Source organism: Manacus candei, unplaced genomic scaffold (genome assembly GCF_025592945.1).
Source record: "Manacus candei isolate 608988 ecotype Guabito, Panama unplaced genomic scaffold, ASM2559294v1 h1tg000043l, whole genome shotgun sequence".
Taxonomy (NCBI): Eukaryota; Metazoa; Chordata; class Aves; order Passeriformes; family Pipridae; genus Manacus; species Manacus candei.
This window is the reverse complement of record NW_026138091.1, coordinates 21,072,642-21,142,936: the sequence shown is the minus strand read 5'-3', so window position 1 is coordinate 21,142,936 and position 70,295 is coordinate 21,072,642. Positions and strand designations below refer to the sequence as shown.

Sequence of the window (70,295 nt, the reverse complement as noted above, 5' to 3'; positions counted from 1 at the left end):
TGGGATATTAACTCTTATTTGCAATCTTAACAAATTTCCACAAATAGAGGTAGTACTATGGTTTCACTAAAGCCAATTCCCGCCATTTCAGAGGGGGCAGGAATTCTCTTTCTGAAATGCTAAGAACATTAAAGTAGTTAGTTCAGTACCACTGGGACTAGATCTTAGTGCAGGGATTAAACCCTCTAAATCCAGGGTTAAATTTAAACACAATGGTAAAAGAGATACGGTCTCTAAAAGAGGTGTTCTCCTTGCTATCTCTACCTCTCTATCCATGAAACCCTAGTCCACCTCTAACCAAGCAGAAGACCTTTTTTTTTCTGGGTCAGTTTTCTGCCAAGTAAGGAAGCTAAATCATCTCAGAGTCTGACAAGGGCAAATTGGGGCAACATAAAGAGGGAAATAACACAAGGGGAGATCAAGGGGAGACAAATGTAGGATGAAGGAACTCCCTCCTTTAGCTGTGATGACTGGTCCAAGCAACCTTAAGCCATCAACTTCACCAGTAGCTAAGCATTTTTTTCCTATACCTTCACGCACCTAAAGATCTTCTGCTTGCTAGAGCAGACACAATAAACATTTATTTCATTAGGATCACATCTTGATTTTATTAAACATCCTTTGTATTGCAGTTATAATTTCCATATTCCTGGCAGCATGGGCTTTGATGTGTAAATTTTTCAGACAGGTTCTTGGAATAAACAACACAGTTTTCTGAAGCCAAAAATAGCTTCAGAATAGTTCTTAGTAGAGCCCCAGAATACATGTGAGAGGCTGGGAGAAGTGTGGGAGGCAGCTCAGACTGGCCTCCAGTCAGGGATTCCCAAACCATATGTGGTGCACAAGACATTTCAAAATCTCCCCTATGCAGGAAAGTGCAGAGAGAAACTGTCACCAAATGCAAAAGAGGAACTCCCAAGCTTACATCTGTCTAGGTTTGTTATGAAGTCTGCCAGGTAATTTCTAGTCACCATGTAAACTTAAAACTCTAAAGGAGAGTTCCACTATGACTAAAATTCCTGTATGAGAACTAAGATTACCACAGTTTAAGTTAATTCCATGTTCCTGGGAACCCAGAAAAGATGTCCCATTCTGTTTTCTGTCCCATTGGACAGATAACACAGCAATACTACAAAGCCTTTGCCATGGAAAAATTGCTGGTTAATAGCTCCTATGAAGGAGTGTATCTTTTGTCATTTGCAGTGGAAAAAGTTAGGTTGGGAAGATGGTTCATGCATTGAATGTATCTTTTTGCTCTTCTTGTTGCATTATTTTCTTCCAAACTCTTTGTCATATAAAATATTAATAATTTATGAAGTTACTTGCCTTCCATTCAGGTGTCATGTCACCCATCACAGCTACAGGTGAGGATGGCTTTCCTTATCCACTGGTAACTAGCTGAGAGAAAAAGAATTTGAGGCAGTTCTCCAAGAAGATCTAGACCATCATTTTCAGCCACGACCTGAAAAACAAGCTTCAAGAGCACAAAAGAACACAAGGTGATGTCTGTTGTGGTTGTCTGAGGTGAGCCACTATGTCCTGCTTCCACTCTCACAAGGGAAAAACTTGGATTTTTCCTGGCAGTGGTATATTCTGGGGTGGTAGTTTGCCTCTGGGGATAGTTATGATGTATTATTTTGTTTCTCTCCCCCCGTGTTCCCTTTGTTTACACCCGTTTGTACAATGCATTGCTTATGACTGAAGGAAAACCATTTCTTCAAAGCCTAGAGAGCTTGGTTTCATTTTCTCAATTTAATATTCCCACAGTTCTGCATGGAGTGCAAAACAGTGTGTGCCTCTGCTTATTTATTAGGGACCCCAGGGCCCTAGCTTGGCCCAGTGGCTGAATTGTGCCATTTTGCCAGTCAGTCCTTGGCAGAAAAGTTACCTAAGTGAAGATACCAGAGCTACCATCACCCTGGGCTGCAAGACAGCAGTGTGATTGTGAGAGGAAAGCAGGTTTAGAAGTGAGAAGTCATTTTAGCTGTGAGTGTGTGGAACTGTGCAAGAGCTCTTGGCATATGCATGGCACACTCATACCTGGCCTTGCAGTCTCTTTGCTGTGTATATGTGAGAGACAACAGTGTGAATATTTAACTATCTATACATGCTTATAATGATACATAGTGGACATGCATTCTGTGGGGGTTCATGCAGCACAGTGGGGTCACAAAGGACAGCCTGTACATGTAACATAGCAGTTCCCTTGCTGAGGAAAACAAGGCAGATAAGAGTAGGCAGCCCAGTCTGAAAAACTCCAGCTACTGTAACAGAAGTTACCTTGAGAAAATCCCTCAAAAGGGAAGCCCTTTGAGGGATTTTCTGGTGTGGGCAATGCCAAACTCATAATATGCAGAAGTGAAGGAGAATAGCTAAGTTCTTGGGAGTGCTTTGCCAACTGTTCAGTCCAGAGGCTTCTGTAAATTTATATGTCATCAGAGATTTAGGTTCGCTGTTTCAAATATCTTTTTTTCACTTACACTGCTGAGACATCTCTGATGCTCTGTTTTGTTGCATATAAAAAAAGTGTAAATAGCATAAAATCAACAGAAAGTGGACCATTAAAAATGCCAGAAATACTCTTAGATTCACAACTAAGTCCATCTTGACCATCTTATAAGAGCTTTTGTGCAACCTACCATCATTTTGGAGAGTTCCTAAATGGCTGGAAATTAGCATTGAAGCTTGGAATACCCTCCACCTGCACTAGGTCCATAGCAACACCCACGAAGACAGCCAAAATATATAATCCAAAAGTCAAAGCATGGGTTACATAATTTTATGCCACTATACCTGTATGGGATTTGTGAGCTCTGGGGAAAAACATAATTGAATTTTTTTAGGTTAGCAAAGATTCTCCATTCACTTTCAACAAAGTGAATTTTTAAGAAATATCTTGTCCAGGTAGTCAGGATTTGCCATCATAGCATGATGAAATTTAGGAACAGGCTGCTTCAGTGCTTCTTATATCTCTAGACAGTAGTTGGGGGTGGAGAGTTACAATATGTCACACAGTGTTAGATAATGTCTTTCAGACATAAAAAGCTCTTCATAAAGATGGGTAGTTCTGCCTTTCAGGGTTTTACTGATGGCAATTAAGGTAGCAAAGATTAGTAGAGAAGGGATTTTCACTTACCATAGCAACCATCTAGCTTTAGGCTGAGGTGTGATGGGATGCTTTTCCTCCCACCTCTGTTCTGTGACAACAGAATGGGGTACAGAAAGTTTGGGTTGAGTGGAGTCGTGGGTTTACCCTCTGATTTTCAAAAGACCTGTAGCAGTCAGGAGCTGAGAGCAAGCTTACAGAAGTTCCTTCACTGTCCAGGAGACACCAGCAAGGCATTCTTAACTCTTCAGAAATGGAAACATTCACATTTCTTTTTGGTTAGTCCCACAAACAAGTCAAACCTACATCAAGTACAAAGAAAATTCTAGTTGTTCAGAATCTATGACTGTTCACTTGTGGTGTTTAAAGATGTGCCTGATTAAGTTTTTCATCAGACTGTTCTAATAAATGCAGCACAGAGTGATCTGATGCCAGATACATGAGTTCAAAAGCTTGATTACCCCCTGGCATTCAGAAAAGCTCTTACTGCTTTTCACTTCATTGTCATTGGCTGTCATTACTGACACGGATTATCCTGAGATATGCTACAGAGATCATGCTTTCTGGGCTGCTTCAGATTCCAGTGGTGGAGGAGTTTTGCAGAGAATCTCTTGGGCAATATGGGCAGTAAAATACCTGACAGAAATTTACTCAACTATGAAAAAACAGAAAATGCATGCCTCTAGGTCTTTTCTGTCTGGCTCTGAAGTTAATACTGGCAAAAGATTTCACTCCAAAAGGCCTGTTTCTACTCATTAAAATTACCTAGAATTAGATCATTAGCTCAATCTGCGTGGTTAAGTTACATTCAGAAACTGAAGGTTGTTCACTTTACAACCTGTTTCTTTCCAGTGACTCTAATAAGAGAGCAGACAACCAGCTCAGCAGTAGATGTCTACACCTGATCAGATGAAACCCATGATCAGCAAAACCGTTGCCTCAGTGATTAGATTAGAGGCTCTCAATCCCTACATTTTTCATTGTCAATACATGTTTTCTTTTGATCACTCTGCATAATCATACTACTTCATTATGCTAGGTATATGATGGGAATTGAAGACCTGAAAATGAATCATTTAGGCTCACTTCAGTAAAACAAAGTGAATTTTTTTGATTGTGGTCCATGATAACATTTCATTTAGATTTTAAAAACATCAGGAACATCTGTTCTCTAGAGAACCACATGCTCACGTTTTTTCTTCATGTGTAATAAACCCAGTGTCAAAACGTTGAAACTTTGCTTGGAATTGAAACTGGGCTCTGTTTAACAGCACTAAAAACATACTGAATTCAGCCAATTAGGTCACCAAGTTACAAAAGGATATTACAATGAAGAAGAACCTACCATATTTTAAACAGCTTTGTAGTGTTTTCCTTTCACATTTGCTACACAAACTGTAATGCTGATTAAGATGGTCACATCTGTATCAGTAAGCTGGATGACTGGGGTATGTTTTCTGATTGTGCAAATGAATGGGACAGCCTGACTTGCTTAGAGCAGCACAGATAGATCTTTTCCACAGCGTGGTCTTCACCATGTCAGGTATTGCAACCAGCCCCTGGCCTCGTGTTATCCCTCAAGTCAGTCCTGGCCATCTTCTGAGGGAATGCCAGTTAAAAGGTCATGTGGCAAAACTGAGCCAGGCAGAGAGTTGGTAAGCACCAAACAGCACAGCTGATAAATGCTGCTTCTCAAGCCAATGCCTTGGCCCTGTTCAGCTTGTTTGCGGTTTGCTGTTAGTTTACTACTGCTCAGTAAAAGTCCCTAAGTAGCACAGACTGGCCCGTGGCCACACCACTAAAGCTCCTTTCAGAGTAGATCTCCTCATGCCTCAGCGGTATCCTGGTGGTTTAAGATATGTTATTATTCAGTCTGCTGCTTTCAGTTCAAAGTGTTTAAAATAAGGTAAGAGGTGTTTTGCAGGGTGTTCTAACAGCCTGCGAGGTAGGGTGTGTATTCCATGCCCAGGGATACACTGTAGCAAAAGCAGAGGGCACTCTGTGAGTGGACTGCAAAAGATGCCGATATATTATGGAAGACTGTAGAGAAGAGAGACAAAGCCACGATAGTCCTGTACGTATTGCCTTTTAGAAAAAGAGCCTGGAGTGGACTATCCCCAGAACTATGCTTGGGCTTTGTCCTTTGTAAAGCAGATAGGAGAGAGACAAATCAGAGCCAGAGAGTGAAACTACAACTAAACAGACTGACTGATCAAAGTCTCTCTCCTTTGCCCTTGCACATTTAGCAGCAATAGCATCTTCAGGTTGTAACAAAATGTTAAACAATGGACCAGTATTGGCTTTGGGAACTCCCCGTGGACTGGAGAACTGTAATCTAGTCAAACCATGCTTAGCTCATGGGTTTTTTAAAACCAAAACTTTCCAATGTCAGAATTGCACTTTTCATTTTTGGACAACTGTCCTTTAAGGGAATATACAAGTTCTACACAAAGGATAACATAAACCTTTGCTGATCCAGTGCATTTTTGTATATGGAGCATTTTTTTTATATGGTTTGTGGCCAGGCTTTGAAACAACACTGTTGCCTGCTAACAGTCAAAGTGACACTATCATCTGTTTTGCGGAGATATGATTTTATTACAGTGGTGCCCAGTGAAGAATCCCCTTTAATAAAAGACTCATAAATGTCTTTTTTCAAAAGACCTTATCTGAACGATAAAATCTGTCTTCAGGCATGAGCTATAAAATAAGGCCGTGGCACTGAAGATGATTTTGTATTTTGGCAGCAATGCAGACAGTGCTTTTAAATTTGAGCTGGTTTGCCCTGATTCAGTCTTTTTTTGGTAACTTAAGAGATGTCACTAAATGTAACGCCGTTTTATAGTGTTAGGTCTTTTTAACAGATTTCATAAAAAAAAAAAAAAACAAAAGAAGGCTGGTTTTGTGCCTGAAATTTTTATGGACCAATAAATCTAACAAGCACTGGGTTTCACAGCCAAATTCCAGCTTTGTGCATGTTATTTTCATTGTCTTTGTAGAAACACTAATTACTATAACTAAGATTCTGTACAAAATCTTGTAGTTACAGGTTTGTCATCTACTGGGAAACACTCTGAGAAATCACATGTTTTTGGGGGATTTTTTTACACACTTTTATGTTTAAAGGTTAGCCTGACTGACTGGTGACTACTTGCAGAGAACTATGGTTCAGAGCAATAGCAATAAACAAAGTAATAAATGTGAAATCATTTCAGAACTGGGTGATGGCATCTTCAGTCAATTCAAGCCGACTGTATGCCCAGAAAGGCATTTGTATCCTGGGCTGCATCAAAAGCAGTGTGGCCAGCAGGTCAAGGGAAGTGATTCTGTCCATCTACTCTGCTCTGGTGAGATCCCACCTGGAGTACTGCATCCAGATCTGGGGCCCCCAGCACAGGAGGGATATCAACCTTTGGGAACAAGTCCAGAGGAGGGCCATCAAGATGATTAGAGGGATAGAGCACCTATCCTAGGAGGAAATGCTGGGAGAATTAGAATAGTTAAGCCTGGAAAAGAGGGTGACCTACCTGCAGCCTTCCAGTACCTGGAGGGGCCTACAAGAAAGATGGGGAGGGACTTTTTACAAGAGCATACAGTGATAGGACAAGGGGGAATGGCTTCAAACTGAAGGAGAGTAGGTTCAGAATAGATATTATGAAAGAATTCTTTACTGTGAGGGTGGTGAGGCTCTGGACCAGGTTGCCCAGAGAAGTTGTGGACACTCCATCCCTGGAACTGTTCAGGACCAGGCTGGATGTAGCTCTGAGCAACCTGGTCTAGTGAAAGGTGTCCTCACCCATGGCAGTGGGGTTGGAACTAGATGAGGTCCCTTCCAACCCAAGCCATTCTATGATTCTATGAAGAGTCCTTTTTTTCATGCACAGTGGGACCTAGCCTGGTTTCCTGGACTGGGAGGTGGTGGGGCAGGGCCTCTACCTGCCTGGCCAGACACAGGTAGATGTTCACATCCAGGAACACCTGTGTTTCCCCAGACTGCTTCAATACCCAGCAGCTGCACATGCAGCCTACCTCCAAAATTCCCCGTGTACTAGTGCACCACCCAAAAAACCTATTAATCCTGGGCCCTCCTATCACCAGCTCCACTCAGCATCACAGGCAGTGCATCCCACCTGTTATCAGCTGTTTCAATGCCTAGTCCCATGTATAGTCCTTCACTGCAAATCCCTTACCTGCTGACAGGTCCGTGGTGCTTGTGTGCAAAGCCATATGATTGCCAGCTACAGAGCCACAGGGCTGCAGAGCCATGAGCAGCTGTGCAGCAAGGCACAGCCAGGACAAGGCCAGGACACCCACTGGCTGTGTGTTGGCCACTACAGTCTGTAGGTTGAGGTCTCCTTTTCAGTTGGTGTGGTGAAGAGAGTGACCACTACTGAGAAGGAATTGCATCTAGGCATTTTTAAAAAGCTCATAAGAAAGGAAAGCAACTGATTTGGATGTAGCTCTGCTGGCATGGGAACAACCATGAGCTGCAGAAAACCAAATATGAGAGGCATATGGCTAAAAACAAGTTGTAATATTTGTTCTTTATATTGTATAGGTGACAAGCATGCTGACAAATTACTTGTCTTCACTTCTCCCTCATCCCTATAATCTGCATACAGGCAAACATAATAGCGATCCCACAAGACTGTGTGACTGTAATTCAGTTTTATCACCCCTGAGTCCACATTAGAAAAAAAATTACAATTCTTTGATCTTGCCAGATGGCAAAAATTAACCATTTTTCATAAAATCATAGATTCAAGATTGGAAAAAACCTGTAAGATCATCGTGGCCAACTGTTAACCCAACATTGCCATGTTACCACTAAATCATGTCTGTGGAAGGGAAAGGAGTATAAGTAAACAAGGAAGTGGGTATATTGGGCTCCTGAGAGAGAAGGAGGAATTTCTATAAATAACTGTGTCATGTTGTGAGAAGATGCCAGCTGCAGGAGGTTGCTCCTTACTGGAATTAGCTACAGAAAGAGAGAGAGGAACAGGGCTCACATATGCAGTGTGCCAAAAAAATGAGCGGCTGTCTGAGGCTACCCCTTAAAAAAGCATTTGGACAGCTTCTGGTGTTGCCAGAAGGGAATGTTCCCAGGGTGACAGACAGGTCATACCCACACTCCAATTCCCAAGCCTGTCCCTGAACTATAATCCTGCGTGCTTCACCGGCACTTCTATCGATATTACAATACCATCACATTGTATGTAGAATTTAAAGATCCTGATAACTTGTATGAATATGGCCTTACCCTCTACTTTTATTTCACAGTCCCCTGAGGACTTTTCACTGCCTATATCTGCACAGAAGTTGTAAAGTTTCTTCTGCTGCTGAGTTGTGTTTGCTCCTGCTTGAAAAAGCAGCTCACAAGACACTTACTCCTTCCTACATAACACTGTATAACAAATTAAGAGTTACAGTCGTTTATCAAAATACCTACTAGAAATCTTTTTGGTTTAAAGGACTCTTAACCAAAAAACTGACCAGAAAATACACCCCAAATTACTTTTTAGATAGGAAAAAGATCAATTTTCCCATTCCATACCAGATTTGAAATGTATGTTGTAACTGTGATCAAAAGTATCATGATTCAAAAGCTGGAAATAAATTACTGTCCTTTCCTGTTTAGCATAAATTTGTCACTGATATTTCAGGTAGATCTAATCAGAGTTGATTTAGTCATAGGTAATTATTTTCCCAAAAAGTCATTACACGGTACATTAGCCAAGGAACAACATTTTAATGCCTACAACTGCATAATTAATTCAGCTTACACGTGAAAGCTGAGAAGTTCACCCAGAAGAGGAGGTAGACATTTCTTATCACCTTTGATTTGCTTACATTCCTGCGGCTTACTGCATATCAGCAATAAATTCCTGCTAAGTATTTCCATAATTCAGATCGCTGTGTCATCACCCAAAAACCTGGCAGGAGCTAGCCTGCAAAAGAGCAAACGTCTACAGCAAACGGAGCACATCCAGTCTGTGATTGATTGCTCTCTCAACTTGCATACTTAATATGCCTCATTAAAAGTGAAAATGCTGGTTCATTCCCTCAACACAAAGTGGAGAAGACTGATAATAAACCACACAGCTTGGAGTATGTTCATCATGAGTGTCCTCAGCTGCCCAGATCTCTGACAGTCCCTGGAGTTCTATGGAAAATGAAAGTATTACAGTATCTTCTGACTGCTGCAGCTTTAGAGGAGGAATTCCATGTGTGATCCCCTGGCAAACTCCAAGTTTCTATTTCAAAATCCCACCAGTGTAAAACGCGAGTAGGTAGCCATCAGCTGAACCACTGCAAAGCCTTCCACCTACCTTCTGCAGAAAGCAGGGGTAGTTTCCAACAACAAAATGTAGTCTAGATGATACTACACTTAAAGCCTCCTCCTCTCCTTACAGATGTTCCAAATATCCAGGGAGTTGGTGTACCATATCCTTGTTCTCCTCTAGAAGTTCTTTATCTTGCTCCCTTCATGAGATAGCATTAAGAAAAATAAAATCTGTAGAGGTCCTTAATGTTTGGAGGTTTGCCAGCGGCTAACTGCCTGAGAACATGATTGGTTAGCATGGCAAAAAACAGTGACTTAGACCTTCCCAACTGACCTGTGTCCCCCACAGAAGCAGTGATTTTTGTCCAGTTCTACAACAAACTTCTTAAGATCATTCAAAGGAGCAAAACCTGAGCAGTGCAGTCCCTCAGGGAGCCCAGAAAGATCCCAACCTGCAAAGGCCAGGGTTTGCTTGGCGTTATCTATGCAAATTCCAAGGGGTTTTCTCATCTGAAAGAACCCGGGCAAAGAAGAGGAAGTCACACTTCCTCGCACACCCACATGAAAGATGATTGACAATAAAGGCATTTGCTGCATTGCAGTAGTTTCTCCCTTTGTCACTCAGTGTTGCTCTGTAGTTCTGTCAGGGGTTCCCAGCACTGGCTGGCTTGGTCTTATCATGATAGCCTTACTGGAAACTGTTGTTCCTGTTGTTATTCTTCTCAGGATTCATCATTCATTATTATTGCACCAGTTTTCAGAAGTGCTTCTCAAGTGGAAATTCCCAACTCTGAATTTAAGCAGATTATTTGTCTAGTTACCTTATAGAAAACCAGGAACAGCTTGTGCTTTTAGAATTATCTGGTTTACCTACCGGAGTTACTTTCCTTTGAAAATGAAAAAAAGCCTGTGTTGTAACTGGAAAGGATAACCAGTTTTATAATGGGTTGTGTGTCAGATAATACAACAATAACCTTGGTTATTGTTGTTTCTGCACCAAGGCTCAGCTCTCCAATATAAGATGCAGCTGTCAGAGCCAAGGAAGTAACCTAATCACCTGGACACAGCAATCAGCTGTTCCCTGCAGTGGCACAGCCACCATGGCACAGGCATCCTATGATTCTATGATTCTATGAATTTTCCCTCTGAATTCTCTGACATAATTCTATTGCTCATACAACTTGCTTGAAGGAGCACCTGGAATTCACCCTAAAGCATCCTCTTGTGCAATTGGCTAAAGATAAAAATAAAATTCTGGAATGAGAATTTACATTGAAATGGTTTTCATTTATGGTGGAACTTCAATTAAAAATCAGTCCATGAATTCAGCCTGAAAACAGCACAGTTTGAGGACTGGGACAATTTTTAGGGAGGTCTAGAAAAAAAAAATGAGGAAGGAGACAGTGAAAGAGATAAAAAAAGATGACTGATTTCAGCTTTTAGGTTCCTGCCTGATAGTGAAGCGATTCTGAAAGACAACTTTGAATAAATTAAAACTCACCTGAAAGACAAACACTGATACTATGCCCTTTTTCCTACACAATGACAGATTATGTCTTTCCACATAAACAGTTGGAGGATGCAAATGACTGAAGTAAAAAGGATAACAAATTATTAAAATAAAGGAGATAACTGATAAGAAGAAAATACCAAAACTACTTCTGAAGACATTTTCTCAGCACTAGGAATATGTAGGGCAAAATAAACATTTTAATATCTCTGGCAAAATAAAGTGTGAAATAGAGTGCGTCCTCACGATGCAATAGAGCTATATTATGTCTATGGGCTTTTTTTTATTTTTTCTAAATGAAAATTAAGAGGAAAGAAGGGCTAGAAAAGATGTGGAGATGGAAGTCAATCTTTGGTCTGCGTGGCTGGTTCCAAGGATGCTATTAACAGACGGAGATAATTCTTTGTGCAATAGTGGGAGAAGTATTAATAAAAACTAATAAGTAATAATTCTAATTAGGAGTCAGGAGTCACAATTAAGCAATTCCCTCTCCTTAGAAACTACCCCTTCTTATGTGCATGTGTGGTCCCCAAAGACTTGCCTCTGCAATTCATATCTCAGTCATTACCTCATAAGAAGGGATAATTTGACAGCATATATATGCTTTGTATTTTGTTTCAAATGGGACCACATTAGTCATAGGTTGCACACTCCTCTTATGCACATTCCTCTCTTTTATATTTCATTTTAACCTTCTTCTTTTGTTCCCCTTGCATCTAATTGGAATTGAGATTTTTATAGGGAAAAAAAAGCATTTGAAACTTGCATTCACTTCCCATTCCTGCCTTTGCAAAGTGGAAGGACCTCCTGCAAGGTCTGATGTTGTCACATTAATAAACAAAGTTAGTCAGAAATTAGGAGTTAGAGATCTGTGAGGTGAAAATGGCAGTACTTTCTATTTTGACTACAGTTACTCGTTCAGCTTGGAAGAATGTTTTAGGAGCTCTGGAACTGAAACAGAAGCATCATGAAAAGGAATTCTGAGGGTAGATAGAGGTTGGGTAGGAAGTGAGTGTCTGAAGAGAGTTGAGAAACAAAAAGGATCTGAAAAAGTTACTTAGATACCTTGTCAGAAAAAAAAAAGGGAACTGTGGATTTCAAACTTTGAAAAAACTTTTATGGTCCTGTGCCCATTTTTACCTCTGAAAGCTATATGTGAAGTAACTCTAGGGAAATCAGAAGAGCCATATCTCTGGAAAGTGTCACCAAGCCCTGCAGCCATCATGGCAAAGTCACCATTGGTTTTCATGAAGAAAATAATTCTCAGTAACAAATATCATGAAGCAATACAACATAATGGATTAATCTGTAATTGGCTTTCATTTGCTTTTATGAATCCACATTTCTTTCCCTGTGAAGCAGCAGGGAAGTAACTCCCAGAGTAATCCCTTCACCTCAAGATGAACAGCTCTTCTCTGGAATGAGCAGCAGCCAAAAAAGCCTCACCTAAGCCTGCTTCCTGTACCTCATCTGTTAATCGACATTGCATGTGCATGTGTTTACTTTATGAAATGCATGTTAGAACAGGAAGGTAGAGCATTTTATGTACCTATTATATATTCTTTTTACCAAATAAATGCTTTGGAGATGTTTTCCTGGCACGCAGTTGGTTCTCTCAGTCTACAAGCTGGCCCAGACACCAAGTTTTGAAGTCTATTTTCAACACAGTCAGTCATAATGTTGCACTCCCCACCTGCCCCAGAGTCACTGCCACCAAAGCTGCAGTGCTGCCTTTGCAGGTATCGTAGCACAGCCATATGCTCCAGGGCCAGTTTTTCAGCTCTGACCAAGGAATCCCACCTCTTCCCACAAGTTACTGAGATTCCAGACAAAGGCAGCTCAGAGACACAGCAGTGTCAGGGTGTTGGTCATCACAAGTTTGCATTAAATTTCAGTCTCACCAGTCCCCAGAGGGAGGACTTCGTTTTCCTCACTGTATCTCAGCCTCCTGCTTTGCATTTATTAGTACACAGATGGATAGGAGTCCCTCCTCCCCCTCCTCTTTTCTCTCAGACCCAAAAGGTGATTTGTGCAATTTCCAAATTATGGATACTAGGCAATGCAAAAAGCCAGTGTCAGAACTCATACGCACATGGCGTTAGCAGTCACCTGGCTTCACCTCCTACTGCATAAGCTACCAGATAAAATAACTTCCAAACCATCATACTGTAGCCTTCAGTGTTTCAGTGCATCAAGAGAGGGAAGGCCTCCATTTCTTCTTCTCTTTGTCCTTCTTAAGAGAAAAGAGAAGAGAAGCTGAGTTGCTGCAGAGGAGTCCTTCTGAGCTTTGATAAATGGTGTCCAGAAAGTTTTCCAAATGATCTGTCTTGAAAATCAATGAGATATATCAAGGATGCCAAGGAATGAATAAACAAATTAATGGAAAAACAAACTAGCAGATAACTAAGTGTCCTGCGTATTGCATGGAGATTTTTGTGGTGCAGTTTCAGAGAAATCATGCAATTGTGGAAGTACATTTCAACAGAGGTTGAAATTCCCTCATCAGACTCCCAGATTCTGCAAGACTTGATTCTAGGCCCAACAGGTAGTCTATTATTTCCCTGCCCGTCATTATGGTTTGAAAGTTGTGTTCAGTTTTTTACAATTAATCAAATGAATGCTAAACCTACATAGATGTTAAGAAACTCTTCATAAAAATCACAGCTGAGAAGGTGAAGGAGAATGACTAATCCAAAGCAAACACTACTTTGCATAAATTAAGAAATAAATATAGGGAGATATATCATTCACCGCAGAGCACTTCCCTTTGGAGAACTCCATGGCTAATTGCAAGTTAATGCAATGCCATTCCACAGGTTTCAGTTTTGGCCCCAACTCTGCTATTAACAATCTGTCTGAAGACAATGGTGTCTCAAGTGAGAAAAAAACTGAGCGTGAGATAGAAGGCATGAAAAAAGTATTTAACAATTAAAGAAGAAATATTGATGTAAATTTTTGCTGCTGTAGAGGGAGCACATGTTGGTTTCTCAACTGTTCAACATGCTCATAAATTATCCATCTACTAATATAAAACATACGCCAATTCACCTGAACTATTCAAGCTGAATACGACAAATTACAAGTGGATTTTGCAGCCGTGAAGAGCTGATGGTAAAATGGTAGGTGATACTCAATGCTCATAAATAATGTATGGGGGAAAAAACAATCCTAACTTCACAGCTAAGGAAAGCACCATTGACACCACCATCAGCATCACCGCTCCTACCATGAAGCTTAACTACATGCAGAGTATACTGTCTCTCAGTGCCTTGGCAGACTTCTGGAAAAAAAGGCTACCATAATGAGTAGGTTGCAAAACATTTCTAAAGCTACCGATCTTACAGAAAAATATTATATTTCACATATGATACAGACAGGTACAGGCTGCACTAGAGAGAAGTGATTTAGACTAGAGGATGAGGACTCTTTTCCCTTAGAACTGACTATGTAAAGACTGCATGGTTGCCACCATATATATACCAAGCCACTTACTGTACAAACAGCCCAGTAAAGAGAGAACATCCTTTGTCTGGGTCTACCCTGCAGATTGGCATAGAGGCATAATAATATTCATGTAAGTGTTACCAAAAACTGTCTAATACAAAGGAAAGTGCCAGCAGCTGTCTTTTTCTTTCTTCTGATTTTGCTTAGTTGAAGGTGTATCAGTGAAGCATCTGTCTCTTCTGTCCAGGCTACAAGAAGCAGGGTCTGCACAGAGCATAATGCTGCATTTTTTGGTAATATAGTGCTAAAATTTTATTTAGCCATAACAGCTAAGGTTTGAGATCTCAGATTTCTAACAGTTCCATGTTGTCACCAGTTCAGTGCTTAGTAGTACTGGTTAAAAAGAGACATGTAGTTGTCAGCAGTATTAGGTAAGGAAGAAAGAACATCACTATGCCAACTATATAAATTCATTAAGCACTCGTATTTTGAATACTGCACACAGTTCAAGTGATTTCCATAGAAATAAAGATTAAATAGACCTGAATTCCTCAAACTGACCAACAGATCAAGGGGAGATAATGTAGAAGTTGATAAAGCATAAGGAATGTGAGAAAATAAGTACAGAGGAACTGTTCATTGTCCCTTTTGGCATAAGAGCTAGAGGACAGCTAGAGCTCACTGAATAGCATAGTGGCTGGTGACAGGTTTAAAGCAGAGACAGATATTTCACATTTCACCTGCTTAAACTGTGGAGTCCCTTGCCACAATGAATAGAAAATTTGAGAAGTTTACATGAGCTCAAAAAAATACTTAGGTACATTTGTATAAGAAAAACCCTTCCAGAGACACTAAACAGACAAAAATAATTCATTCATCTGGTTCTTAAGAAATGCAGATGTACCTGTTGAAGATAGAGTACAAACTAGATGAAACTTTGATTTGACTCAGTAGAAACTCTGATATGTCCTTACATAAAGTAGAGAAGACTGTTGTGACTGGACAGAAATGTGAAAAAGGTAATGAATGGTTCAGAGAAGCTCTGCTCCTGGCTAACTCATCAAGGCTGGTTTTGGAGTGCTCTGCAACAGGTAAGGACAAATGGGATTTACAGAGGAAAAGATTTAACTTTTCCTACCTGTCTGTTATTCCCTACATTTCCTAGATAGTACTTTTTTTTCTTCCATCTCCTCACTCCCAGTTTTCCCAGATGCCAACCTGCTGGGCTCCAACAAGCAGAGAGATAATGCAGTGTTGTAGGGCTAAAAGGGAATGTGTGCCTCTAGCTCCAGCGTCACAATCCTCCCCAGGATGGATTTGATTTGGAAATGGCATAAAGGGAAGCAGCTTGTCTCATCATGTGATGCAATGTGGTTGAAGCAGAAGTCCTGGCAACTGTGAAAAAGTAGCTACCTCCACAAAATATAAGGACAGCATTCTGATCTGACTTGTATCAGTGGAGAAATACAGTTAAATCTTTAGGGAAACAAGCAAGGATGACAGCAAAAGCAAGGATGCTTATAATGTCCTGACCCAGAGTCCATCAATATTTACCTAATGAGGACTTTGATTTGTCATATATATGATTTGTACTCTCTGAACTAAAACTATAATTACCCACATTTCAAAAGCTGTTCCATATGCCTCGCAGTCTAAAAACTTGTTTTCCAATTACCTGGAAATGAATCACTGGACTTCACGGAAGAATTGAGAGCTTTTGTGCTTCTGGGAAATGAAACTCAGTATTGTGCACATATTGCCAAGCAAAAATAGCACAAAAAATAATGGAATCCATATTTTACTCAGATTTACTACTAATTACTACTGATGACTTACAGATCAGAGGCATACTTCCTCGGGAGGGACAAAGTCTGTTTTCTTCGTGACAATACTAAGTGGGCGGGCAGTGAATAATGTTGTTTCTGGCAGGCATAGAGATTGTTGCTGTCAAACGGAGGTTCACAGGGCAGATGATATGCAAGAGAAAGTTCCTTGCAATGTTCATTCTTTGTCTCCATTTTTCTCACATTTCACACACATGAACAGCACACACCCTTCACAAAAATTCACAACTGTCAGATTAGACACAGGGAATTGTGGTTGTGAACTGTATTACAATGAACATTCTTTATGTGACACTCCCACTTTGCTGGAGTTTTCTGTAAATTTGCCTATTATATTTAAAGGCAATTTCTTTAGAGATCTTCAAATTTAGGTATGAGCTGCTACCATGAATGCTGAGTTGTACACAAATTGTCTACAGGAAAGACTTGATACAGTGGTTCTTCATTTCTGTTAACTGGAATGAAAATATTGGAGTATTTTATGGAGAAAGAGAATGAAACCTTGTGAGAATCTAAATCAAATTATCTTGTAGTGTTTGAGCCTTATAAAATAGCAGAAAGGTAGTTGGTGTTTTATATTCTTCAAACACAGTTACTACTTTGCTCGTGTATTCACAACAGAGAATTGCACAATTAGAAGCTGAGCTGTAAGATGACTTGCTGAGGACCCAACAAACTGTGAAATCCCACAGGTAAGAAACCCAAAGGCACACTGTAAAGGACTCCCTGTGATACAAGGAGTTTCTGGGTCAGTTTGCCTCCCACTTACATGACACTATGCCCCCTGAAGAAGGGAACAAGATAGCATACAACAGGGATGAAGGTGAGAAGCAACCAGGTACGGAAAATGTATGTACTGGATACAGAGCAGTACATGTGTGGTTACTCTCCACTCGTGTTCCCATTTTACCTGGAGGTTCTGAGTGAGGAGTAGCTCTGAGCCACCAATGTGAATCACATCCAGGCTGGCCGACTTCCCTTGCCTGCATCACAGTCTTTGACCATCCAGTCCATCTCCTCTGCCCCACCTCCATTCATCCCTGCCTCCACTTCTGCATGTCCATGTCATCCTTCACCCTTTACAGGTTCCCTTCTGCAGTCTCCAAATACACTGTTTCCTCCTGAGTCCATCTCCCTACCTGCCCCCATAGTTGACTCAAAGCACATTGTCCCCATCTTTTATTTAATCATCCTATCTCTGAGCATTCTTTTGGCTTTCTTCTTGCAGACATATCCCAAACAAACACTCTCATGCCAAACACAAACCCAGTTCCATAATGCATATCAGCAATGTAAGCAAAGCTTGAAAATCTCTGCAGTGCGTGGTCAGCCACTGAGCATGTACTAGAAGCTGTGAAATATATGAGAATAATGGCCATTGGCTCAAAGTCAAGAGTTTTTTGATTCTATTGGCTACAATATGAAAAGGTGTAAAACCTTACAGCACTCACATGGAGACAGCAATGGGGAACATGATCCCATCCCAAGCTGATTTTGAAAATTGACCATTAGAAGTTATATAGGAATTTACACAGCTTTAAAAGAAGGTGGTTTAGATTTCATTTGTTAGAATGTAGTCAATGGCAGGAAATATAGCTGACAAATTCCACTTGTTGAAAGAAGCAGTCTAGAGAAATTATCATCTGCTTTTCAGTAGATAAGTTGTCCTGGTTTTATTGTATCAGCTATATATTAAGGAGTCATTTAGTCCTATATAATACGGAGTGTAGATTAGATCTGTCTGATGGTTCCTAAGAAATCATAATTTCTAAGATAGTTGTGAATCCAGTGCAGGAACTGATCCTTGCTCATTTGTTTAAAGCTTTTCAAAAGTGGCACTTAGTGCCACATGAAAGGGACTATTCCTGCAAAACATGAGCCAGTGATACTGACAGTAGCTTGGAGTGGTAGAAAACCAACAGAGGGATGGGAGTAATAGCTCCCACCGTTGCTACTGGACTTGTTCCAGTACTGCACTGAACACAGCAGCATTACATGTTTGCATTAAAGGTCTTTCTGGATGAGATAGAGAAATTGCTTTCTTAATCCAAGAAAGATATTTCTGTGTACAATAAAAAACTTACAAGGGGAATTGAGATATAAAGTCACAATTTTTTGAGGCCGGCTGTTACAGGATATGAGCAACGGGAATTTACTCATTGCAACTTTTCACAGTAAATTGAAGCAAGTATTTTTTTTCCCTTTGTTAAGCACAGGTATGTGGTCAAGTTGCAGCATCACAGGACGATTCAGTCGATCTGCTAGCTAAGGAACTAACAGAAGCAGAACTGTTTCCACTCCCCTAGAGCTGGGCTGCTTCCCTTCTGCTGGCTCATATAGGCCTGACTTGGTAGTCCAGGAAGCAAAGTCAGCAGTTAACTAAACCTACAAAAGTAGTCATTATTTCTCTTCCCATTTATTTCTTTGGAGTTGTTTATCAGAAGTCCAGAAGAGAGATGGGTCAGGAACACAGAACACTGGACTAGATCTGCTGTGGCTGTTGTTACGGCTTGGTGAATACACAGCTACTCTAGTGAGGGATGTGGGAATTCAAGCATGGCACTGTAACTTGCTATTAAGGAAATGTATCCACTGCTGCAAATAAAGACATCTAAAATACTGCAGCAACACCAGACTGGTTTCCCACACCAGACTCCATGTGGGCATGGCAAGAAAATAAGTCCCTAAGAAAGTGGAGCAAAACTGCTTTAATTTATGTGTTAACTTTATATGTTAGTTTCAGGTTTGTGCAATGCATTATGCATAACTAAAAGTCTTTAAAAGAGATTACTACAAAGCATCTATCAGTGCTTTTGCTATACCTCAATGATATTCTGATACATGCTAATATCTCTCAAGAACTGGGACATTGATGCTCTGTGATAATAGTAAGAATGTACATATGAAATGAAAAACAAATACCTGCGGGTTGTCTCAAAATAGGGTGATTGAACTAGGTCCACAGTAAGCAAGAAGGGAATTTCCTTCATCCAAAGATTGGAGGCTCTAGAGAATTAGTCAAATCTAGAGGCAACACATAGGGGATTTTTGCAACTGTTGTTACAACACGTTTACTTGTGCTTTGGTCAATATTGCAAAACCATTGCATAGTTTGGGTGAGAAAAAGAAAACATTTCAGTGGTCAGCAGAGTGAAATTAACAGTTGGGAAAGGTTCTCATACCTTCTTCCTTCAGGATTGACCTACCAATGTTTAAAATGTCTTATGAAAAAAAAGATTAAAAAATACCTTTACTTTTGCAGCTGTAATATCACAAGGACAGTATTGTCTGTAACTTCTCTAGAAAATATAGTACCCAAGTGGAACTCCTTGTTGCATATTTCAGAGAGCAGGAAGAGCTGGTCTCAGGGGGAGTAGGAATTCTGTAGTTGGAAAAGACAGTGTTTGCCTGAAGTAGAGTATTAGAAAAGGACTCTTACAGATCTGCTTGAGAGTCAAACACAAAAGCTACTAGCAATTTTCTCACCACACAAATGCAAACAAGCAGACCTGAGCCAAAGTATGGAAATACCATTATGGATTATTTACAAACATTACCATAAGTACAAATATTGTAATGGTAAGCATCTAGGTTAAAATCCCTTTAAAACAAGTATTCAAGCAGAATGAAATACACCTGAAAACTACCTGTCGCTGCAGTGGCCACCGTGGGAGGCTAGACTAGTACCTTTGAATGAACACTTTACCTTCACATAGTTAATTTAAGTGACATGTCTGCTATGCCCACCATCCAAGCTTTCCTGTAAAACAGCACCAAAATGATCAGGACTGTCAGTGTAGAGTCGTGACGGTCGATAAAGACACAGAGTCTAGTTGTGTGCAGAAAAGATGTCTCACTTTATTTTCTCATCTGCCTTTTTAAATTCCTTGCTAGCAGCAAGCAGTAACCTTATTTTAAGTAAACAAGCAACAGCATTTTCATTGGCTAGGATCTATTGGTGATGCATTTGGCAAAGCTCGAGGCCTTATTGCAGTTCCCACATCCTAGGCCTACCAACTTTACAGTCTGCATTTGTTTCTTCATTAGGGCTGCGTACTGACTGCCTTATCATCAATGATACACCCAAAAGCTTGCCCAGTCAATATCTCATCCTGGGAGCTAACAGACCCACTATTAACCCCTTCACAGGACCATGCCTGGTCACATTCTCTTTGGTATTTCCATTGCTGCAGCCAAAGAGAGAAGATATACTGCAAGAGTTTCAGTGTCTGTGTAGCTGAAACAGGACCTTCTCATTGAAAGCACCCATCATATTACAGCTACTGTTACCTCATATGACCTTGTCATTGGAGGTAGTGTTTTGCCTTAGCCCTAGATACACCTGTATCATTTTAATTCATTTTCAGTCCCAGGACATATTCAAAAAGTTGATCTTAAGACATTGCTGCAATAAAAATTCCACTGTATAAATCAACCTTTCTTGCAGAAAAGACTTTTCCATTGGAGGAAACTGAAGAGAGTAATATTATTATGGTCTCTCAGTTGAATGGGTGAGTGTCTTTTTTCTGGCTGTAGTCTGGAAGGTATTAAATGAAAAGCAGGTGTCTGGATAGATCAGTGCTTCAACTTCACAGCCAAAGAAAGTAACTAAGTCCTTTAGGAAAGCTGTCCTGCCACCTCTGCTGTGTTGGGTCTGGTTGAGCTGGAGTTCATTTCCCCATAGAAGCCCTCACAGTGCTGTGCTCTGCACTGGCAACTAGAAGGATGTTGATAACACACCCATGTTTTGGCTACTGCTGAGCACAGGATCAGTGTTGTAACATTCCTTTCTCACTCAAGGGCAAGATCCTGGGAGGGGACCCAAGTAGACCATCTGACCCAAACTGACCAAAGGGATATTCCATGCCATATGATGTCATCTCAGATATAAAAGCTAAGGCAAGGAGCAGGAAGGCGGGCATTCCTTGTCTCCAAGGGCTGCCTGCTGAGGAAGCATTACACGTACCAAAGCCCTGCTTCTCGGGAGTGGCCGACCATCGCTGCTGATGGGAAGTAGAGAATAAACCCTGCTATCTTCTGCTTTGCTTTTGCTTTAAATAAACTGCCTTATCCCAACCCACAAGGTGTTTGTCCACGTTACTCTCTCCCCTGTCCAGCTGGGAAGGGGAGTGATAGAGTGGGTGGGTGGACACCTGGCATCCGGCCAAGGTCAACCCATCACATCTGCTTATGGAGCTGTAGCACTGCTTGGAGTAAGAATATATCTAATAGATTTGCAGTTCAAACAATGAAGCTTTGATATCAAAGGAGCCAAGCAGAACTTGTTCTCTCCAAGGCACCTCAAAAAGTCTTGTGTTTCAACACAGTGGATATGTCTCTTATATTATACTCCTGTAAAGCACTCTTTGAAGGTCTTGAACCAAAACAAAACACAATAAAACATATTCAGATGGAAAATATTTTTTATTGATCAACTTCTTGTTCCAGACCCTCACTCCCCACCCATATTCCTGATCTCACATCATCAGTTCCACATGATTTCGAGATATGCTATTAATCATTTTTTTTGTTGACTTTATTCCCTTGTTTCACAACAGGAAATAGGAATGTTTGACAGGACTATTCAGTGAAATAAAGGCCAAATGTTTGATAATCAGTGTTTAATATTATTCTGAAAAATTTAATATAATTACTCATATAATGGGAGAAAAATATTCCAATTCTTTCCATTGGACTGTTTCCTTCTAGGCTGAGTTTCCACGAGACAATTTTAAATAACTATCAAACCAAAGACATGTACCATCTCAGACAAATACGAAGGTTATCTCCAAGTCAAAAACAAATACAAGCACAGAAAGCAGCTGTTAGATATATATAAACAATATAATCTGTCGTGGTGAGTTCATCAAAATGGCATCAGAAAACGAAGGAAATTACAAAGAAGAATAATGTAACTAAGCTGAGAAAACTTCCTCCATTCTTCATTTCTCAAAAACTTTTGCATATGGTTAAAAAATTAAGGTTACAAATAAGAAAATCTGGAATACTTGTTCTATAGGTACACAAAGTACTATGAAAGTACTCGTTTATAGCATATTTTATATGAAATACTACTTTAGATGGGAAGTGTAAACTTGATTCTCTAAGCAATCTAAGACATTCTTTGTTTTGAAATACTGGGAAATAAGGAATCATAATCTAACTTCTTTTGGTCATCTTAAAATAGGCTCAACTTGTTAAATTCTTCACTCATGAGAATAATCTCACAGTAACTAGCAGAAACTGCTAACATGACAGATGACCAGTTAGATAAGATTTGCAAGTTGCTCCAAAATACAACTTGACGTTAAGAAGATACTGATGATCTTGAAAACATATTGTTAAATTCAATGCAAGGATTGCACACTCTTCATCCTAGGGGAAAAACAGAAAAGGAAAGAAGATTGTTTGGGGGGGGTTCTCAAAAGTGTGAAAAAGTTCACTGCATTCATATTTAGTTGGATTAAATAACAAATCTAATCATTTTCAAGTCTTGTGGACTTGACTGTCACATTTCAAACAGTGCTCAGATGAACAAATGAACAAAACCAAGCTACTTTATTCTTAATGGTATCTTCTGACAAGGGAATAGCCAAAGACTGGCTCAAAGCAAGGACGGTAGCCCCTTCTCAACCACACAATTTGCACAGATTTTGCAAGGCTGCATCTTTTCCCCATGTTTGTACAAGGGTTTTTCAGAGCACCTCTACTCTCTCTTGATTTCTAGGTTGGCTCTGAAAGGATGTGCACGGGTTGCATTAATTACTGATTTGTCTATAGCCTAGGATAGGTGTTTTGCAAAGGGCTGTGGGAATGACAAGAGGCATTGGAACAGCTGAGCAGACATGTCTAATGAGTGAGAGCATGGAGGGAACAGATCTGCCTGAAAACATCAGTGAGAAAGCAGGGGACAAGTGCTAATAATGTTCATGATATGCTCAGCAAATCTGAGTTTGTTCCAGAACTCTTGAAGGTTGTCTTGTTAGTTTACAAACTTCTACAAACTTCTCACTTCCACTGGTTATTTCTCTCCCTTTATCCTCTCTTTCCCAGTAAGGCATCTACCTCTGATGCCAAACTACACTGCAATCGAGAGAGAGAAAGAGGAGAGAGTCACAGGAGCAAGGAATGTTTTCAGTGGGGACAAGGAAAAGGGAGAGATAAGAACCTGGTGTTCTTTCTAGCTAATACAAAGTTCACTCAGATATTGCTTCTGTTCCTATAGAGAGGCCAATGATATTGTTTCAAGATTAACAACTCTATCCACTCTCACAGATATTTTAAACTATACATTGGATGGATACCTGTGTGTCATGGCCTTTGCTGGATTTCCATCACCATAAGACTGATTGTGAAAACCTGAAGGAACAAGTTCAAATGTAACTTGCCATTTTGTTTTCATTATGATTCATATATTTATTCTCACAGGAACTGATCTGGGTTATTGTTTCATTCAGAATAGATAAGGGTTGTGTTTTGACTTTTTTTAATAGGTGAAATACTGTCTCAAAATGCTCTATTAAACAGAGTCCAGAAAAGTGGTCAAAGGAAACATAACATTTAAAAAGGACACAAAGTTTTGTCTCTACATCATTATTAAATGCAAAACAAACAAAAAAACCTCATTATTTTCCCATTTTCATCCATTGTAGAGCAAATAAGAGTAAGTCATTCTAATTCCCAACATACAGCTACGTATATATAAAAATGCAGTATTCCACTACTTTCATTTACTATGCAGACCCAGTCTCCTACTATAAGGTGTAGGGGAATTCCCAGACTGCCATCTCTGGAGCCTTTTTACATGTTTTTGTCATACTCTTTGCATTTGTTAAACAGAAAATATGAATAATGAAAATTAGTTCATTCTACATGAACCACAACACTGATTATTTAATTGATTCATTTAATTGGTTTTGAGTTTTTCAGTGGAGAAGAAACTTGAACTAGCATTATACAAATGTTTACACAGGGAACTACAGTTAGACTACAAAGTTAAGCCTGCTCCTTTTTAGTATCAGGCTTCCAAATCTGAAACTGTAGTTAACTGACAATTGCTTTTAGACAACGGAGAAAATCTGTCATAGGAATTACTGTGTTTACAATGAACTAGGAAGGGAGGTTGGTTGTTTGTGTGGGTTTGGGGAGAGGTGTTTTTGGCAATGCTCAGACTGAGCCTTCTCTCTGCTTGACTCCTTTCAGACTTTTTAGTTCTAAACTAGTCAATCCACTCCTGCGCTCCTCACTGTGAACCCCACAGCCTTAGTTTGCTCTGAACTCACTAACTTCTACAATGCCTTACTTTCAGGGCTTGGAGATTTTGGAATATTCTGACTCCATAGGTGTATCTGAGTGTACCTCAAATCATAATAATATACTCAGGGTACTTCTGCGAGGAGGCAAGTGCTACTGTCCCATTTGCAGAGGTGGGGAACTCACAAGTAGGGCTGTGCTGCAATCACTGCAATGCCAGCACTGTGTGCCTACTTGCCAAAGAGTGTTTTTAACTAGTTACCTCATGTACTGACAGCAAGGTAAATATAGGTGTGGCACGTAGAACTTGGCATAGGATGGAAAATTCTCCCAGGAAGCAGAGACAGTAACCAGCCACACAAGTTGCCCTTGCAGTAGCTAATTAAAGATAGTTGAGGTGTATGAGTCCATTGTCTATAAAGCTGAGCATATCTAGCTCTCAGGTAGACATCTGCATTTAGTCAAGTGAATCCTACCTCAGTTTCCCAGTGAAAACACATTTCACTTGAGATGTTCTCTTCTACAGAATCAAGACCTAATGCTTATTATGTTATCATGCATACTTACCACAGTAGGTATCACAGATTTGCAGTGGCACTGAATAATCTACATCTGTTCTCCAGCCCTTTTAAAAGAAAGAATTGAGGCTTATTCCCCCTTCAGCAGAACTGTTACTAAGCACTTGTGCTGACAAAATGAGATTGCTTTATTAGTTTACTCAAGTGACTGCATTTTTAATCTGGTTTTAAATAAACACGTATGGATATTGCTGGTCTAGTGTATATTAAGAGAGTTGCAATCACTTTTACGTCTGTAAATGAAAGAACTAATCTTTTTTTTTTTTTTTGGGGGGGGGAGAACTGTATGCTGACAGATGTCTGATTTACAAAATAAATAATTTATGGAGGAAAATATCATTCTTACTACCAAATTTTATTTCTCACTAGGGAAAGAAGAACAACATCTCTCATTACTCAGAAGGCTCTTGCCAGTCTCGCTTTCATCTTGCCTCTTTCTTCTTAGCAAAAGAAAGTGAAGCTGACAAGGGCCTTCCAGGGCAGCTGCTGGAACCTCCCAGCTCCAGCTGTCAGTCTCTTTTCTCTTGGTGTCTGCTGAGAACCAGAACTCCAGAGAGGAATAAACCTATCAGCTTCATGCTCATCTTCTATTAATGTTTTCTGACTAAAGTTCAGCTATAGAAATAGTGTGCAAAAATGTCAGAAATAATTTGCTCAGCTCTGCTTTCAGGAGTGCTAATTCTAGCACACCATGCACTTGCTGTGCTGTTCGCTATATGCCTCACCTTTTCTAGTTAATGTCAATTTTTGAAAAATTCATCTATGGTTTACTTGCATCTTTTGGTAGCTTGGAATTTTTTATTACAAAGAAACATATAAAGAGAGAATTAGCAATATCCTTTATCTGCCACTGACAAAGGAGCAAGATCATGGAGAGTAACTTCTCTGTTAATGTCATCTCAATGAGAGGTGGTGGCGGCACATCAAGCTATAAATAATGCTCTTTGCCAACTCCATTTGCATAGTAATCAGATTTGGCTGGAAGGAGAAAGCAGAGAGTACCTGCCGGTTCTCTTTTCTTTTCTTTTTTAGATTTGTTTATTTGTTTATTTTGTACAGAGTACCTGGAAAAATCAAGACACTTACCTGAATACAAATTGTTGACCCATACATTTCCTGTGGTATAGTTATTGATACAGAATCTCCCTAATGAAGAAAAAAAGAAATTGAAAAATACAATTTTCCATACCATGAAAATATAGTGTGTCTCTCCAGCTATTTGCTTTGTTTGCCAATAATGCTGCATGTTCAGACATAGCCCCAGATCTCAGTGACCATAAGCAGCTAGTGTAGTTTTGCCAAGCACAGTGCGGGAGCACAGGGAGAAAGCTAATGTTCCTACATTTCTTGGAGCATCATAAGGCAGATACCCTCCCTGCCGTGGCTGCTCATGCCATGTTCACTTCACACCATCTTCACTTCTTTTCTCTGGTGTACATGAGTTAAAGGAATGACCCTTTCTTTACAGTTCTTCTGTACTTCCCGTCCCATTGTATGCAGAGAACAAGTTGAGCCTTAGGGTAAAAGTGTCCTAAATTAACTGGTCTGACACTTCATATTTGATTGATTGTGGTTTGTCCTCAAAATAATGTTAGTTACTCCACCAATAGTTATGAATCCTACACTACTCTCTTCAGTGTGGCAAACTCCTAAAATAATTGGGGAGAACTTAGGTGAATATGTTCTTTTTTGAGCATGACTGAGAAAGGATTACTAGATAGAGAATGAACATTGGTTTCTGGGAACACAGAGATGGGTCTTGATGAAAACTTTGTATATACTGCTCATGGTGTTGAGATAGGAACAGTATGCAATTTGTGTGGGGTCCCTTTCTGTCACAGTAGCAGAGGACATAACAGCTTTGTGCCAGAGGGAAGAAAACAGTATTTTTAAATCACAGAATCAAAGAATATGCTGAGCTGGAAGGGACATCAGTGCCCTTCATGAAACACACAATTCAATACCAGTAATACATAATTTCCCAAGATACCTTTTCCCATTAGGACAGACTCTTGATGTCACCACTAATGCCCTCTCTGGTCTGTGTTGATTAGGATAGCTGATTTTTCCCAGGCCTTTCCCCATGATTATTCAGTTCTGGGATCTCCTAGAGGAGCAAGTTATCATCTTCCACTTTAGCATGTCCTAAGCTTGAACAGCAAAGCTGAGTTGGAAAACTCTCTTTTAACAGCTGCTCTGTCACATTCAGCACTGGAGGTGCAATAAAGACCTAAACTGATTCATTAGAAAATAAATTCACCATTCAGTGTCCACCTCTTCGAGTCTAAGAAGTCTTTATTCACAGATGCCTAGTTCTCAGCTAACCCCTGGTATGTGCACCCTGCTCACTAAAAGCATCAGAAGCACTTGAAAAAGGCACATTTGCAGTGTGTCCCTGCATGTAGTGGCAAAGAAATACAGCTGGAATATATCTTAAAGAGAGGACAGGTGTCGGAGCTATGGCATGCTTGTGTCTTCTAAAGCACATCCCCCTACAGTGGAATGAAGTCAATGGGCACAGTCAGGAGGAACAATTGAAATCGCAACATCTGGATTTCTCAAATTTCTCAAAATCCATCATATGACATCTCATATACCTGGTCAGGGGAGCAGACAGCAGGAGCACACATTTAGGGGTGGACATAAGACTGCTGAGGAACTGGCTGCTGAACCAGCAGGATGTCTTTCAGCATGGTGGCCCTAGTAGCTACTATGATCTATCCTGCTAATATCCTCCTATTTGAAAAATAATGCTATGGCTGCTCTTCTGCTCTTTGACCTCACTTTCCAGATGTGTCTCTCAGTAGATCACAGGTCAGGCCAACAAGGTAACTGGCAGGCAGGGTTGAAGGCCAAGGGCAAGCCACAGTGCTGCACTGAAAATGTGTGAGATATAGGTTTAGTTGCAAGAGAGGAATGAGGCTCTCATTTCATGACTGGCTGCTGCCTTAATCAGAAATCTCACCTTCCCATAATCTCTTCCCACTCTGTCCCAGCTGTTGGAAGAACCAGTGTAGTCACACAGTCAGTTGGCTCAAAAAGATAATTTGGCTGAAAACTTTTTGTGTGTTGGGTTTGTTTTGGCAGCTGTGAGATTTGGAGTGGTTCAAGTTCATCATAGATTGATGCCTGAAGTCTTACATTTCATGATGTGACATTTGCCAGGTCAGCTGTATCAGTGACCCACACCTGAAATACTAAACAGTAACATTTGCTATATGCAAAATACAAATACCACACTACAAAAAATGACATTAAAAGAATATGAAGGTTCCACTTAATAGTCACATCCTTTGATGTGACTCATTTAACTCCAGGATCTTTATTTCTTGTTTCAGTGTGAGATGAGAATTAGAACTACATGCTTCTAAAATGTTCCACTAATTGTTCCAATATGTACATGCATGGGTTTATTAATGTATTCAAGTTACAGAATGATAAGTGGAATAATAAATGAATGCAGTTAGATATGTTTAGAAGTATTACAATGTTTAAGAAATAATATATACAAACCACAGAGACTGAATGGTGCATCCCAAGAGATTCACATGAGGCCATCTGTGTCCTGTTACACACAAGCACTGAGAACTGTGCTTTGGTTTGGGATGTGAAGAAAACTTGTATTTGCTCTGCAACTGCAGCAGTTCTCATTTTCCAAGCTGATATTAGGGGAAAAGACTTGCTTTTAGATATACAAGGACTGTATATTATATTCTAAATTTTTACATCTATAATAACAGCCTTTTGTATTAGTTAAGTGCTAGCAAATGATATGCAGGTAATTGTTTTGATTCCCACAAGTTACTTTTTATACTGATAAACACTTGATCTACTGGGCATACTTAGAAGTAGCAAGCTTTCAAATCTCTGACTTAATTTACAACTTACAGTGTTATGAACACATCTCAACAGAGAAGGTTCACATCTAGTGACTGATTAAAATATTTTCCATAATATAATATTATGTAATTTTTAAAATATATGTTTACCTGGAAATTCTCCATGAGCAAATGGACATTTAATCCAAGTTCCTTTTTTGGTTGTAAACTGAAAGCAGAGGAATGTGTTAGAAAAACCAAATTTTCCATTTCAATCTGTGTCAAAATATTCAACTAATGATGATCAGGGCATTCCAGAAAGTTGCAGAAGATTAATTCACAACATTCCTGCTCTATGATATCTTATAACCCTTGACTTAAACTAGGTCCCCTAATTCTTCAGGTATTGATAGACACATATATTTTACAGAAACTTCTGGTTCCACCAACTTAAAAGTAATCTAAAAGCAAACAATAATATGCCTGTATTAACCTTATGCGGCATTTTTTTCTCAACTAGAATAGTAAAAGATACTCCAGTAATTGTACTGATAATTTTGTGTTGATAATTTTATTTTCAAATATTTAATATGGAAAACTTTATACATTAATTTGAGTGCATTCTTCAGAATTTGCACTGACCAAGAACATTTTTTTCCTGCTTTTCTTAAGCGGAAAAAACAGAGGGCACAATCTGACCTGTGTCCTATCTATCCTTGCTGCTGCACTTCCAAACAATCACCTTCTAATCTAATCTTTCACATTTCCTTCATTCTTAGTTGCCATTCATGAGAGCTACGAAACAAAATATTGATCCTAAAGGACATCAACAGTTTGTATTTTTTTCAGAGCTGACAGAAAGAAGGCAGTTAATATATGTTTTACAAAGAAATCCCTTTACCTTCATGCAAAGTCTCGGGTGAGTGTCCACACGAGAATATTTAACCTGCTTGAAGACAGAGCACTCCTCATTAGTTAGTTTCATTAACTAGTTTCACAAAAGCGATTATTCAAAATTTTCATGGTTTGATTACTGTGAAAGGAACTGGTTTGTTTACTTTATAAACATCTCAGGAAATTAATCACATAAAATAGTTAGAAACAACCATTACTACAGATTAGTGAATCATTTCCTTTTTATCTGTAACATGTACCATTTTTTACAATCAGCCTGACCCATTAGAGCTCAATTAATTGATTCCATGGGGGCTCCTGTGCAAAATTCTTATTACACAGTCATTTTATTTCAGTCCTTTATTTGCCACTCATCAACAACTCAGCAGAACATTTAAACATACACTCAAAAATGTTCCACCATCAGTTTAGAAATCTTTCCATTTTCCATATCCTTATTCCAGAACAGTTAAATGAATTTAGATATCCACTTAAGCCATCCACAAAATGTTGTTTTCGTGATTAACAACTCTTTATCCACCAAGGGCTTCACCATAAAAGCCTTGTCTCATTTAAACAATTACTACATATATAAGTGATTCTCCTTAAATAAATTGCTTAAGTGACTGAGCACAACACACAGCATCATGGTCAAATGCTTCTTTCCTCTAACTTTTTTTGAGAACATAATATATGTCCTGAGGCACATCTATAACAGGGTCACAGAAGATAGTTCTGTAGGAGTCTTCTCAGACATGGAGACAGCATAGTCATCAACAGAGAAAGGTCCACCCTCATTAGAGAAAGGAGTGATGTAGCTTTGGGGCCTAAGTCAGTACATGTGCACAATATTAGAGTGTGTGGCCCTGTGTGGATTGACTGGGGGAGCTGGCCCTAGCTGAGGAATCTGCAACAGTCTCCAGGACACTACAGAGGTTGTTTTCAGGGCTACAGTACAATAAATGGACCAAATTCAATATCAAACTTTTTAGAATTAATTTTAAAAAAGGGGAATTCATTCTGTATGTGAATGTTGATGATCCTTGTGGGTCCCTCACAACTCAGGATAATCTACTATTCTATGATTAATATTAATATTCGTCCATTAAATGCAATGAGTAAATACGGAAAAACACTCATTCTCTGTAATAAACTAACCTTGGATTCTGATCTGGGTTACAGATATAACCATTACCAGCCAAACCTCATTTTTTTGCTTTTTTTCTCTTTCTGTCCTGCAAGCAATGAGTTGTGTTTGCTGTCAGCAGATGACTAATCCCCCAGGGATCACTCAGATGTGTAAAATTCAATTAATTTGTTTTTTCAAGATCAAAGCTTTGTTGAAACTCATAAAATGGTGAATCTGAACAATCACTGAACACTTGGCCAGGAGTTCCTAATTAAAAAAGCATTCAACAGCCTTGAGCCAGCCCCAGTCCCCTCCCCAGTTACATCATCATAGTAATAATAATCCAAAAGTTTCAAAAATTAAGAACTTCTATTTGATTTTATTTGCCTTTTCAGTTGTTACTTCAAGTTTACTGCCTTCTCTCCACAATCAGGAAAGCTTGAAAGCTGCTTTTCAAGATGAAAGCCAGAATTCTAATGAACGTCATAAACCCAGAACATTTAGCATCATGAGACTTCAGACTGAAGTATTAAGCCATTCACATGCATTTGAAAACCCTTTTCAACTTGAGAGAAGAAGTGCTGGAAGAACTAAGGGACATAATATTTCAGCACCCACAATCTCCAGAAATTGGACCAGCTTTAGGAAGGCACTTAAAAGAGACCTTAGGTACAAAATAGTTGTGCCCTACCAAAGTACTGTTATGTGTCCAGAAAGATTTAAAAGAGATTTAGCTTCATCTAATTTACATTTTAGGTGTCTAAATATTAAATATTCAAATCTAGTCTAATCACAATAGACTTTGTGGTATTAAAAAGAAAGAGGTACCTTCAGAGAGAAATTTCTCCATCCTATTATGCCTATCTACAGATGAGAAGAGTTGTTCTCCCAATGTGTTTGTCTCCCTTAAATGGAATCTGACATGAATAGTGTAGACTTGAACACCTATCTTTTAGAGTGCAAAGTCAGTATAGATGAATTATGTCTCTACAATAAATGAAAAGCAGATCCTATTTACCCCAAAGAATTTAGCAAACATTACTAGCTGCCCAGTCATCTCCACTTTTATTTCTTAATAGTGAGTCAGTGACCATTTTGAATAAATCATGTGATTAGCATACAAGAACAGACTGTGACTATGAATAAAGTATCAGAGAAGAAGAGAGGAATTTGCAACTGTTCTTACTCCAAAGTCTATCTCTTCACATTATGCCTTTGGTGATGGCATTCAATCTCACAGTTTGAATTAGTCTGCATAGCTCTTACTTTCTCGGTAGAATTTTTGGAAGAGTTTTCTATATCTTCACAGTCGTGGTTCAACTTTGTGAATCTGCATAGGTTAACCATGACAAGCACAGGACAGGCTGGCTCCCAAGCTAGGGTTTGTGTCGATGGGTTATAAACAATATTATCCCATAGTGTCTTCGTATCTGTGCACAAAGAGGGGAACGTTATTCAAGATGTATAGACATGAATCCAAACTGTTCGTAAGTCTGATACCTCTACATGTGCTTTAAACCAAAAGGTTGGACTTAACACAATAAAACACTTTCTCAGGTTATACTTTTTTCTATTTATCTGGTAAAACTTTCACTTTCATACGTATGTAATATGACTACTCCTTTTTCAGCTGTCATATCAGACCAAATTCTGAGACTGTTGGAACATTTTGTGTGAATAATTTCCCATTAAGCATGGGAACTCCCACATGCAGTTAACTGTCTTTTTCACCTCCCTGCTCTATCCTTTAATTTAGGTGTCAGACACCTTCTTCAAATGTCTCCTTGAAGCCTCTTCTCATATCAGCATTTCACAGCTGACCTCAGTGGCTTTTCTTTCTTCTGGTCAGTTTGTGAATGACTTAGAAAATGTGGAAAATGACTAGAAAGTTACTTGGTGTTTACATTGGCATAAACTTGGTGAACTATTTGGTCTCAAAGTATGTTATTTAGTCCAACCACAGCAAAATAAACCAATATGATGATTTCCTTGAAGTTTTGCAATATATGATTTTCATTTTAGATTAATTTTAAATTGTGGCATACTACTGGAGTTGTTGAAAATTACTTCTGTAAAGACTAATCACACAGTACTTGCCATTTGCAAAGGGGCAAAGTTGTATCCTCCTTGCATCTGGAATAGCCAGCCAACCCTACAATCCAAAAAGTGGCCATTAGTTAGAGATTCTCAGACACATTTTTAACATTTGAGGCAGAATGTGACAGAAAACCTTTCCACCAAAGACAAGGATGCTATGTTTGTTAGTAAGCTTTGAAAGTAGTTTCTTAAAGAAATTTTGCATAAATTTTTATGTTATTGTTCATCATTGAACTAAGGTGATCCTTTCTAATATTCCTACTATTTCTGTGCCTATATTTAGCCCAGTTTCATTTAGAAAGTCTTCCAGTTTGATTTTCATTAAGTTTCTTTCAGTTTCATTACTTTCTAGGGGTATCAAAAGACATTCAATAATAATTATATTATATCTTCTGGCTTTTGTAATGATAAAGGATACATCCTTAAAATCTGAGGAGTAACACTTAACCCAACCTGCATGTATATGTTCATGGCTGCTACTATACCCTAATTATTTCAATTCATGTGCAGATGTTTCTGTTACTTACAGTTCTCATCTGTTTGCTCAGCAATCCTATTGTGGAATTCTCTGTATATGCACTGAGAGGAATAATACCTTTCTAGTGACCTCATATCTTCAGAGTGGAATGAAAAACATCCCTAGTCGTGGAAGAGACTTTGTGGTTCAGCTCATATATTTAGGTATGTGATTTTAGGTCCCTACAATGTACATATCTGAGTGTGACTAAAGTTCACAAACTACTATTACAGTAAATATAAAAATCTAGCCAATGCAGACAGTGGAATCTACAGTGCAGTTCAGCACATCCCAAAAGAGTCACCTATATTTGGTCAATTAAGCACCTGACTGCACTAACTAGATCTCCACTGACTTTAAGAATTTAGATACCTAATTTGAATGCTGATACCTGTCTTCGAACATCTACATTTAAATATCTTAATCCACAAGGTAAATCCTACCCCAAAATTCACTGAGGAACTAGGTTCACATAGTATCTTTCTATCTTATCAAGATCATTTTAAACTGGTTTGTTAATTTTATTCCTTTGTATATAGGATATTCAAAAATGTCACTTCTCAGGTTATCAGAAAAAAATCTGTAACTGTTCTGAATATATTCACATAATGAAGTTTATCTCCCTTCATCCTTGGAGCAAGAATGGCTTTAGCTTAAAAATTCTTATTTTTCCTTGTAAGCAACATTTACTAGGCTAATGGAAACATGTTCTTTGAATCTCCTTTGTAAGACAGTCTCTTCAGTCCCCAGCCATTCCAGATTTTTTATGTACATCTTCCATTTGAATTAATCTCTCTTGGATATGGATACAAGAATTGCTTACAGTATTTCAAAGAAGACCTTGCCCATGGTTTCCTGTTAGCTCAGAATAATCTAATTCACTAGACTTTTGTTCATGTTTACGTCATGGGAGTATGTTAGTTTAATCATCCTGTGATGAACAATTACACCCACATCTTTTTTCCTCCACTGTTATTTCTAAATGAGGACTCACATTTTAGAGCTAGAATTCTTTTTATTAGAGCAGTGCATGAACTTGGACTTCAGACTTGACACTTCATTGTCCTTTGGTTATGTCACATATGAAGATTCCACAATTACCCTGACCCTGTGGTCCATTTTGACTACATCTCCAAAGTGTAACCTCATTACATGTTCCCACCCATTTGTGCCCATGTCATTGATATTAGAATGGCTATAAGTGTGATCCTTAAATAATCTCCCTACCAGCACAGTCACATTCAAGAGGAGTTGTTGAGTTAGCCCTGTGGCCAGGTATTATCTACCAAACTTACTTGTTCTCGCTCTCAGCTTCCTCAGTTTCTCTTTTAGTTTCTTATGCAATACTATATCAAATGATATGCTGATATTCAGTCAGATTAAATTTTCTTTTTTTCATTACTTATAAAAAATCAGTCAAAATAGTCTTACACAACACATTCCATAAATTAATGTAAATTGTATCCCATTTTTTTTCTGATCACCATTTTAATTAGCATTTCCTAAAAAATCACTTTTACATTTTCAAAATCATAAGCTGAAACAAGCCTGTCAAAAACTTGGGTTGAGAAACTTTTCCTCATTTCTTAGCACAAATCCCTGATAAAATTTCTTTAATCAGAAATGCAAGTATGTACCAAATTCCAGACTGTATTACCTCAATGCAAAGACACGGGAGTAGCTGAGAATATTTCAGAGAAACTGATTTAAAAGATTCCTTTCCTTTTATCTGAAATGAAAAAGATGGTCATGAATCCAGGACTGTAAATTACATTTAATAAAGTTAAATGATATAGATGTAGAAGGCCATTTCTTATAACTGTGACCTTAATGAGCATTGCCACCTACAAGTCACCCTCTCAACAGTTCAACAAACTTCTATGAGCTTTAACTCACCACAGCAAATGCCCCTGCATCTTCACAGGTAAACCATTTGTAGCACAGGCGAACATAATAATCTTGTTCTCGAGGAAAGTTGGATACATTCACTGTTATAAGTTTCCTTGCCCTGTCTACATTATAATCAAACTTTCCAGCTGAAAAATAAAATTCAAGCATGAAATTATCACATCTGTTTCTTTATTAATTTATTGTTTCTATTTTTTATTTCTTTATAAAAGGCACAAAATGTATTTCATAACTTCATGGAGATGAAATTCAACATCTATAAATTCTTACCTAGGATGTTTGAAATTATTATTTTTATATCCTGATATTCCTCAAGTTATTTTATGAGATACAATAACTTTCCTTCAATATTACTTAGTTTTAAAATAGCACTTGCAATACTGACAGGCCAAGACACCTACGTATTTTACTTCAAATTTAATAATTGTAATCTTACAAATACATGAAATATACACATTATTACTACTATAAAAGCTGATTAACCAAAGATAGTAATTTCATTACATAGAAAATATGTGCAACTGTGTTAGACAAATGCAGTATGTGGGGGGATTTTTTTTTTTTATATTCATGGGTATGCCAAAATCAGGATAGCAGTTTGGCAAATTAATTTCAATCTATTTATGAGATATTTCAAGAGACAAAATATAAAACCAGCAATCCAAACTACACAGAAAGGACACAAATCTATTTCCAAAAGTTTAAGTAGTAAATAGGTTGTAAATATCTTTATCTGCTACCTAGCATTTCCAAGTCAACACAGAGAAAATAATTTTCCAGGACATGACCTATCAACTACATGGTAATTAGAAGTAGTGATAGTTGGAAATACATTTTTCGCCTGCTTATTCATGTATGAAAAAATATCATGGTGTAGGTCATCAGAAGTATCTCACAGCTCTAAGTTGTATAGAATCAGCTCACCCAAACAAGCTGGAATATATTTTCCCACATCACTGTTCCTGCAATCTGCAAAATAAAAGCCAGAATTTTATTAAGTGCTGCTTAATTCATATAATTCTGTAAATAAACTCTCAAATTATCCAACAGCTTCTCATTAGGAAACTTATCTCTTATCCCCCTTTTTAAAGGCAGATTTACATCTGCTTCTAGATAAACAGCAAAAAAGAAAAGTACTCTTCCCACACACAGCAATTGTATCACAATATGCCTTAAGGAACTATCTCCCCAGTGTGGAGTTTCTACTGGAATGTTTAAGGCATCAGTCTAAGATATAACACTGCACCGCTTCACCTAGTACCTTACAACTGTGCATTTTTGCCATTCTGATTCCAAGCTTAGAAAGAAACACCTTATCTAGCTCACAGCGAACTTACCAGAATTAGAATCCAGGCAATGCTTTCAGAACTAACATCTGATATTTGTATCTCCAAAACTTAACTCTGTTTAAGAACACTAAATCAGCTTTTGTTGTGCTGCCTACTGTTTTCACCTCTCCTTGCATAACTCAGTATTAGAGCAAGTCCTTTGCTCTCGTTTCCCCACAAAATGCTTTTTCACAGAGAAATATTTCCTGTTTTCATTTGTTGACTCACCATTGTAAAATGTCTTAAAACTAGGCTGTATAAAATTTTATTTTCCCTCCTCTTTATTCACAGAGTACATATATGCTTCAATAGTGAACCAGGATTTATCAAGAAAATGAAAGGCTTTTCAAGCACAAAAAGGCTTTACTTCAATGAAAGTGTGGAACTGTATGTAAGGGATGACATTTTACCAAGGGGCAAGGGCAAGAGTCCCCCCACTCGTGTGCTCTGGAGATGGGAAGGTGGGACAAACCCAGGCACTGGATCGAACAAGGGTTCTCATGTCATTTTTTGCACTTACCTCCACTGGCCACACTGTATCTTGGTTGGACCACAGTGCTGAATATATTTTTGTATGCCCATGGTATAATTTGTAAAAAATTTGTAGGCACTTTACCCCAAAAACATGGAAATTTGCTACCTTATCATTTCCAGTAATGTGTCACCAGGCAATAGAACAACTAGTTAATGAAAGTAAAAGTCAATTTCTATAGGTTTTCCTATTAAGCTTTCCTTGTCCTCTGAAACCACCCATGGCCTAACCATGCAGAGAAGCAGAGGCTCCATCTTAGGATAGAGAGCACACAGGGCTGAACCCAAGGGCAGAGAAAGAGCGTGTCCATCACAAGGAGGCCAGCTGAGACAAATGCATAGCGTTGTTCGGTTTTCCATATACTTTTAGATATAAACTCTGTGTTTCATAGCAAGTTGAGACCTTTCCTTGCACACAAAAAGAAAATCACTGAAATGTAGACTAAGACTGGTCCTGGCATACATGTTCTACCATCAGTTATGTCAGTGTATCCCAGAACCGTGGTTTGGACTTGCTTTTGCCTTTGTGTTTTTTGGTTCGTTTCGGTTTTTTCTTTGACAAGATGTTTCTTGAAAAACATCTGGTTTAAGATGTTTTCCTACCTTCAACATAGTATTCCTGACTCAGCTTGACTTCACAGTAATTTGGTACAGTTTTCATGGTCACATAGATGTGTTGTGCTACATTGACTTCAACACAATTGAATTGTACCTGTACCTGTTTAAAACATTTATAAAATCAAGTTCATGCATGACTTCCAGATACATAAAAACCATTGGTTAACAAGAGTTAAGCAAGCAATATTCTTTCTTCAGATTATTCATATTTACAAGCAGCATTAAGCAGTCTCAGATATTGTAGCATTAAGAATGCAAAAGAAACAGATACAGTTCAACAAAAGGGTTTCAGAGTATCGTCATTTCTAATCCAAGATGTTGCTATCTTCTTCACTTTTAGAAATCAAAATATCTACAAGATATCAAATAATACTAAAAGCATAGAAATACAGGTATTTAATGCTAACTGAACTTCAAAAGCAAAAAAATCTTTCATACTACCAAAAGCCCCAGCCTAGCCATTTTACAAGCACAAACACTTGCAGAATGGGGAAAAAATGTCTGTTTAAATATTTAATTACAACTTCAGCAAATTTATTCACTCCAATAACAGTTTGTGAGACAGAAAGTAATTTAGGAGACAAAAGTTGAGGTCCAGTTATAGCAGGTCATTCCCTCACTGACAGCAGTAACTATTAAATTCCATATAGATTTTCATGTTGGATATACTCTAAAATTAGGCTTTGCATAGCCAGCTTCCTTTACCAAAAGGAAGAAGTACAAAAATGGTATGGAATTTAATTTATAGGATAAAAAAGGTCATTTTGTTTTGGAGTTTCATTTGACAATGCTGAAGTACACAGTTCATTGCATTTTTCCACAAAGTGAATAAGAGAAGAAAATAAGAGAGATACAAAGTATACTTCTTTCCAAAGGCCTGTAAACATTTAAATTAAAAACAACCCCTTAAAAAAAAGTCATCTACCTTCTTTCCATTAAGCATCTTGCTTTTTTTCCTAGTGAATCTCACATTTGTGCACTGAGACTGTTGTGTGTCCAGTGAAAGAGAACATATTTCCAGTCCACGGATATTTTCTGAAATGAGTTAGGAACAGATTGCAAAAATATAATTTAAGCATCTCTAAGAAATACAAAAAATAAATTAAAATATACCATATCGTAAGCTTTCCTTTGAAGTGAAAGGCACACATTTTTTATATCTGTTAAAACAGGGACATTATAGATAACACACACATGAGGGTAGGAGCAATGATTTGACACTGGTTGCTTTAAATTAAAGCTTTAATTATGCAAATTTTAAAAATGAACCTATTAGCTCTGAGTGAAGCAACTAGGAAATATCTAAACAGTAACACAAGCATATGAATGGCAGGGTGTTAGTAAAAATAGACTATGCACAAAAAGTTTGTGTGCTTTCATTTCATTTTAGTGCAGAACTGTAACTTCAGATGTATAAACTGTTTCTCCGTCTGTTGGGGCAGTAACCCATGTCTGAGTTGCCAAAGACCAAATTAGTGTGTGTATGTGTGTGTATGCATTCAGAGCAAGAAAGAAAAGGGCATCAGTATGCTTGGGGCACTAGTAGAGGACAAGTTATGTGTATTATATTGGAAGTTAAAATTCATTTGTCACGGCTCAATAGGAAAGCTGATTCCTACCATCCAGACTCAGAGTTCCTTTAATGTTTAAATAAAGAGAGCATGGGCTTCCTTGGGCACATTTCATCACTGTTGATATCTTCATGCTTCTCAGTACCATAGAAGATAAAGATGCAGGAGCATCACGGCAGAAGCTGTTAAAAATGCCACCTGCAAATGCAAGCATAAGAACAGAGAAACCTCATTGCGCACAGGATATCTGGGTGAGACAAAGAACCACAGGTGGAGCTCCAGCTCTCCTGAAATCAGTAGGGGAGCCACCACTTTGCAAAAGCCAATACTTTACCTAAGACTTTCACATGGCTAACTTAGCTATTTGGCTTCACTAGCAATGCAGGGGGTTGGAAAGAACTACAGTACAGATGAGGTTTGATAATAAATTTCTGGGCTTAGGGAAGTGTTAACCCACAAGAGGCAGCAATCAGACTTCTAACAGTTAAGTAAAGCAGAACACATCTAGACTAATACTGTTTTTAAATAATCAGATCTGCTGGATCATGGCTAAACTAATAGTTTATTTAAACTTTTTTCAAAACCATTACCTGTATATTGCAAGCACTCTCATATCTTTTAGGATTTAATTTTAGGATTTTCTGATGGTCCCAATTGCTGTTAAAATATCACTTTCACGCAAGAGGGCACCATTGCATTCCTAGTCATGGAAAAATCCCTTACACCTACGGGATTTCCTTCTGCTTTAGACCAAAACAGCAAGAGCGGAATTAATATTATCCAGGACTTCTTCAAGGCACAGAACACAGTAATCAGTAGGCACAAAACACAGCTATGTCTCATCTTATTTCCCTATGGAAATTTAGTCATTCCAAAGCCTTAGAACATCAGTTTGCAGAGCCACCATCTTTTTCTGTGTAAAAGAAAAAGGCCCCATCATTTTGCCATATTTCATCTCTTTCTGCTTCTCTGACTGCCCTGCACAGAAATCAGTTATTTATTTATGAATTTAGGTTGGTACAGTGGATTTAATCCTCAATGCATTCCTTGGGCTTCTCTACTTCACTTCCATTATTTGTAGTCCCAAAAATTACGAGTTCAAGAAGCTATCATAATAAATAGCCAGGGAATTAGGGTGTTTTCCTTGGCTTTGCAGTATGCAATGCAGCACACATCTTTTTAGCTGTAACTACATCAGAGCAATTTTTTAAAATGTTTCTTAACCTTCTCACTTCAGTACATAGCATGAAATTTAAAAACCACCCAAGTAAAACAAAGCATTTTACTGCACATTCTTATCCCCTGGCAAGAGTATAGAAGAAGAAAAAAAATTGATTCATATTAATCATACTGCTTAACGTGCTCCTAGAAGGAGTTCAAATAGTATGGCAGAGAGAAAAGTTTGAAACAGCAGTGCCACAATACTGTTCTTGCCATAAAATTCAGGATAACACTCTTAATGAAAATCATCAGGAGAGGGTGCATCCTTCAATGTCTAACCAAGAACTGTAGTAAAGGGTGGATGCCCATTGACTCACAAGGAAGGCACATCCACAGTTCTCACAGAGGAAAGGTAGGATATGGGGGAGGAGGAGGGACAAAGCTTATCCTTACTTATCCCTCCAACCCATCCAAAGAAGAAAAGTGTCCAGTTGCAGCTGAAGCCCATTGTCAAGGATCAGATACCAATACTGCAGGACATGAAGACAGATTGACATAATTGTGGCTCCTTGGCTTGAATCTGTCAGGCTTTAAGTGCCCTCACACTTGGTATCAGGAGAAATAAGTCCTGCATGATACATATCAAAAGTCAGAAAAGACAAACACTTCATACCCGAATCTCCACTCCATTATCCTGGTTTTGTGACATTAAGCATATTTTGGAGGGAAGATGATATGCTGATATGAACCAAGTAGAAGAGAATGGGAAAACAAGGACACTTCACTTCACCTGGCCATAGGTCAATTATTCAAAGAAATATTGGCAACTAGAGAAGACAAGTTATGCAAACCAAAGACAAAACACAGATCACTCAAAATATATGAATAAGGCTTTAAGAGCAGTGGACTACATTGACATTTGAAGAATTTATAAACATTTCCACAGAGTTAAGACAGCTCTAAGAAGAACAGTGCACAGCAGCCAGATGTGAATACTATATTACATGTTCCAAGAATAGGCCGTGTAATAATCCTGAAGGTATCTCAGGATGGAAAGTTATTGTACAACACCCACAATTAATTGGGAGGTTATTATATTGCAGAACTACCTGATAACTGTTACTAATAATGGGATAGGTGAGGATTAGTTTTAGCTCTGTCTCTTTGCTCAAAAAGATAGTTTCTTGACTGAATCATAAGACGTGCAGTTGTAGATACCCAGTGGTATGCAGGAGCAACAGTCTCTGCTTAATTCCTTGGTCGTTGGTGTAAATTTCTTGATCCAGGCCTATAATCTTGCCCATTCCTATGTTTGTGTAGAAATGATTTAAGGGAAAAGCATTGTACACGTGTGTGTGTGTACATATGTATATGTGTATATGTATATGCATATATATATTTATATACAGTCAAAGCTGAGAGTTGTTTACAAAGTATTCTTTTTGGGTGCATTTGACCATATTATTTGACCGTATTATTTTTTGGGGAGACTGTCATGACTTAATTGAATTTGGTCCATAGTTATTACTGCCTGAGGCATGGTATCATCAGATGTCACATGGTTGGTAATATCTCAGGAGAATTCCAAGTCAACCTAGGTGCATTGCTGACATGGGATCAGCACCCTTAGATGCACAAACACAGATTTAGGGACTACTGTCCTTCTGTCAGCAGAGACACTATTCTCCGTGATCACAGTTTCTATCTTCAAACTGAGAACAAATATGTAATACACTGAATGAAATGAAATTACGTTTCCACTTTTGATTTTTCCCATTCATTTCATGATACATTTTGAGAATCGCAAAAAATTCTGCAAAACTCATTAATAATAATTTAAATGGATCATATCATGTATGAGGATATTAGCTTTGGATCAAAATAAATATGTGATTTAAGAAGACCTGACACAAAATTATTTTCATTGTATAAATCATCACAGGATGAGACTCATTTCTGACTAATTCTTCAGTAAACTCTTACTTTATCATCTTTTAATCCCCCCTTAAGATATCTTCTTCTGGAACACATCTCATTTTCCTTTTTGCAGAAGTAGCTTTATCTATACCCCAGAAGACTTAAAGATACATTTTGCTACACGAACCATCTGCTGAGTAAATCTTGCCTAAATTTTGTGTTTATGAATGATAGCTGTAATTAGCCCTACATGAGAGAGGGATTGTTGCTTAATAAAAGGTTCCTTAATTATGAGCACACATAAGCCCAGGCATAAAGAAACCAAGGCTTATTATTCATCATGTAGACACTTTCCTTGTATTTTTGCCATCAGCTCAACCACAGGAGATTATTTTTTTTTAATCTGATGATGCAGCAATCAACCCAGAACTGTCATGACAGCAAATCACACCTTATGTACTGCTGGATAATAGAAGCCAGAGCTGAGCAATGAACACGCAATAGAAATTATTAGATGGATAATTTGAAGCCTCAGGCAAGAAGATGAAATAGGAGAGCAGGTTAAAAAAAAAAAAAGTAGAGAAAACCTATTAATAACAAGCCTGGGCCAACACCCAATGGAAAATCCTAACTGTTTTTTTGTCTTATATGTCTTACAAGAATTGTAAGAATCTGAACTACTTATGATACTGACAGTGCTAAATCTATGAGCATATCTAAAGCACACTAGAATTGCTTCACTGGCATATCATTCCATGACTATAAATTACAGTAGTATTTCAAACCTATTTGCATATGATTTATCATAGTATCTGCTGCATCTGTTCATTAGGATTATTCAACACAATTCATAAACAAAGTAGATATGTTCCAAGATAACCACATGGTGCACTTCAGTTAATAAATACCAAAATTTGCTACTTGAAAGTACTTATGGCAATTATGAAATTGATTAAATTTCGACTGACAGCCTCTCTTTCACAATGGATTGCAATGCACAGTAAATTAAAGGGGTTTCACAGTTGTATGTTCAGAAAATATTTCAGACTTTCAAGGATACTGAATAACCTGCTGATATACTGTGCCAAATATATTCTCTAAAAATGTAAGGCCTTTTTAAAATTATCAATATTTTTGTAGCAATGTCAGGATATACTACAGTGAATTTCAAATACTACAGTAGCTCTTATGTACTACCAATAGTCTAGAAGATCATGAGGAAGAAGGCAGTCAAAGCTATGTTGCCAAATACTACTGGGCTGGTGGTTGCAAATTCTGGGAAATAAAGTCACCTTTTTGTTGCAGCTAAAAGAAATGACTACTGCAAAGGTCCTCTACTATACACCTAAGGTCTTTCAAGGTAATTTTACCTTGAATAATAAATAATAAAAAGAATTTATAATAAATAGAAAAGGAAGTAGGGAAAGGACTATACACCCACTGTTGCACAAGTGAATTAGAATGAAGACAAAAAAATGTTTTTTCACCACCTCTGTAAGGCTGAGTCATCCTACATGTTACTTGTGTTAAAGACAACTGATAAGTCATTTTCAGGTAACACTGAAAAACCTACAACCAGCTGCATGCACATCATCTTGAAGGATAAGGATCTTTAGTTTACAAACCCTTCAGTGCCCAAAATCTATATCCAATTAAGAGAGAAACATCTCACTTATGCTTATGTGCTTCATCTGCATGTCCCTGCATTAGGGGTTGGACCAGATGACCTCCAGAGGTCCCTTCCAAATTCAGCCAAACTGTGACTGTGACTTGAGCAATTCTCGCAGTCAACAGAGAGGGACAATCCCGCTCACCTCCCTCCCAGCACATAAATCACCTTGTCCTAAAAAGGACGGAATGAATCATCACCTCATGGTACCTATGAGTCTCCACTATCTAGATCTGCATTTGTGTAATATCCAACACAGATTTTAACTCATAACCAACAGATTTACAGGTGTCCTTCCCTTTGAGATCAGGGTTGGAGGGTTTGGTATCCTCAGACTATACTGCTCTAGGACATTAAGGCATGCTTCAGCTAGCAGAGCAAGGCTCAACACCCCTGTTTCTTCTACTACCTTCCACGTAGTTTGTGTAACTGTAGCTCAGATGTCTAATCCTAACAAGATTCATTCACAATCCTTGAACCAGCCACGAAAGGTTCACTCTGCTCAGCAGTAGAAGACTAAAGACTTTTTCAGGTGGAATTTTTAATCTCACATGCCTGTGGCTCAGCATCACATCTTCTCCCTGTCTATGCTCTGTGCCACATGGATTCAGGAAAGGCACTGTGGAGACAGGCAGTGCTCAGAGTTGTGCCTCCAGCTAGGACTGTCCTCTCAGGGAGAACTATGACTGTCCTCTCAAGGGGGACTGCCTGCAAGGTAGCTGCCTCATACTTCCCTGCAAATGACTGTGTGCACTGGAGAAGTGATTGCTGGAGGCTTCAGAGTTCAGGTAGTGCAAGACCCTGTATTATTATTGTAGGCAATAATAGTAATAATAAGTAGAAGCAATAAAAACATGTAGAATGACTAAAAAAACTCTCTCAATGACCATTTGTGGTAAGGCAAATTATAAAACTAATCATTACTAATCTATTGTTTATCAAAACCTACCGATTTCCAATGTTTTGTACAAGAAAACTGGTGGTAAATACCCTGTCATGACAGTGATGTTATGTCACTACAATGGTGGATTTATTATCTTTAATAAATTATCTTTAAAAAAATAATAATAAAAAATGTGAATGGCATATACTCACCAGAAGGTTTGCTTTTACAATGAATCCCCTGTAAACAGAAACAAAATATTGTAAAAGCTAGTAATAAAAATAAATATTGCTTCACCATTGCACACAAATAGAAATATATCTTAAACAGGTAATCATATTCATATTTCACAATAGAAATAATTTTCAAGGTTAAAAAAAAGTTTTCAAATACAGTGAAAATGCATATCACTACTGCATATGGCAGCCTTATATGTATGGGGACACAAGATCAGCATTATCCTCATTTTCATGTATTCCTACTGAGGTGTGTAATTGTTCTAACAAGTATAACAGTTCCATCAAATACAGACAGCATTTTATCAGGTACTCTCATTCCCACTGACCAATAGCTTATGTATTGTTTCATTAAACTTTACAATGGATTGCTTCATACCAGAGCAAAGGAACTCAGCAATTTTTTAATGGAAGATATTTAGAACATTATTGAATATATGATTTCTAGAAGATCTCACTAGAAAGAAATTATTATGGTGATTGCAAATGAAGTTTAGAAATAAGACTTGCCTTTTTATTTCTGAAATCTGGCTCAGAAGCCTGAAAATAAAATTACTCAGGCACAGTACTTATCGTGTTGAAGTGGGAAAGTGTCTTTGTAAGAGGCAAAGTGAACCTGGCACTGAGATTTTAACAAGCTTCCAGCTGTCTTTGGGACAGACTACATTCATTTTCCCAGTAAAATAAACATTTAACCACACAGTAAAATTCTGTACAAAAATAACAAATCTTATTTTGACTGCTATGCATGACATTCTAAAGAAAGGCTATTGCTTAGCCACAAAATACTGTTTCCTGCTGTTCTGGAATTCAAGTTTCTGGCATAGCCCTTATACCAGTATTCTTTTGGATACAGAATATATGTCCCCATTTTCTTTCCTTTAAAAGCAGTGTCCTATTGACAGGGACACTTTCATCACACTCACAAAAGGAGCAGGCACCACCTTGTCTCCTCTGCTCTCAAACACAACAGCAGCTCTCAGTCCTTTTAAAGCATTTTAAGATCTTTTTGACTAGCCAACAATCTGTAAGTTTTAGAGCCAGCAAAAGTCTTCTGGTGGACACTTTTAGAAGTTCTCAAATTGTATACAAACACAGAGGCTGCAGCCTAGGTAAGCATTAGCACATCACAGAAATGACTATTGCTTTGTGTTCCATGAGGCTTTCATCCACAGGGAATTCTGCCTCCTCAGAAACACAGCTGTAGAGCAAAGCCTTATTACTGCTGCAGGTGAGAAATGGCAGCATGTTAGTTCCCCTGTGGAGCTGCCTAGGGTACCTGAGAGGTTTGTGTTCTGTCCTTCATCACTGCTTTTAACTGGAGCTAGATAAGCTCCTTTTTAAAGGTGGCCTTTAGAAAACCAGTTCCACTAACCTGTATTAATTCACATTCCTCTGTCCTTTTGGCTCTTTTATTTTTTAATAATCACTTCTAGAGGTAAATTGTCATCTTTTACAATTGGCAGTTTGTCACTATGACTCACAAAAGTGCAAATGCATAAAAGGTGGTATTTTAAACCACATTTTATAATAAGACAGACATGGTCATATACTTTCATAGACTGAAGATTATAAAAGTTACTCATGACATTGTTAAAGATATTGCTTTGGCTGCTTCTACAGTATAATATATTGACACTCATAGAAGTAGGGTCTGTTGCAATAGGACAAGGGATAATGGTTTTAAAGTGAAAGAGTGTAAATGTAGATTGGACATAAGGAATAAAAATTTTATAATGAGGGTGGTGAAACACTGGCACAGGCTGTCCAGAGAGGGGGTGGATGATCCATCCCTGGAAATATTCAAGATCAGGTTGGATACAGCTCTGAGTAACCTGATCTAGTCGAAGATGTCCTTGGTCTTTGCTGAGGGGCTTGATTACATGACCTTTAAAGGTCCCTTCCAACCCAAATAATTCTATGATTCTATAAAAGAAACCAAACTTGTTCTAAAACTGGGACACTTCTATTTTAATGATTTTTAAATTTCCTCAAATCCCCCTGAAGAACTAAAAACTGTAACTGGTAAGACCTAATTTCTACTCTAACATATCATCGAAATATTTGTTATTTATTGATTGCTTCTGCCCGTCATCCCACTCCTCCCACCACTGAAAAAAAGCTTCATTGGTAGTTTGCTGATTCTCCCTCTGCACATTCATCAATAAAAAGAAGACTATAGCTTTCTGAATTATTCAGTGCAACACTAAACCAATAGAAGTGGAACATGCCAGCTCATACAAAACTACTGTAATTTTAACTGCTGTTTTAAAATCATAATTTTGAATTATTTCTCATCAAATCTTGCTGAAGTATGCTGAAGAAAAATTTGAATTCAGTCTCTTTACTTGAGGCTTTCCGTGGCCCTAGGGAATGGAATAGACAAATACACAAAATGACTACAAAAAATCAAGCGAGTGAGTTAGGGAGCTCACTTTCTTGGTGAGAAAACCTAACTGTTGGATCAACTACTTACTCAGCCATTACTTACTGGAAGAAATTAATCCCTAATGAGGCCAATAATTTAGCAAATTACTTCCGTATTTTTAACTTCCCATTTGGCAGCCAGACTATTGAAAATATTTTGGTTAAGTGGCTTAACAGACTTTCCAAGTGACAGTCAAAATTTCTAGAGTAACACCTTTAAAGTAACTTCTCTAACCATTCTAACAATTATAGGGCAAAAAAATCCATTAAAAAATTAAGATATCATTGAAGTAAATAACAAAAATCTCACAAAACTCAGAAGATTCAGCCTTTTGCCTAAATAAGGTCAGTGCTTTGGGGTCCCTGTTATGACACCTGAAAAATGGACATTCTATGTAAAAGTTACAAACATGGGGGGGGGGGGAAAAACAGAACACCCACTTCTGTGAGGTTGTGGGATGATGCAGAAATCTTTTTATACCCTCTAGTTTATCCTAATTAATTACTGATTCTCAATATTGCTCAGAGGAATCCTATCATCTGAGCTTTTGCATGTATTTTCTCATCTTTTTAACAGGAAAAAAAGAAACACATGCTTCAGTGACTTTTGTCCTGGTAGGTAGATATTTTGTCATTCTTGGACACTTGGTTTTGTTCTGGGTGAGGAGCTGTTGGGAATGTTTACATAAATAATCAAATATTTGCACAAACACTTGCCAGTTACAGCAACATTTGGTCACAGCCCAATTCCTTATTTTTTTATAAATGTTTCTTTTTATTGTACAATACCAGGGGGGTAGGGGTGGTATTTTCTTTTACAATCATTTTGCAAAATAGTCCAAAGAGACCATTTGTGTGAAAGAAGAACTCAAATGAATTAGCCAAGTTCCTCTCCCACTTTCTATATCTTTTGTTTTCAGGAATTTTCAGTGATGAGTACAATAGAAAAACATAACACACTAAAACCAGAATGGAAATTTTCTTCCCCTTTCACAAATCCCAAGGGCATCTTTTATGCAAAAATAAGATCCTGAACATGACAGTACACTTTACTCCTATACAGAGAGCATCTTTGATTCATATCGTCTTTGGCAAAGAGCCTAAGCAAAATATACTTACACAATGCACAAACAGTTAGGGATTTTCCTATTTCTCTAGGGTTTTCCCCATTTGTGGTATTACTCAACTCTAGCTAGAGGTTATCTGAACAGACACCACCAACGTGCAGTATTCTGAATAGAAGGTGTGGTGCCAATTTTTTAGCTAGCACAGCAACTTCTCAATCTAAGCCAATTGTAATATCCCATTGTTTTGCCTAACAACTGTAGAGAAGAAAGTGAGATCAGCGGAGGAAGACTTGTATTAGGGGGCACAGAGAGTGTTTTCATGAATTAATATTACCAAGGAAATGGAAAAAAGATCAGATCTGCTTCCCATCTCCTCTCATATCTCCAGGCACTGAATCAAGTGCAGAATTGTGGAAATTCTTCCCTGGATGTTTTGTCACGCAGGAAAGAATCTGAGAAAAACTTGTTTTCATAGTCTACCTGTTAGCTCTGTTGTACGGCAGCCCTTCCACAACTCTGTAAGGAAGAGTACTATGCCTGAAAATGACTTAAAATGTATTCTTTAATTGGGACTAGGTTGTCAGACACTTAACATTCATTCATTAAGGTACCTACATTAAAGTCAGTGAATGTAGGTGAAGTTTTCCACCCTTTTAAGAGATCCTCAGTGGCAAAGCTATTACCTACATTTCTGCTTTAGGTTCAGCTGTCAGAGAGGACAGAGAGAAGGCAACATGATCATATTCTGATGTTTCCATCTATTCCAACAATTTCTTTTCTTTGACCACCATTCAAAGCAAGAATGTATGCATTCTTACAACATAGGAAAAGAGTGGTTTTGCAATAACTGATGCTCAAATTGTAGCCAAAAGGCTGATAAAGATGATTAATTTAATCACATAATTTTCTGAATTTCAATTGAGAGGATATGCTCTGCACAAATCCATCTTATTCTGCACACAAATAGGAAGGATGTCCCAGATCACTGAGTCTAGTCCCCGATAACCACAGATACCGTATCATCCAATCCCTTTCAAAAACTGGAGAAGTGTTATTCTAAAATCAGTCAGGCTTTCATGTGCACTGCTCTAATAGCCAAGGCTACTCCAGAAGCCCTACTGTCTGCCAGCACCAAATATTTTAATTTCTAACATGAACACAACAATGGTTAGCTTGTATTGACTTCTGATCGTACTCATTATCTTTTCACTTAAGTAGATGCTTTCCACCCTGGAATTTACTTTTCACTTATCTACAACCAGTAATAAACTGGTTTCTCCGCCTTTTCTGAGACTGTAAAAGTCAAGCTCTTTTATTCTAATCAACCGTGCTTTCCTTCTTACCATCACCCCTCTCAGCAGCTATTTCTACTTTAAAGTATCTTTCCAAATGGAGTGACCAGAACCACGCACAGTTCTGAAGAGAAAAGGGTTTATTGCTGCCTCTTAAAGTTGTAATAATCTTTGCCTTGGGTGGGAGCACCTCAAACATGCCATATCAGTACTTATCCTTCAACAGAGAGGGAGCTACTGTGTGTATAATCAATCAAGAGCAGCTTTCTTTTCCCAATTCAGTTCAGGGAGGGAAGGGCCTACAGAACCTGGGCCATTAGAGTCTTCAACGATTTCTCATAGCCTTTAGTGAAAAACCTGACAACGAAAAGGTGATCTCGATCACCTCCATAAAGAAAAGGTCTGAGCAGTGGACAGCCACAGTGAAAAGTTATATGGATCTACACCTTTTCAGAACTTTGGATGGAAACAGAGAGGATTCAGAGCTTTATCATAAGCTCCACAGACTATAAATGAATTCCTTTCATAGATACATTCAGCCCCATAAACTATCTAGAGAGAACTTCACAAAGGGAAACGAGTGAGTATACTTTAGCTTTTTCCAGAGCTATTTTCACAGGGAAGGACTTAATGGCTTCGCACTTTACACATCATTGATGTTAGTGGGGATTGGAACTTTTCTCATTGTATTCTTAGAAAGCTCACAGCTGTATTTATCTCACCAAATGTAAGAAGAATTCTTGCAGTAAAAGAAAATTTTAGAATTTTCAGATACAGAGTTCTTTACAGTAGAAGAAAGCACAGTGATTCCTGTCTCACTAAATTATGGTCAAGTATTTATACATAAAAAAACCATGTTACTGGGTGAAAAGAAAAACTAATAGATCTCCAGAACACACTTGGCAATTGAATAAAACTGTGGTTATATTTACCGAGAACCAGAGGAATTGCAATGATTAATACACATAATATAAAAATTTAGAACTGTTAAAAATTCATAGTACTGCTAATACAGTGCCCTCAAAAGACCTTTTCTCAAAAGAAAAGTTTTGACATCATGTGTAATTACTCTCATTGCCAAGGTGAAACTATCTCACTAATGATACTTTTCTATTTTTGGCAAACGACAAGGTTTTTCTTCAACTTTTGCTGGCAATGTGTGATCAGATGTATGTGAGCAGCATGCAGTGGGACTAGCTAAACAGTCATAGATGGAAACGTTTGGACTGTTACCCATGCAGAAAGGAAATGGCACCTGAACTTATGGCAAAGCATTATTTTGAACTACTTTGAACTACTGTTTCTACAAAAGCACCTGAATGTTGCTAGATTTTTTTACAAATGATAAAAGGAAAACATCTGAGTCATGCCTACACATTATCCAGCTCTAAGATTTTTCTCTGTGTGTTCCAAGCTGAACAAAACCCATCCCATCACATTAGTACAGTGCTGAACCTGAGAGGATAATTACTAGTGAGAAGTGGGATATCAACCTCAGGCTCAGTACAGTGCTAACGAGGTCACGCACTTTTTGGATGAGAGCTGGCTTGAGTCCAGCAGAGCAAGGTAATATCTGTCTGTGTTCCAGTCAGTATGTATTTCCTCCTGCACTGTATTGCTGCAGAGGAATCCCGTTCCTGTATTTTGAGTGCATTGTCCATTATGTTATCAGGACTGCATGTGGCATATAACGTCTTCTGGCCATTGCAGTGGCTGCATGGCTGGATCCCTTCTAAAGAGCAGTATTGCTTTGAAGCTTTTCAACTGCAAAGAATATTCCCCCTTCCACTCTTTTTAAATTAATTTTATTTTATAATAATATGATACAAAAAGGACCTACATATAAACCACTTGATTTTAAATTTATTGGACCAAAGGGAGCTATGACAGTCTGAGCTAAAAGCTGCCTGTTCTATTGTATGCTTCAGCTCCAGGACTAGAAGCAGAATTTGCTTGAAGCTACTGCATGCACTAACGTCTTTCTTTTAGAAATAAAAAGAACCAAACAGAAAAAAAACCACAACCAAAATTTGTCAATCCTTTTTGATGTCATGTTTCCTAAAATATTAATACAAGTTGTTAAAAAACATAGTAGTGTACAATAGACACAGTAAAATTAAAATGTACTTTAAATGCCATACCCTCAGCTGGTATAAATCAGCACCATTTCATACACAGAGTGACAAAAATTTCAGATCACTCAGCTGCTTGAAAGGAGAACTAATCTGCCAAATCAGCACTTCTAGTCTAACAATAAGACATGGACACCCTGACACAGCATTAATTATTTCAATGACTGACTGGAGATCTCATACAGGGGATGACAAAATGGAATCAAAGAAATTTAGGGTGAAAGGGGTCTCTGGAGGTAGCCAAGTCCGGCCTCCTGCTAGAATCAGTACTAACACCAACATCAGATCAAGTCAGACAATATTTTGGCTGTTTCTTGAAAAACTGGAGGATGCAGATTCCACAAGCTCTCAAGACAACCATGAATATCCCATGCTTTGAAGTTAGGATGGAATGATGATCTTTATAGCACAGAAGAGGCTACAGGAAAAACTATCCCTCAACAACACTGACAGCACTGAGACTTGCAGTCTCAGAAGTGGCTGGAATCAGTGGGCAGCAAGATTGCCACAGAAAAGAAAAAAAGAGGGGGGGGGAAAGGGTAAGAATTTAAGTGAAGATTATGAGAAGAGACCCTCCAGCACAGAACTGCTCATTGGTGCTGAAGACAGTGGTTATTTCTTTTGGAAATGTATATTTTTATTTTGAAGATGTTTTTCTATTCCAGTTACTGTCTTCTCATATGACCTAACACTATTGCTCAGCAAAAAGAGGAAATACATTGCAGGCCTGGTTTACCAGCTCTCTGGCATACACAGAAAAGTCCTCACTGTTTTGCTCTAGGCAAGTATTCTTTTTATAAATGTTTAGAATCAGTCCCAGGAGCAGAACAGTGCTCAGCTTTACACGTGACATTTATAAATGAAAAATGCCATGCTGCTCACATTCAGAAATTGTGGAAGACACTTTCCACTGATTTGAATGAACTTTTAATCAGATGCAAATGGGGATAAATTTTTTTACCTATTGTGGTGGGTTGACCCTGGTGAGACACCAGGTGTCCACCAAAGGTCCTCTGTCACTGCCCTCCACAACTAGACAGGGGAGAGAAAATATAACAAAAGGTTCCTGGGTAGAGACAAGAAGAGATCACTCAGCAGTTACCATCATGGGCAAAACAGAGTCAGATTGGGGAAATTAGTTTCATTTATTGCCAATTAAAATCTAAGATAATGAGAAAATAGAAACCAAATCTTAAAACACCTTCCCCCTCCCCTCCTTTCTCCACAGGTCCAACTTCACTCCCAGTTTGTCTACCTACTTCCCCTCAGTAGTACAGGATAGCAAGGAATGGAGGCTGTGGTCAGTTCATCATACATTGTCTCTTCTGCTCCTTCCTCCTCAGAGGGAGGAGTCTTCATACTCTTCCTCCTTCCCCTGCTCCAGAATGGGGTCTCTCATACAGGAGACAAAACTCCATGAACTTCTCCAAGGTGAGTCCTTCCCACAGGCTGCAGTTTTTCTTTAACTGTTCCAGTGTGGGTCCTTTTTTTTTTTTAAGGGGGTCAGTTTCTCAGGAACAAACTGCTCTAGTGTGGGTCCCCCAGAGGGTCACAAGTCCTGCCAGCAAACCTGCTCCAGCAGGGGCTCCTCTGTCTGTGGGTCCATGGGTCGTGCCAGGAGCCTGCCCCAGAACAAAATTCCCACAGGATCCCAACTTCCTTCAGGCATCCACCTGCTTCATCAGGTGATAACAGAAATCTATTATTTCAGAGGCACTATTAATGATCCTTGTGGGTCCCTTCCAATTCAGTATATTCTGTGATCACTGATGGTCTTGACCTTGGCCAGTGGTGGGTCTGGCAGCTTCTCACAGAAGCTATCCCCCACCCCTGCTACCAAAACTTTGCAAACCCATCAAACCTATACAAACTTCAGCTTTGCCATAAGAAAAGGGTCACATAATTTCCAAGTAAGGAAATTTCTCTGTGAGGATTTTGCATTTTTACTGGTAGTGAAATAAAGCCAAAGTTTGCAGCCATTTTCAAAATTATTAAGTCAGCCAAATCTAAAAAAGAACTTAGGTACCTGGAACATAATTTAAGCAAACTGTGGTAGTCTCAGCGGAGTACCATGATCTACAATATCCAACCAATTGCTACCCAACCCTAGAGGCACCTAAGCTTATTAGATACCTCCCTTTCTGAACTCAAAGATCCCTGGATGCAAGTAGAACCAGAAACTGGAACTGTGGAAGAGTGGCTCTCAGTAGCTGCTCTACAGAGAGAACATCGAACTCCAGCTCATAACTCAGGTGCCTGGGCTCTAGAGAGTGGAGATCAGACTAACCCAATGCTTAACTTTTTCCCTTGTCTTAACTTGAGGCAGCACCATGCTGAGCATGCAGGTTTCTCATACTGCCCTGACAAGTCGCTAATGTTTTCTCACGATCTCCACTGAATCTGTATTTAATAACCTGCAACCATAAGAATGAAGCAGCATCACAAAATGGGTGAGTGTTGCAGACACTATCCTGACATGTTGGGGGCATAGGGACTTAAAAATGAACTTGCTAAGCCCAACTCTGCCAGCATGGATCACAAACTCATACTAAAATTTAGAATACCATAGCACACTTGACAATAATTTCTTATAACAATTTCAAGACTTTGGAGACCACATGTCAGGGTTGAGACTCCCTTCAAAGTAGGAGCACGTCTCTAGTTCTGGAGCTCCCAGTAAAATTATATTTTTCCCTCTTGTCCTTAAATAGAGGAAAATTCCAATCTAAATAATCCTGGAACTACCCCTGGTTATAGCTCTTCCTGATGAGAAATATTTTTAAATATTGACTTTGGTTTTATTCTATCCTTAGCTTGTTATGTTGTTGTGTAGGGGTGTAAGGCCATACAAATGATCCTACAGGACATGCTAGAAGCCATGGAAGAGTGGTCTTAGATGGCAGTCCTGGGAGGCTACTGTATTCTTGCCTGGTGCCACGGTATCAGTTAAGGATCTGCTTCCGTTAAACACAATGCTAAAGATGCCTGACTGGCTCTAATAGTGTTTCTTGAGTTACAGAAATATTCTAGCCACAGCAAATGAGGAAAATTTTAGTACATGAAGATTTTTACAGTTATACTTAAATACATACTGCAGCTATTTGAAAATTTTTGAGAGAGAGGATTATTTCTTAACTATTCGTATTTGCATTATTGTGTCTGAAAGTCTGGATCCTTCATCAGAAACCTTATACCAGAATCCCTGCATACATGCCTTTCCTCTCCTATCAAGAGCAACAAAAGCCAAAAACACCTTTCCCTGAAAGAACTAGCAGTGTGAATACATGAAAAATTAAAAAACACTCAAAATTTGCTGTGTAGAAAAGCCCTATTAAAAATACCTATAGTGTGTATTCTAGGTGAAACCTTTTCAGTTTGAGATAATTGACAGAGAAGCTAGTTATGACTAAATCTGGAAATTTTAAGGAGAAATAAGTAATATATAATACAAAACAAAAAATAATTACTTGAAAAGTCATTACATAATCTATTTCTCCAAATTTTTACTGTTAATAGTAATTTTGTGGGGGGAAAGGGGAACAAACTATGTAATAATCACATAGTTTGGTTTTATATAATGTATCTTCCTCGTACTGTAGTTGCTAAATTTAGCATAATCCTATTAAAGGAGGCAGAGTTCCAAGAGAAAGGCTTCCAAAGAGGCAGGATCCTACCAACTTTACAACAGCACCATTGTTTCGCCTGACCCTCCTGATCATGCTCTTGTCCCTAGAAGCAGCAGTAATTCATGGGCACAGCCTCAGCTTAATAAATCCATCAGTGTTCAGTAACTTCATTTTTGCTTCACACTATGTCTCATTTTTAATGATAGCACTTAGTCACTGAAAATCACCTATGCCACACATTTGCCTAAAAAGCATATGTGCTTTTTGACCTCTAAGTGGAAGAGAAAATAAGCTACAAAGGCAGACTGAATGCTAACACAGGTGTGACCATGCACTAAAAATTATTCTATTGTATCATACATAAATAGAATATATTGAAAATGAGGGAGAAGAAAATCAAAAGAACGCATACTACTGACCAAAACTAATCATGAAGCATCACAATATAATGAGAATAATAAAAATAAATTAAACCCCCACAAACTATGACAAATTATAACATAAAGATATCAAAATTTGTAAAGTAATGGAGAAAACTCATTGCAGTTACAGAAGGACGAACAGCAGGTCAGAGAGATGAGGAAGTGGGGAAAAAGATTAAGGAAGTTTGCATATGTATGGATGAGAGGGAAAAACAAAACTGGAGACAGTGAAAAATCTTAACTGCAATAAATTCTATTTCCTCAGATTCTTTTTCCAAGAAAAGACAATGAATGCACATCTAGTACTGTACAGTGTTGTTTATGTGATTCACACTCTCTGAAAATATGCAGACAAGTAGAGGCAATTTCAAGACAGTCAGTTTTCCAGAAATGATTGAAATTTACCACACTTATTCAAAGCAACTATGTTGAAACACTTCTTTGCAAAAGAAAGACCTACAGGTAAGTTGCAAAGTAAAACTAAAACTCTCTTCATTTTTGCATAGACATCTCCTGAATGAGATTGCATGTCCCATACAGTTTTCATGGCAAGTCCCATATTTTGCATGCCGCAAGGACAGGACACACTATGAGCAAAACAGGGCTTTAGCTCAGCTGACTGTTACAAAGCAATATGTGAAATATGATTTGAAAGACCATCTATAGATCCCACAAAAGAGAAAAGGATGAATGAATGAATGAAAGCAGAAGTATTTATCTTTGAAAAAACCTCAAGATGTCATCGACTCTACATTTCTGTCTTGGGAAGAATGACCTTTATCTGAGATGTATGTGAGCTATATTAGACATATCTGGGCTATATTTTCTTACTGTGTGCAGAGATCTGTATAAGTTCCACAGGCAATTTATTCCAGTACTCAGCATCACTAGTTAGGGTGACTTTCCAGTTTACTCATGACCTCAGAAAATTCTGGCCCAGCGAATTCCTACGGTTGTGAATGCAGGGGTAGTGCTGGGATGCGTCTGTATCACATCTGAATATATGTGAATTTACTGGTTCTGAGATCATTCCTAGCCAAGTAGTTTAGAGCTGGTCTGGAACTTCCTCAGAAATACACTGCAGTTTTAGGCATATTTTCTCATTTGTTTTTTTAAGATGGCAAATAATGTTCCGATTTCCAAAAAATAGCCAATAAATCAGAAGGAAAAAAATGGAAAAAGAAAGTTTTAGAAGGAAATGTATTTTTCTGACAGTGTGAAAACTACTATGAAAAACATCTGTAAATGGGCAGGTATATGAAATCCTCTCGTGGATTGTACTGCATCTCAGCAAATATTAGCAGATAATATGTTTTATATTTTTATGCATCTCCTTCAGCCATCAGGTATATCAATGCAGACACAAAAAAGTCTGTGTTGAATCATCTTTCTATGTTGGGACTTTGCAATCTATCTCTCTCACTCTAAGACAGGTCTTTAGTCTCTTTAGACATTTTCCATGTCTAAAATTAGTTTTTCAATCAGAATTTAGAGAACAACTGAATTATGTCACCTAGATTATCATGCTCATTTTTTAGAGGCTTGGGATCACTTTTAAAATATGAATTGCTTAATAATGAAAAAAGAATACCAGTGTATGTCAGCTGACTTAGTGGCCTATCACTGGTTTTGCAGTGTGTAGTATTCAGCAAGAATGGACTAATCCGTGGCATAAAGATCCAGTAAAGAAACACCACATATTTCAATTATAAATAGCATGAACAAGCAGTAGCTAATCAAGAATTTGCTGCCAATAACTTTTATAATTACAGGGAAATCCTAGATTTGGTTTAGGGTTTCCTTGTTTATCTACAGACTTTGGAAATATTGCTACGTACAGAGGCAGACAATACAAATACTATTTCCCAGTGTTCCGGGGAGTGTTTTTAGATGTAGTGGTCTTGATCTTTACCAGCTGTTCAAATTTGGCATAAGCCTGTTTCTTTGTGTACAGCCTGCAAACAATGTGGATTGTAAAAGGAGTAGAGTACAAACCCAATTTCAATTGCAGGCTGGGATTCCCCGATGCTTTTACAGGGAAACTCGGTTGATAACTGTGTTTGCTATTGGGTGGGGCATGGAGACCATGCCCATATAATTTAACCTCTGAATACTAGAATATCACGCGATCTCTAAAGCCAAGTCATTAAAATATGGAAGGAGAAATAAATCATAATACATAATAAAAGCTTAGTTGTTCCTTTGCCATCACTCAACCCACAACTGTATATTTTCATGCTGTTTAAATTTTCATATAATATTGGCATAAACATCCAATATTCTTTTGGTTTTTCCTTTCCCGTACTGAACAGATGTACAGTTTCTGGTACAGTAATGAAACCTGGATATTGCCTTATGAAAGGCAATGCAAGGGTGTCTTGCTGAATACTTATCATAAACGAAGAATGTTCGTAAACTTGTAATAAGATCCAAAACCCAAACAGTTTGTTGCAAAGGTTTTTCAAGTCATATACCTCAAAATAGTTGTCACTATTTCCCTCTTAAGTACAACCAGTGCTTTACTTTGTTAAGGAGTACCCACGGAGATCAAAACTGCTCACAAATATCCAATGGATGCAGCCACCTTAAAATCTAGTCTGCCAGTTGGACTCAGCAGTTTCAGTTATTAAACCTGCTCAAAACCAAATTAATTGCTTTTCATCCCCCTATTGCTTTATGGAGAACCACACAGCCTCAAGTTTGTCTGCAGAAGAGAAATTTACTGTACAAACTTTTGGCAAAACTCCATAAAGAAAAAAACTATTTTCTATAATACTTCTAACAATAGCAGCTACTGAAAACTTATCATAGTTTTAAAACTACAAGATCTAAATATCACATTAAGCAAATTGCTGGAAAAAAGTCATCAATTCTCCACTTTGTGATCTCACATGCTATAGGAGAAATCAGTACACACATATTGCACACAAAGACAAATTGTAACCCCTGGTTAGTGGCCCTATAAAGATCACTGAGTTATAAATTATGGAGAAGACTGACTGCTTCCTTTTAAAAGGAATGTAGGAATGCGATTGAGCCCACAAATAGTGGTCAGTTATGTAGGAATATTGAAGTTACTTACAAAGGAAAAGGAAGAAGTTTTCTCTAACAAGCTAGTCATAAGACTCTAAAGTTCATGTAGCTAAAATGCTTTGCACTAGATTGAAAATGCTATGCTGGCAGTAATTTATCCTGTTGAGATCATTATTGTTTCCACTGAGAAAACATTTTTGTCTTAAAAAGTCATTAACGCATTCAGTATTCTATTGAATACAACTAGCAGAAACAGCATATAGAGAACATGAACTGAATCCTGCCTCTATCACAAAAGATTGATTGATTGATTCCATTATGCTGGAAACAATATATTTCCTCTGTAAATAAAAAAAAATACCTTTCTCAGTTATCTAACCTTCACTATTGGAAAAGGTGTAAGACAGATTCTTGAAGGCAAAGAAAGGCATCCACTCTGCCAAACCTCAGGGCTGTGTCTTTATCTTAGGCAACTAGTGAATCAGTCTTTTTAACATACTTACCTAAGATATGACAAAGATACCCATTAAGGTCCCCAGTGATAAATCCTATCCGCTAGACTAAAACTCACCAAAAATGTTGGTATTGATTTTTACATGCTGAGTCTGATAGTCCTACACTCTTTGGAGAGATAAATTAGAATGGAAAATCATTTTAAACTCTCATTGCGGAAGACCAAGGAGCATAAATTATTTAAAATACATGTGTATTTGCATTCATAAGTATAGTACATAAACATTCTTGAAAAGTGTTCAGATACATCTACAGATTAATCTCTTATGACTATATTTTATTATTCTAAAAACTTTATCTCAGTGGATAGAAACTGCAGAATTTGAATACAGGAATAATAACTATAATATAGGAATATTTAAATATAGGGAGGGGTTTTTTTGCTCAATCTAGTCTTTTATAAGCATCTTTATTCCTACTGTTTTCCTAGGATACATGCATAAAATACAGAATAAATTGCTGTAACATGAACTAACTTAATATCTGGGTAGTACAACCACATTTAGACAATCTTTAGAACATCTCACTGCTTGGCCTAAACACTGATATCTTCAAGCAGATGATTGTACAGACAGCCAAATTCTTTCATGCCATCAGTTCCACTTCTCTGTACCAAGTACACAGTTATCAAGCTCCACTAAGACTGAAAGTCAGATTCCCTATTATTTAATACTTTTTTTAAAAATTATCTTTCAGTTTACTCTATGCTTACAATTTCAGAGTGCCAAGAGGAGCAGAATGTCTCCATACTGCCCCTTTGCGGGGATGTTTTGAATTATACAAAATCCAAAGCTAGTAAAGAGATGGTGTGGTTCACACTCCACTTTCATGCACATGCAGAAGTCATTAAATTTAATAGTGAGGTCAATTCATCCCACAAAATGAAAAACAGGTTTTATTTTTTCTCATGCTTAATTCATTTATTCACAGGAAAGTCAGTGTTTCATATATTCCTGACATAATTAGCAATTTCTGAAACCTCCCATTCCTCCCTCCACATCTTTTTGGCATCACTGCTGTTGTAAAAACCGACTGTGCAAAGTAATGAATATGAACAAAATAAATTTTTTTTCAAATATAAAATACAGATTTTAAAAGGTACTAAAAACAGCAGTTGGAAATAATGAAAGATGCATTTTCTTACACTCCCTCCATCATCTTTGCTGCTTTGGACACTTCATTCAGAATGACAGGAATATAAAGTGAATGTTAAGGACAGCTGAAGTATTTTCCATTTTTGCTTTCTTCCTTTTCCTACAATTATTTTGGCAGCACACAACTACCATATTAATTGATAGTGAATTGAAAAAAGTAAGAGATTACCTGAGAACATGAAAGTCCACATTCTTCAATCCTGGGAATAATGTGAGAATCAGCATTCCAAAACAGAATTATTAGAAGAATCTGAACATAAATACTGATCATCTTAAATTGAAACCTCAGAAGAAGCCTTCTACTCTGACAATTCTCCCTCTTGTGCCAAAACTTTAATATGAACTTTAGCCCCTCCCACAGCACCTCTGAGCTCCTCCCTCTAAAACTTTCCAAAGACAGAAAATTGCTAGTTGTGGGAAATATAAACCATGTTCAACTAATTTCTTATGTTCTGAAAATTAGGAAATGTGGACTTCTGACAGTCACAGTAAAACCCTCTTCCTTCTGGATCACATCAGCATTAGATCAGTTTTAACCAATTTCCTTTCTGTAAATTCTATATATAAATGGGAACTTTGTTTCTAGAATGATGTATCAGGCAGGCTCACTGGAATTCAAATGCATTCTTATGCCTACTTATTTTCCTGGCTTTCTAATGCATTGAATAAAAAGAAAAACAGCTTTACCAAAGTGAGTGGTTTTGGAAGGCTGGTTTCTTCTTTTTCCTCAGCAGGAAAAACAGATTCTTTTCCCACAGAAATCTGTGCCTTGAACTTATTTCACTTATTACCTAATTATATCAATAGAGGCATCTTGTTCAATAGCCAATCTTGAGCTTTTGGATTTTCAAGGCTCTCAAAAAGTATGCATGTTTTTACAAAGAAGCTCAACACCACCAGCTCTGAAAGCAATGTAGGAGTGAGTCACAACACCTCAACACCTGCTAGCATAACAAAATTCCCAAGAATGTCCCTCTGGTTGCTACAATTCATCGTCCCACTACAAGGAACAAGTATTCCAAAAACACACTCTCTGGTTCATACAGACTATGTTACACCCAAGGCAAATAGGGAGTCATTCCTCCATAGAGAGAGCTTGCCCACAGCTGAGAGATATCTTCAGTAGGACAGTGCCAGAACCCAGCTAATCAGTGCTCTTGCAAAATCTTTTACATCCATTACAGTAGGGAACATACAATTAACACCATCTGCTAGGATCTGGCTTTACTAATACTTTTTTTAATAACACATAAAATACAATGTCTACTCTGTCAATGTACTACTATACTTGTATTTGAGATACTCATGTGAGTCCACTTTGTCAATTTTCCAATAAGGCTTTATTTTTTGAAGATAAGCAGTATCAATCACAGTACTGAATAAAATGTAATTTAACTATTTTGGTTAAAAAATAACAATTAAATTTTGTCATCTTGTAGAAGCCTGGACAGCAAGAAGTTAATGTGTTGCTATGCCTCAAACATTGATGACCACTCAAGAAGGCAAGTTAAAACAAGATGTGTCTGGAAAGGGGGGCCATGTGTAGGTAGGGCAGCACCTTCCTGGTTCCCACTTCCCTGTTCTGGTCCATGGCGACCACACAACGTAAAGGACAGTGCAAGCACAGAGGTGAGGTCAAGAAGTGGCCTGAACTGTTAACTGAGGCTCAGTCCAGTAGAGGGGGATCAAGACCACCAAAAGACCCTCAAAGCCTCCTGACCCATTACCAGAAAGGTCCAGAAAAACTTTTACCACGGGCATCTATGAATCTTGGGTGCTCTCTTCTGTGTAGAAGTGGGACATGGCACATCTACACACAAAAATACACCAAATGGAATATCTGCCCAGTCCACTCTCCTGTGACTAAAAGGATCAGTAACAGATGTTAGGAAAAATAAGTTAAATATCCTATTTCTCTGGATTATTTTAACCTATCTGCTGCCAGGTTCCATTACCTGGACCTTATGGATTTACTGAACTGAATGGCATGTGCACATCACTTGTTTTAATACCTGTTTCTAGAACTTTCTAACATGAATTTTGGTTTTCAAAAACTTCTTGAGGCAATGAGTTATACTATGTTTATTTGTTTTGTTTTGATTTTAAAACTGCTTCCAAATAGTTCAGTCAGGTTCTTGCTTAAAAAAAAACACGGAATAACCATTGTCATCTCACCTTTGCCAAAATGGTCACAATTGTATTGTTTTCCAGCATACCTCCCCTATTTTTCCTAAGATAAATAATATACCTCTTCATTTTTATTATACCCTTTTGTAAGATAGAGGTCCTGCACACAATATTCAGGAGTGAGCAGGTTCAAGGATTCTCTAACAAATACCAGTTTGTCTCTCCTTATAGCATCATTTGCCAGTAAGTCTATGCAAGCAAGTAAGTTCAGCACACACCACAGCTGGTAGCTTTGCAACTTCAATTTCAATTGCAGTTTATGGGAAACCCTGTAAGATACTGTTTGTTTATAGTTTCATATATTAGTCTTATTCTTTTGGATTATGTGTTTTAAAATGAAAAGTGAGACAATTCCTCCCACTCACCCTTCAGAATGTTTCCCTGTAATGAACTCCACTGCAAGCACACACTTCAGTTTTTACTGTGCTATTGGATTCCTTGAGTAAAAGGTGTCCTTTCATATCTCCATTACTAGTCAGCTCCACAGACTTTTTAGAAGGCTTCCTTCTTGTCTTGGGTTAAAAATGGATGGTATTGACCTTTCTCAAAATTATTGTGTTGGGACCTGCAAAAAAATGTTTTCTTACAGGTGCCATTTTGGGGAATATTGTATATATGTATAGTTCTGAGTTTTCCCTACACTAAAGCAGCTCCTTGTGCCTGGAAAGCTTCTACTCTCTCAACTGCTCCTTTTAATTTTGTTTTGGGGACTTATTCATTTTACATAGTTCCTTTCTTGCTTACATATTAGCACAGCACTTTTTTTTTTGATGTTCAACTTGTGTCACTACTGAAGTGCAACTTTCTGAGGTGCTGCTTGGAAAGGGACCAAAAGTTCTATCTCTTCCTATGTGGTCTTTGATTACTTGCTCCAAGCAACAGTCATTTGCAGCGTATACAAATTTAGTTTTTGCATCACCCTGAGATAACACTCCTCCAGTTTCCACAAAAATTACTGATGTCACTCACTTAGGAAATTTTATTCTCTTACTGTTTCTGGTATTAGCACTCCTCTGTCACCTTTGAACAAAGTCATTGGGTAGCACTGCTCTAACAATATACTCCTCCTATGTAGGAACAGTGTTTCAGTCAATGTTTCTGTGTGGACTGAAGGTGTCATTAAGTTCAGCAAGCAACAACTTTATTGTTATTTACTTGACAGTAACCTCTTTTTAAAATCATGTCTAAACTACTTTACTGTTCCTATATAATTTGTATCCTATAATTACCATGACACCATGTATACTCGTTCTTATTACATCAGATTTTGGAATGCCCATTAGGCTAAGATTCCCACTAAAAGCTGGGCAGCATAACAGACCCATGCCAGGTGACTTGAAAACTATCATTTATGGAAAAGCATCGGTGGAAAATTATGGAAATTTTGGAAAAGCATGTGATACTTATAGGGGCACTAGCTCTTAGGCTTCCTGCTCAAATCAGACTCTAATTCTTGTTCATAATTCTTAAAAGTAATTTCTTGATAACAGGTTCTTTCATTCCTTGTTCCTCACTACACCTTACCTATATTTTAATCAACATTTGTCTTGTGTTTGATGTTTTTATTACTTCATCCCCTGAAGAACACATGATAGCAAAACATATACTGTTCTGCTTCTACCAACATTCCCTATATCTTCAGAAATAAGACTCTTAAAGAAAACCTTAATAAGAAGGGCCTCCTTTTGCACTTGGGTAATATGGACATTTTGTGCTCTAAAGCTTTATTAGAGCACTGATCAAGGACATGGAAAAGCCAGAATCTAAACATTTCACAGTCAAAGAAGGTTTGAGTCCAATTCTTGCACATTTCAGGATGGTAGTCTGGCTGCTCAGGTCCTTTTTAATAAAATGCAAAGGTAGACTCTAGAGTACAGAGCAAAATCCAGCATTTTCCATTCTCCATTTTCCTTTGGATCAAGCTTGATCTCTCCAGCTGTCTTTGGAGCACAATAGCCACATCCACCCTATATTTTGCAAGAGGATTCTGTGGTGTATCACTACATACTTTCAAGTCTCACCAACACAGGCACACATATCATGACAGCTGTCTTGAGATGAAGGGTCATGGCCAGCACAGTCCCATAGTTATTCTTTTAACTTCATGTGCAGTTGTACTGCCTGCACCAGACAACAGACATCTTGCCTCAGGGCCACTCACATCAACCACAGGACAGCTGTTTATAGCTTAACAGCTTCCTGTCATGTTGGACATGTTCTGGAGTGGAGCTGTGGGGGGTGCCACTGTCATCACAACAAAATATTCACAATGATTCAGAACTACTTGAGAACTGTACTTTCCCAGGAGTGTGCCTACATCTCCTGTGCAGAGTGAGCCTGTACAGCAAGTACTCAGGGCAGGGTACCAGCAGGGCACATAAATCCCATAGAGCTGCAAGGCAGGTTGGTGAAACAGGAGCTACCCAGTGCTTCTGTATTCAACATGTTACTGATTCATTGTCCAAAGGCAATTGCTACTGATTTCATCTACGTGATTCAAGGAGACCCTCATTCTCTTTCCCCAACCCATCCTTCTCCTTCAAGAGTGACAAGTATTCAGTAATGATGGCAAATATCACAGTAGGTAACACCTTAGGAGCACCGCCTACAACCTGGGTACAACCCACAGATGTAAAGACTTTATTTTCCTAAGATTAGAATCATACAATCATAGAATGGTTTGGGCTGGACAGGAATTTTAAAGACCATCTAGTTCCAAATTAGGTTGCTGAAAAGTCCTGGGCATTAATTTTAAAAAAAAGTATTTTAAAAATATTAAAGAATAATATTTTAGATCAGTATAAAATTGTTATTTAAATTATTAAAGAAAAAACTACAAACTTGAGTGTTCAAAAAAAATCTTCTTAAAGCGAAAAAAGAGTAAAATACAATAAAAATAAAGCATATTCATAATTTTCCAGCCTTTTTGTAGACAATCTATATACTTTTATGAACTTAAAGCTCAGAGAAACTGGAGTTATTAGCAAATGGGGGGGGGGGTTTGCAATTAAAAATAAAACAATTATTAAATCTATTTACCTTAATTGTCTTTCTAAAAACCTTACTAAATTGTATTTGTCTACTTTTGGGGTAGAAAGTAGTTCTTGTGCATTTCTATGCTTTAGCCCTATAGAATAAAAAAAGCAAAAGTGACAATTCAAGCAGCAATAAGAAAAAGCAGTATTGAAATTTTTTCATTCATCTCTGTGCTAAAGACTACATCTATTTATTCAGTTTTACTACTTACATTACTACTGATGTACTGGAAGGCTTAGAGATCTGGAATTTTTCAGATTTGATACAGAACATTTTTACCTGAGGTTGCTGACTATTGTTAGGTAGGGAAGAATATAAACCCTATGATTATTTACTTTTAGAAGATTTTACTTTGTTTATATTGTCTAAAAAAAAATTACATTTCTCAAATTCAGTTGTTTTGTTATCATCATGTATTCCCACACCTATATAATAACATTAACAACATTAGTATACAAATAAAGCAACATTTCAAAAATACAATACAACATCCCAAGTTTACCCCAACGTTACCATAAACTAACTTTTTTCCTAATGCAGATGAAAATTAGATTGCCTAGAAATAGAAAAGCATTTAAAGGCAAGTTCTTCAGAACCAATTTCCCTAATATGAACTGCAATGCATATAATTTACCTTTTTTTCACCAGACCAAAGCTGAAAGTGCAACTAAGTACTTGAAATACTTTGTTCCTTTTATTTTAGAAATATAAAAACATTAATTTTATCTGACTTGGTTTTCTGTTACGGAGAAAATATTTTTCAATCGTGGCTGCTTAAAGGAATAATGCTAATGAGAAAATTAGAATCCATCCTTACCTAGAAGTGTATTTGGGATTCACATCATCAAGAAGAGCATAGGCTGAAGTCTCTTGTCCTGCTGACTTGTTCTTAAATGAGTGAAGATCTCACCTGCTAATAAGTCTTGGTGGCACAAAGTAAGATTGAAATACTAAACCCTCCTCAGTGCAAGCAAGCACAAGTGACAATAAACAGACTCAGTTGCCTCTGTGGAGAACAATCTTGTTTCCAGCTGTATGAAAAGCTCTCAATTTTCCACTTTAAATTAAAACCAACTCAGTTATGCTACTAATTGAAAATGCATTACCGAAACCCTCTGGATTATTTACCATAAGGTCTACTTCATTCTCGTGATAATAACTCGATCTTTCTTTTGCTTTGTTTTGTTCAGCAGGCAGGAGATTCTCTCATACTCCATGACATGTCCATGAGTACAATTATGGTTCGCCTTTAGAGTCCTAGTGCATCATTATTAGGACAGAATGGATTTTAGAAAGAAATAGATATTCTGCGATTAGATACTTGATCTATGGATCATATTATAAATAGAATAGATATCAAAGTATTGAGTCATGATAAACACAAAAAATGAAAGCTCACACCCCAGAGATGCCACATACGGGGACATCAATAGTTTCTAGAACAGAAAGAACTCTTGACCATCTGGAAGGTTTGAAATGAAAATTCCTTCTCAAAGCTGAGGTCATCAAAATTTCAGCTGAGGTCATCATGGTAGGATTTCAGATTTTACACTGTATTAACATCAGGACCATGAAGAAATAAAAATGAATCACAGAAAAAAGGAAGCTGCTTCTCACCAGGTTCTCCTTCTTTCTAGGAAAAGTCTTTCCTTGAGAAGCATGGACCAGCAATTACAGTGATATGAGGAAGTCTGGAAAGATAGGCAGAGTGGCAACTATCAGGAAAGTGATGCTATGTATCCCTTAAAGAGTAGGAAGTCGAGGACAGGATTTGAAAATGTTGTAAGCAGCGACAACGCTGGCTGAAGATAACAGCCAATCTGTTGCCCTGTGCTGATGCATCTCAACCCTTCAGTTGAACTGAGGGTGTGAAGAAATGTTGTAAACTGAGTAAAAAAGCCAATGCAGCTTTAAAACTCCCCCAGAACAAAGAATTATTTTGGATGATTTGAGTGATTTGGAGTTTTTTTAGGCAGATGAGTTTGAAGCATCACGAATGTCCTGGTGGAACTCAGTGTAATAGCAGACAGTATGGAATAGGTTGAAGTTTTAATGCTATCTTTTTCCTTCCCATTTCGATCTTGACTTCAGTGTTTATATAATGCAGGTAAAATCACTCTGATTTTATGTAACTTCTTATATAAGTCAGATGTTGGAAAGAACACAAAATAAATACAAAAATGTCAAGATGAGTCATATTGAAATAAATTATACTCTTTCCATAAACTTCAATGGAAATGGGCAAATGAGCAGCAGAACATGATGAATAATTTAAACCAGAACTTCTGGCAAAGAGTACATATCCTCAGAACTGAGCCTGAGTGAGGCAAGGCCTCTGTCCAGAAAAACAAGTCCCAGAGTAGTTATTAATCCTGGTCAAATGGCAAGCCCAGGAACAAACAAGAACCTTTCATGATCCCTGTACTCTCAATAGGGTCCTGCAGGAAATACCACCTGTACCCTATACAGACAGGTAGAAAACACAGAAAACACCATTAGCATCTCCCCTCTGAGGGCACTTCTAGAAACAAGAAATGTTGGGGCAACCTCTAGCAACTCAGTCCCTGCAGAAGCACTTGGCCTCTTGTAGGTGCTGGAAAGCAGAGCTGGTAATATGGGAAGATATTTCCAAGCTCCTTCTGGATGTCCAAAGTCTGATGGCATAAAGCACAAAACCATGCAATACAAAACAGCAAATCACCCTGTTCAACAGAGTGCTTAAAATCCTTATTTTCCCTTTCCAGAACACACAAGTGGTACAAATCCCTACAAACTCTGGATATCTGGATTTCGGCCTCCATGGTTCACAGTAAACAGCAGAGAAAAGATATGGGCCTGTTTAAAACTAAACACTCTGCCCTTTGTTTGAGGAAATGACCACTACCAAGCATCTATATAAAATGTGTTTCTTGGATTAGGAACAATTGCTGGGTTTGGTTGGGATAGACTTAATTACTTTCACAACTGCTTGTATGAGGCTTTGGTTTGTATTTGTTCTGAATACAGTGTCGATAACACGGGGATGTTTTTCTTATTGTTGAGCAGTGTTTACACAGAGTCAAGGCCTTTTCTGCTTCTCACCTCAACTCCCCAGCAAGGAGGCTGGAAGTGCACAAGTAGCTGGGAAAGGACACAGTCAGGACAACTGACTCCAACTGACCAAAGAGATATTCCAGACCATATGGTGTCATGCTCACTATATAAAGCTGAGGGGGAAGAAAAAGGAAGCAGAGCGGGGTAGAATGTTTGGAGTGATGGCGTTTGTCTTCCCAAGTAACCACTACACATGAATGAAGCCCTGCTTTCCTGGGGATGGTTAAACATCTGCCAATCCATGGAAAGTGATGAATGAATTACTTGTTTTGCTTTGCTTTACCTATTGAACTGTCTTTTTACTCTTTTGTTGTTGTTGTTGTTGTTTTTTACTCTTAATTGTTACTCTTCTGATTCTCTCTCCTATCCCATTGTGGAAAGTGAGTGAGCAGATGAACAGATATGTGGCACTTAGTAACTGGCTTGGGTTAAACCACGACAGATTTTAAAAATTGAGCCAGGTAAGGGAAAAATCATTTAAAAAGAAAAATTAGTATAAGTTTTGTAATTTTTTTTCTCCAGAAATGGTTTATCTTTCTGGGACAGAAAAGAATAAAGAAGCCGTAATTTTTGAACAAATTAAAGAGAAAGGTTGAGTAGGAAATAAATGTTTTAAAAAAATACTCTGAGGAAAACACTGGGAAGTGTTATGTACAGATATTTTATACCTGCAGACCTCTCCTGTCTTGAAAAGGGAAGTAAGAAAAGCAGTTTTTGCTTTTATTTGATGGATATAACTGGATATGAACAAAACACTGGTTAGGAAGTAATTGGCCCATGTGAACTGTTCGCATGGGCATTTCTTTCTTCACTGCTTAAAGGTAACAAGCATGGTTTTCCTTCTGCATGAATCTCATTCATCATAGCCCATTCAGCTCTATCACTTTTACTTCACTCCTTGGCTGCTTTCCCTACAAATATAGGGACAGACAAATTACCACTGAAAACAACAAAAAAATATATACCAATAGTCAACTGTGTGTTCTTGTTCCTGGCAAGAAGCTGCAAGAAATTTGCC

General features: G+C 38.0%; 1 protein-coding gene and 1 long non-coding RNA gene across 2 annotated transcripts; one reads left to right on the top strand and one right to left on the bottom strand.

The window, feature by feature from the left end:
- Positions 1-21,622: 21,622 nt before the first annotated feature.
- On the bottom strand, positions 21,623-61,244 carry IL17REL (interleukin 17 receptor E like). The gene is made up of 17 exons (XM_051795618.1): positions 61,131-61,244; positions 45,272-45,299; positions 39,478-39,627; positions 38,784-38,893; positions 37,844-37,958; positions 36,306-36,350; positions 35,370-35,509; positions 35,131-35,202; positions 32,957-33,011; positions 32,126-32,289; positions 29,738-29,785; positions 29,008-29,065; positions 28,532-28,677; positions 26,105-26,164; positions 25,008-25,065; positions 23,492-23,546; positions 21,623-22,562 (listed from the first exon to the last, which is right to left on the bottom strand). The coding sequence occupies exons 1-17, from the start codon at positions 61,230-61,232 to the stop codon at positions 22,535-22,537; spliced, it is 1,434 nt and encodes a 477-aa protein (XP_051651578.1). The 5' UTR covers positions 61,233-61,244; the 3' UTR covers positions 21,623-22,534.
- LOC127474608 (uncharacterized) lies at positions 46,454-52,972 on the top strand. The gene is made up of 3 exons (XR_007905920.1): positions 46,454-46,526; positions 48,300-48,337; positions 52,879-52,972. It is a non-coding gene; the product is annotated as an uncharacterized LOC127474608 (long non-coding RNA).
- Positions 61,245-70,295: the final 9,051 nt, after the last annotated feature.

Coding starts and splice junctions, on each gene's coding strand:
- IL17REL (XM_051795618.1), bottom strand. CDS start 61,232: ATGATCAGTATTTATGTTCAGATTCTTCTAATAATTCTGTTTTGGAAT. Junction 33,012..35,130: donor TCCCGTGTCTTTGCATTGAG/GTAATACAGTCT, acceptor TTTGGATTGTAG/GGTTGGCTGGCTATTCCAGA. Junction 28,678..29,007: donor TGCTCATGGAGAATTTCCAG/GTAAACATATAT, acceptor CCCTAATATCAG/CTTGGAAAATGAGAACTGCT.